We start from the raw sequence: 65128 nt of genomic DNA on the forward strand, positions 1-65128 counted from the left end.
GTAGTTCTGGGCACACGCTTGTTCGGGGAAGTTGTTTGGATGTGAAGGTCTCCTGTTCAGTAGCGGTTTTTGGCACGGGCGAACCGGGCAATCGCTCGGGGCGGCATTTTTGGGGGGGCGGCGCCGCCGGCACGAGCAGAAAAAAAGAAAAGAAAAAAAAAACCGCGAAGCGGTTTTCTATTATCTATCATTTCACTGTGTGGGGAATTGGCATATTTGCGCCCCCTACAGCTGCAGGCGCCCCTGCTTGCTGAGAAGATGCCGTGCACAGAAGCTGTTTGTTTGAGAAGGGGAAAGGGGAGGGGGCGCGGAGGCGCGGGCGCCGATGACAGTTCACCTCTGGGTCTCTCCCAAATGGAACGGACAAAGGGGGATCCATATAGTTATCTAAGTCAGTCACACCTCGACTTTCTTCCAAATAACGCACATTTCATTCATAACATTATAAATACAGGCCTCTATATTTCCTGCACATTTTTGTTTTTCTGAATTGTCTGAATGGCTAATAAAAATAGGTAATACAAAACGATTACTTGGTCACCACCACCAAGGTGAATTAGTTTAGTCTTGACTTCTGGTCGTGACTCGTCGTGAGTGACAGTTGGTATGGGGGGGATCAGGGCAAATCTGTTGATTGTCGATGTCGAGTACGTGCCAAATAAGAGATGGACAAGAAAGGTCAAAGCCATCAGGTGCCCAATTTAGAAACGAGCGAAAGATAAAGGTATGCAACTATGTTTTCTCTGTATGATTACGGTATCCATGTCATGAATGAAGGGGCAATATTAATTGGTGGGTATAACTCTTATTTGTTAGCCTTTTTGCTATGATTCTTGCTATGCTTAACAATAATTCGGTTTTAACTCAAACACGAGATCTAATTTCACCATAATATTGTGCTTTGCAACAAAACTGTTACAATTTCAGCTCGAAGGGGGTCTCGCCCAGGGTGTAATTCAATGTAGAACCGCCACTGCTCCTGTTGAAGTCTCGTTGGAGTGAAAGCCGCCCATTGAAGCCTGCTGGATCAGAGTTCGTCCGTGGGAATCTGCTGGACTGATTTATCGATTGGATCTGCGCTGTGAAGGGAGAGAGAGAGTTAAGTGAATTGATTTCATCTTATGAACATTTGCAAAGCTTGAAGAGGATACAGTGAATGCAAATCTGACTGTTGGGGAAGTTGTGCGTTTCAGAGTGTGTTGAAGAGGAACGGAGTATTGAATATCTCCCACGAGAGTGTAACGAAGGGATTGAGGCCTCTGATCAGCCTTATTGTGTGAGTGAATTGCAGTGCTTTTGTCTTATTGATACACATTGACTCATTGCTGTGGATTTGAAGTGAACACGAGTGCGGTGTGCTTTTGCTGAGAAGCGGCTGCAACCCCTGCTTACACATTTGTGAGAAGTGATTATACCTGCTCTCCATTCGAATTTCGGAGTGATACAGCTGAGTTGGTGAAGTATCTTTCTGTGTTATCCTCTTTCGAGCCGTCTGAGCTCTGAGTACTATAACGCCTCGCTGAAACCTCCTCTTAATCCACTCTCTCTTTGTTTGTGAGCTCTAGGAAGGAACATATTGATGTGGAAAAATCCTTACCTTTTACTTACCGTCTGAGTCTGGAAGTATGCAGCATCGCTGGTGAAGTAAGCTATTGAATCATTGTCTCACTACTGTGTATTGACGAAAGTATCTGTACTAAGAAGAACCCTTACCTGTCTACTCACCGTCTGAGTCCTGGAAGTATGCAGCATTGCTGGTGAAGTAAGCCCTTGAATCATTGTCCCACTACTGTGTACCGACGAAAGTATCCTGTACTAAGAAGAACCCTTACCTGTCTACTCACTGTCTGAGTCCTGGAGGTATGCAGCATTGCTGGTGAAGTAAGCCCTTGAATTATTGTCCCATTACTGTGCACCGACGAAAGTATCCTGTACTGAGAAGAACCTTTACCTGTCTACTCACCGTTTGAGTTTGGACGTATGCAGCATCGCTGGTGAAGTAAGCTTTTAAATCACTGTCTCATTACTGTGCACTGACGAAAGTATCCTGTACTGAGAAGAACCCTTACCTGTCTACCCACCATTTGAGTCTGGACGTATGCAGCATCGCTGGTGAAGTAAGCTTTTAAATCACTGTCTCATTACTGTGCACTGACGAAAGTATCCTGTACTGAGAAGAACCCTTACCTGTCTACTCACCGTTTGAGTTTGGACGTATGCAGCATCGCTGGTGAAGTAAGCTTTTAAATCACTGTCTCATTACTGTGCACCGACGAAAGTATCCTGTACTGAGAAGAACCCTTACCTGTCTACCCACCATTTGAGTCTGGACGTATGCAGCATCGCTGGTGAAGTAAGCTTTTAAATCACTGTCTCAATACTGTGCATTGACGGAAGTATTCTGTACTGAGAAGAACCCTTACCTGTCTACTCACCGTTTGAGTTTGGACATATGCAGCATCGCTGGTGAAGTAAGCTTTTAAATCACTGTCTCATTACTGTGCACCGACGAAAGTATCCTGTACTGAGAAGAACCCTTACCTGTCTGCTCACCGTTTGAGTCTGGACGTATGCAGCATCGTTGGTGAAGTAAGCTTTTAAACCACTGTCTCATTACTGTGCATTGACGAAAGTACCTGGTACTGAGAAGAACCCTTACCTGTCTACTCACCGTCTGAGTCCTGAAGAATGCAGCATCGTTGGTGAAGTAAGCTCTTGAATCATTGTCCCACTACTGTGCACTGACAAGAGTATTCTGTATTGAGAAGAACCCTTACCTGTCTACTCACCGTCCGAGTCCTGAAGCGAGCCGTATCATTGGCGAAGTCGCCATCAGGGCGAAGCTGCGACGTTCGATCAGTACCTACCCGTAGCTGAAGAAGACCTAGAAGACACGGAAGTCTATCACGCTTGTGCTCATTGATAAATTGTGTTCAATAAAGATTGTTATTCCTTTGAAATTATCTCTTGTCTGCGTTGTCCATCTGTTGCGGACCTGTGGTGTTGGCTCCTCATGGTGGTGGCTAAAGTCCGGGGTGGCTGGTCATCCGAGTCCGCCCCGGCTCGCACCGGTGACATAAAGTGGCGTAGTCGGCAGGGTTCCCACCGTGAGTTGTAGCGGCCACAGGTACGTGATGGTGGACGAAGAGGCACCAGCGGCTCGTCCACAAGTCATGCCGATCTTTATGGGAGCTCCTTGGGCACAGCGTTATGGAGGGCCAGGATCGGAGCTGGGCTTACACGATTGGAAGGCACAGACGGAATATCTGGCTGGATTACAGGGACTGAGTGCATTACAGAAAGTACAGTTTGTGTTGGGATCTTTGGAAGGAGAAGCCAAAAGAGAAGTTCTTGCTGCATCGGAAGCCACACGGGCTACCGCGAAAACTATCTTCGATTTCTTGTCAGGATTGTATGGAGACTCTACCCCGGTGGCCACCCTTCGTGCCCAGTTCTTTAACTACCAACAGGGGCCTAAGCAGACTCTTCGGGCATAATCCCTGAAATTGCGGGAGCAGTTTGGCCGGCTGAAGGGACGACAGGATCATGGATTAGGTGAAGGAGATGTCTTGTTACGCGACCAATTTGTCTTGGGGCTGCGCGAGGGGCCGGTACGTCAGGGCATACGACTCCAGCTTCGACGAGATCCTGCTATGACATTCGAGGCTCTGCGACAAGAGGCCTTAGCGTTGGAACTAGATCAGGGAGAGACGACTCGTACACCGATTTGTGTGGCAGCAAGTAGTGCCAGTGGACCTGTGCCTGTCGAGCCGAGCGATTGGAAACAGAAACTGAGAGCTGAACTATTAGAGGATGTCAAGGGCCAGATGACGGAACTATCTCGGAACCTGTTGGGTGAACTTCGTCGGGGTCGAGTCGAGGGCGGATCGATGGTGAGAGAGAGGTCGTATTCAGAGGAGGGGCGAGGTCCTGTGCGCCGCCCCCTACGTCCTGTGGGCCCCCGGTTCCAGTGGGATGACCAGGGGAGGCCCATTTGTAATAATTGCGGAGACCCGGGACACATCAGTCGTCAGTGTGGGCTCCGTCGGGGTTCTCAAGGGGGTTTTTAGTCCCACCGGCCACTGTGGGTCAAGTGGCCGGGACCCCTTCATGTGACCCTCCTTCTGTTCCTGCTTTACGAGATGACTGGGTTGGGCGTTGTCCCACCGTGGAGGTTCAAGCTAATGGAGTCACGATAAATTGTCTGGTCGATACAGGTTCTCAAGTTACATTATTCTCAGAGAGTTTGGCCCAGGAGTTGTTTGCAGATCGTCGGCTCCAAGCAATGGAAGCCTCTAGGCTGATTTTACGGGGGGCAAATGGTCTGGACATTCCCTACACTGGGTACATCGTGGTAGACTTTCTGGTCCGAGGGGTCCCCGTCCAACAGAAAGGGGTCGTTATCGTTCGAGATCATTGCTTGGGCATTCACCGAGCACTCCTAGGGATGAATGTTATATTGGATTGTTGGGAGGAATTGTTTCGGGGCCGGCCGGCTCGGACGTCGCTGTCATCGGCGAGGCAGGACTGGGACCGAATTCTGGCCGATTGCCAAAGAGTGCACGTAGCTAGTCAAGTGCAGGAGAGAGAAGACATCGGTCGAGTTGCCTGTCGGTATGCATTGTCTGTCCCAGCTCAGAGTGAGACCGTTCTTTGGGTCCGAGTGCCTGCGGGACCCCGGGGGTCGGGAACCTGTGTTCTGGTGGAGCCCCATGAGGACTGTCAGCCCATCGAAGTGGCACACGGACTGGCGGTCATCCACCGAGGGCGAGTCTCAGTAAAGGTGCGGAACGCCCATCCTTACCCCGTGCTCCTTCGTCGACACCAACGTCTGGTCCGAGTTTCCTCGGTACGTCCTGTCCAGGTTCATGAGCATCAGGATGTCTGCTTCAGGCAGGTGAGCTCTGCGGTGGTGGAAGTTGCCGTCCGCCCAATTGAGGTAGAACCGGGCCCTGTGGGAAGAGGGGTGCCGACCCATTTGATGGGTGAGTCCTTGAAGGGTGAGAATCTGGAGGAGGAACAAGTGTTACAGCTCCAGGAGCTCTTGAGCAAATGGCAACATGTGTTCTCGACCCATGAGGAGGACTATGGCTGCACAGGGGTAGTGAAGCATCAAATACCCACCGGTGAAGCAATGCCTAGCCGAGAGCGGTACCGTCCGGTGCCACCTACTCTCTATGCCGAGGTCCGTGGCCTGTTGAAAGGGATGCTGGAGGGAGGAATCGTTCGAGAGAGCAGTAGTCCGTGGGCAGCGCCCATCGTCCTGGTTCAGAAGAAAACGGGAGCTTGGAGATTCTGCGTTGATTATCGCAAACTTAACAGCGTAACGAAGAAAGACGCATTCCCGTTGCCACGGATTGAAGACTCACTCACCAGTCTTACCCAAGCGGCGTGGTACTCAACATTGGACTTGGCGAGTGGATACTGGCAGGTGCAGGTAGACGACCGAGATAGAGAGAAGACAGCTTTTACCACCCCGTTTGGGTTATTTGAATGGGACCGGAGGCCGTTCGGCCTGTGCAATGCTCCTGCGACCTTTCAGCGCTTGATGCAGCGCTGTCTAGGAGGACAACTGGTCACCTCGACGCTGGTCTACCTGGACGATGTGATTGTCTTCTCTCCTGATTTCCGTACTCACCTGTACCATCTGGAAGAAGTGTTCAGGGCCATGGAGAAATATGGGCTGAAGCTTAGGCCAGACAAATGCCAGTTATTGCGGAAGGAGGTACTGTTCTTGGGGCATCATGTTAGCGCTGCAGGGATATCCCCCGACCCGGAGAAGGTGGCGGCGGTCCAAGGGTGGGAGCCGCCCCGGACAGTGAGACAGGTGCGGTCGTTTCTGGGTTTCGTGGGCTATTATCGACGCTTTATAAAAGGATTCTCTGGGCTTGCTAAGCCATTGAATCAACTCCTTGCTGGCTCCGGACGTGCCCGTGGCAAAGGCTCCCCGTCAGTGCACTGGGACTCCATCTGTGAGACCGCTTTCCAGAACCTCAAGCAGGAACTTCTGAGGGCCCCTATCTTGGCCTACGCAGACTTCACCCAGCCATTCCTTCTGTACACTGACGCCAGCAACGCAGGTTTGGGAGCCGTATTGGCCCAAGAGCAACAAGGAGTGGAGAGGGTGATTGCATACGCATGTCGAAGTTTACATCCCGCAGAGCGGAACGCGGCGAATTACAGTTCCTTCAAAATTGAATTACTGGCCATGAAGTGGGCCATGGCGGAGAAGTTCAAGGATTACCTGTGGGGAGCCAAGGTGACGGTGATTACGGATAATAATCCGTTAGTACACTTGCAGACCGCTAAGTTGGGGGCAGTAGAACAGCGTTGGGTGGCACAACTAGCAAATTATGATTACCAGCTTAAATACCGACCTGGCAGAGAGCACGTAAATGCGGATGCCCTGTCCAGACTCCCAGCCACCCGGAGGGACGACCAAACGCCCCTTTGTACCCCTGGCCCCGAAGACGAGTTGCTGGTGGCAATGGTGGAAGCTCCCGGGACCCTGAGGGACGTTCCGTCCAGTTGGGGGTGGGACCCCGGGCGGTGGAGAAGGCTGCAGCAGGGAGATGCAGACCTGTGCCAGGTTACGTTGTACCTTAGACAGGGATACATGCCGAGGGCAGAGGAAAGGCGGGCTCAGACGGCGGGAGTACAACAGCTCCTAAGGCAGTGGAAGAGGCTGCGACTTAGAGAAGGGGTAATCTGCCGTTCGATGCGAGATCCCAGAACACAGGAGACAGTACATCAGGTGGTGGTACCGGAGGGCCAAGTCTCGGAGCTATTGACCGCATACCATACCCATACTGGCCATCAGGGCCAAGAGAAGACGTTGTCGCTGCTGAGGAGGTATTTCTACTGGCCTAGGATGGAAAAGAAAGTTGAGGAGTTCGTTCAGAGTTGTCCACGGTGTACGTTGTTCAAACGCAGGAAGGAAGCTCGAGCCCCACTGGTCCCCTTGCGGCCTAAAGCACCTCTGCACATCCTAGGAATTGATTTCTTGACTCTGGGTCGGCCGACGGATCGATTTCAAAATATCCTGGTAATGAAGGATTTATTTACTAAATACGCCTGGGCCGTCCCCACTGTAGATCAGACGGCAGTTACCACAGCCAGCGCCCTTTGGAGGGCAGTGATACAACCTTTTGGCTGTCCGGAGACCCTACATTCAGACCAAGGTCCAAATTTCGAGTCCCGAGTCATCCAAGAGCTGAGCCACCTTTATGGGTGCCGGAAGACCCATACGACCTCCTATCACCCTCAGGGTAACGGGGGGTGCGAAAGGTTCAACCAGACCCTGCTGGGGTTATTGGGGACCCTAGAGAATGAACAACAGGGCCAATGGGCCGAGAGTCTCCCCTCGCTGTTGCAAGCCTATAACAATAGTGTGCACAGTATTACCGGGTATGCTCCTTCCTACCTTATGTTTGGGCACCATCTCCGTTTACCTGTGGACTTGCTCCTGGGGACCGAGGCTGCAGAAAGAGGGTATAGTACCACTGACTGGGTGAATCGGCACCACCACCAACTGCTTGATGCCTACCGACGAGTCTCAGATCATCTGAGTGTAGCAGCAGCCAAGAATAAGCGGCTATACGACCGGACTGCCCGAGAGGCCCCTTTGTTACCTGGGGAGCGAGTGCTGGTGAGGGACAACCGGCGCCCAGGGAAGGGGAAGCTTAGCAATCGCTGGGAGTCGACGCCATATGTGGTGGAACGACGACAAGGGCCTGATGCTCCAGTTTACTCGGTACGGCCCGAGGGGAAACCAGGACCGATACGGGTGCTCCATCGAAACTTGCTCCGTCCCTGTCCGAACTATCCGCAGCTAGCGGCCGAGGCCCCAAGTGCGCCACCCGTCCCAGAGGTACCCATGGTAGGGTGGGCTGTGGTCCCGAGGGACCCTGAAGTTGAAGCCAGAGCGGCTCTGCCCTCGCCACCCCGACGATCTCAGCGGGACACCCGAGGACAGCCACCTGAGAGGTATGGCGAATGGAATTGAAGAATACCGGTTCTAGGGACTAGAACCGATTGGCAGGGGGGGATGTCACGGGTGACAAAAACGCTCAGCGAGCGGAACCCTTCGATGAGTCACGAGTTTCCCGAGGGAATGATTTGGGTGCGACACATCCCACTCCGGTTCCGGGTGTGGCAGGAATATTGCCCGGCCTGATTAGCGCTAATGCATGGCAGGTGCGGGAGGGAGAGAAGTGGCGTTCGCATAGGCTTCCTGTTTCACAAGCTAAGCATAAAAAGGGCCGCTCAGAGAAGTCTACGCGCTTGTTCGGGAAGAGAGGTTCGCGCAGTTGGGTTCTGTGGAGTAGTTCTGGGCACACGCTTGTTCGGGGAAGTTGTTTGGATGTGAAGGTCTCCTGTTGAAGTCTCGTTGGAGTGAAAGCCGCCCATTGAAGCCTGCTGGATCAGAGTTCGTCCGTGGGAATCTGCTGGACTGATTTATCGATTGGATCTGCGCTGTGAAGGGAGAGAGAGAGTTAAGTGAATTGATTTCATCTTATGAACATTTGCAAAGCTTGAAGAGGATACAGTGAATGCAAATCTGACTGTTGGGGAAGTTGTGCGTTTCAGAGTGTGTTGAAGAGGAACGGAGTATTGAATATCTCCCACGAGAGTGTAACGAAGGGATTGAGGCCTCTGATCAGCCTTATTGTGTGAGTGAATTGCAGTGCTTTTGTCTTATTGATACACATTGACTCATTGCTGTGGATTTGAAGTGAACACGAGTGCGGTGTGCTTTTGCTGAGAAGCGGCTGCAACCCCTGCTTACACATTTGTGAGAAGTGATTATACCTGCTCTCCATTCGAATTTCGGAGTGATACAGCTGAGTTGGTGAAGTATCTTTCTGTGTTATCCTCTTTCGAGCCGTCTGAGCTCTGAGTACTATAACGCCTCGCTGAAACCTCCTCTTAATCCACTCTCTCTTTGTTTGCGAGCTCTAGGAAGGAACATATTGATGTGGAAAAATCCTTACCTTTTACTTACCGTCTGAGTCTGGAAGTATGCAGCATCGCTGGTGAAGTAAGCTATTGAATCATTGTCTCACTACTGTGTATTGACGAAAGTATCTGTACTAAGAAGAACCCTTACCTGTCTACTCACCGTCTGAGTCCTGGAAGTATGCAGCATTGCTGGTGAAGTAAGCCCTTGAATTATTGTCCCATTACTGTGCACCGACGAAAGTATCCTGTACTGAGAAGAACCTTTACCTGTCTACTCACCGTTTGAGTTTGGACGTATGCAGCATCGCTGGTGAAGTAAGCTTTTAAATCACTGTCTCATTACTGTGCACTGACAAAAGTATCCTGTACTGAGAAGAACCCTTACCTGTCTACTCACCGTTTGAGTCTGGACGTATGCAGCATCGCTGGTGAAGTAAGCTTTTAAACTACTGTCTCACTACTGTGCATTGACGGAAGTATCCTGTACTGAGAAGAACCCTTACCTGTCTGCTCACCGTTTGAGTCTGGACGTATGCAGCATCGTTGGTGAAGTAAGCTTTTAAACCACTGTCTCATTACTGTGCATTGACGAAAGTACCTGGTACTGAGAAGAACCCTTACCTGTCTACTCACCGTCTGAGTCCTGAAGAATGCAGCATCGTTGGTGAAGTAAGCTCTTGAATCATTGTCCCACTACTGTGCACTGACGAGAGTATTCTGTATTGAGAAGAACCCTTACCTGTCTACTCACCGTCCGAGTCCTGAAGCGAGCCGTATCATTGGCGAAGTCGCCATCAGGGCGAAGCTGCGACGTTCGATCAGTACCTGCCCGTAGCTGAAGAAGACCTAGAAGACACGGAAGTCTATCACGCTTGTGCTCATTGATAAATTGTGTTCAATAAAGATTGTTATTCCTTTGAAATTATCTCTTGTCTGCGTTGTCCATCTGTTGCGGACCTGTGGTGTTGGCTCCTCACGGTGGTGGCTAAAGTCCGGGGTGGCTGGTCATCCGAGTCCGCCCCGGCTCGCACCGGTGACACATTTATCAGTATGTGTTCCTTGGGATACCCTTTTGTATTGCTAACACATTGCTCTACCAAATGAGCTATAGGAATTCACAGAAATATAATTACACTGATTTTTCTTATCTGCCTGGCACAAAATGTAACAATGTTTACTCACAAGCTCTGGCACTCCAAGAAAAGGAAACTGCTCCATTACTTCAGCTGCAGGCCTGTCCATAAGCTGTACTCTTTTGAAAAGAGTGCGCTTCATCCGGTTCTTGACCTCAGAGTAACTGGGATTGCTTTTACGCAACTCCAGGGTGATGGCATTAATGTGTTCCCGGAAACTCGTTTCATCCTCACCCATTATTTCCAGGTCCAATACAATCTGAGGTTGGAAGACAGTATTGTGCAGTACGTAAATATGAATCAAAGTCACAGAATAAAATATTTAAGATTGAAACATCAATCTTAAAAACTGATGTATCACTTAAGGAACACTAAACCAAATACCTCCTGTGAACAAGCAGAATCTTTATATGCCATTATATCCAATGGTTCTCTTCTACATTTTGCACTCTGAAATAATTGTCAACATGTTACATGTTAAAGGGATAGTTCACTTTGAAATTAATTTTTGGTATGTTTTAGCTTACCTCAAGGGCATCCAAGATGTAGGTGTCTTTTTTTCCGCAGTAGTTTCAATTTTGATATTTTTAGGTCAAACCGTTCTTGTCTGTCAGTCGTATAATGAGGGTCGATGGTCACTGTCTCAAATAGCATGCACAGAGTCCAAATTAAAACAATTCCCCGTCGTCCAAATTAAACAATTCCCCATCGTAAGTACACATTGATGGCCTAAGACACGAAACGAGCGGTTTGTGTGAGAAAACGAACAGTATTTATATCGTTTTTACCTCTTGTACACAGCCACGTCCAAGTGATCTGAGAGCGCGGGCGGGTATAGATATAGACACTAGATGTCGCCTTAAAGACATTCGTTCCAATGAACTGCCGTAGACAAGGCGACATCTAGTGTATATCTCTATGCACCAGTCTGCGCACACGTCAGATCAGATCACTTCGACATGGCTGCGTATAAGAGGTAAAAACGATATAAATACTGTTCGTTTTCTCACACAAACCGCTCGTTTCGTGTCTTAGGCCATCAATGTGTACTTACGATGGGGAATTGTTTAATTTGGACGATGGGGAATTGTTTTAATTTGGACTCTGTGCATGCTCTTTGAGACAGTGACCATCGACCTGCATTATATGACTGACAGACAAGAACGGTTTGACCTAAAAATATCAAAATTGAAACTACTGCAGAAAAAAAAGACACCTACATCTTGGATGCCCTTGAGGTAAGCTAAAACATACCAAAATTTAATTTCAAAGTGAACTATCCCTTTAAGACAAATTGAATCGGCCTTCGACATCAAATTTATTGAACTGAACTTGCCTCTTGTTGTTGAGTAAGTCCCTCAGAATCTGTTTGTCCAGCACACTTCCTTTTAATCCCATACTTCTCCTTCATTTGCAGGACGATCGATGAGCTAACCAAGGGAATCCTTTCTTTTTTAAATTTGTTTCTAAGGCATTCCAACAAGGTATCCTGTAGACAAATTTTTTTCTGTGTGAGATTTTTTTATGAGCAATGATCTCAATATTTTCACAATATTAAAAGAACTGCAATATGTTCATACATAACCAGAGGAGCTGCCATCCTTCAGAAATGGAAAGCGGGTGATCAAACTCCCCAGAACATCTCCATACATTTTATGAGTTGGGTACCTAAGAAATATAATCAAATATATTATTTCAGTACCCAACAACCAACAAGTTTAACATAAAATACATTTAACTGTTATAAAATACAATGCAATACAATACTGTACCAGGTGTGCTTAGTGATGCTGTCAAACAACACTTGAATCAGTAATGCACGGATGTGAGACTTGTCCTTCTTCTTAAAGCCGGGATCCTTCCTCTGCAAAGCTGCTTGCAATTCAGGGGGAAAGACAGGCAGGTTGTATACTGCTGGCCAAGGTTGGGCAACAAATGAGCCCTCATTCTCACAGGGTTCTTGTCTGTAAATATAAATACAATGTTTAAGTCTTTTATACAGGATTTTATTTTACTTGCCACAATACAGTTTGTTTAAACTTCAAAACAATGATACATACTGAGTACAAGATATTTGAGGCACTTCAGTTTCCAGGCTGTTTGAAGAAATCTAAAAATATAAATTAGGATAAGGATTTTAAGCTTGGTAGCATTCGTTTGTTTTATATTTAACAACAATGTTTAATATTTAACAACACAGACTTACTTTTTTTAACTTACTAAGCTCCTTCATAAATGTCACCTGCTGTTTCATTACAGGAAAAAGTCTTTCCACCATCCTTTCTGTGAGACCCAGCAGAGTCTCCCCATCAATTTGCTGCTCTGTAAAAAAACCCCCAAATATTTCATATTCTAAAGAAGAAATAAATAAGAGAGAGACATGCCACAGAAGTACAATATATTTACCTAGAAGACTGCACTCTGTGGTATAATGTAATATACTTAGTATCATCATGCACATATGTGTCAAGAGGATGAAATTCTTTCTCCTCCCCTGGCTGCACCAGAATCCACTCCTTCTGGTCCTCCAATTTGAAAGCATGGTAATGTCTTTCAAATGTTACTGGTATCCGCAGCTTGCCAAAGATCATCCAAGCACCCCTGAACCGCAAAATCTTCACAATCTTCATAAAGATTGGGATGTCCTCCTCCACAAGATCTATAATTAAGTTGTCTCCCACACAGTATTTCACGTTGTTGGTCATAAGAGAGCTACACACACCAAGCCTCTCGTCACCCTGAACATCCTCTGCCTCACTTTTTCCAATCACACCTTTCTGTATCTCCAGTGGTAATGCTCGAAAAGGTACTACATGTTCACCCTCCGTGTAGTTGTCCTGACGCAGGGAATCCAGCGAAGTCAGTTCCCAGCACTGCCTTAACTGGTGCCTCTTGGCAAGCGTGTAGCTGAGATTCTTGAAGTTACACGTGTTGTGGGCTAATCGCTTGAAGTATTGGTGCTTTCCCTCGAATCTCATGCACCACAGCTGTTTCAGTGGCCCAAACTTTAATATCAGTTGTGGATAATGAATGAGAAAGTGTAGTTTCGGAGTGAAAGTCTCAGGGAATACAGACTGGAAGGAGGACAGGAATTCGCCTATCTGAAGGCTTAGAAAAGGGATGCTTTTCCTTTGTATGGTGGGGGACAAAATCGCATCACCTATATCCCTACACTTCAGGTAAATGTCCCAGTGCACCTCACCTTCTGGAATGTAATGTCCAATGAGAAATGGCAAAATCCTGAAGAGGCACCAGACCTGAGCAGCAGACCCTGAGAGTGTGTTTTTCTTTAGAACAGAATCTGGAAGTTTCTGAGGGAGGTTAGCCCGTTCATTCCTCCCTATCTTAAATGCATCCAATTCAGCATTTATCTGACTTAATGAGACAATGTGCAAAAAATGTAATGCCTGGATAACTCTGGTAATCACAAGAGGCACCACACCCTCCAGAAAATCGTGCATTAAGTCAGGGGGAACGTTTTTTGTCACATCAAAGTAGTTCAGCTCAGTGAAAGGGCACTCACTGACCACACCATATGTCTGTTTGGATATTCCAGTACTTTCCCTGAGTGCTTGCAGATGGTACTGATGTACCTGAGAAGATCGGATTATTACATCATCTTCGTTAACGTGAGACCTTAGATCTTTATAGCTGATCATACAAAAGCGACAGATCCGTCCACTGCTAAAGCAGCAGGTGAAACCTGCCAGGCTGTGAGCAGACAAGTTGTCAGCTGAAATAGTGGCAAGAGCGCATTTCAAATTGATGTTCTGACCATTTACACTGACCTGCAGTCCTTCAGTGTACAACAGTTTCAGGTCATTAATCAGGGGCAGCAAGATGTCGCTGTATGAATACTTCTTTATAAATTGATTTCTTACAAGTAAGCACAAATGTATATGCCTCAATTGTGATTTGCAGTTAGATTCAAGATTGCCAATCATAAAATAGAAAGCTGCTAATTTGTGAACTGATCTTTTAGACCCCAAGGGGTTTACCACTTCATATTCATCAGTGTACAGATGTAATCTTACAATATTAGGATCTCCAAAAAAAGGGGCTCTCATGAAAGAATTCTCCATCTGTGTAACTGCTTAAAAAATCTGTACTTGGGGCTTGTTCACAGGTTCTTCGATATGATTCAAATATGTCATGTTTCTCCAACTGAGTCTTCAGAACATCAATGATAGGCACATACTGAAATGTGTCCTCCTTCCCCTGGCTATTGGTTCCAAGAATGTGTTTAACTGGCTCCACTAAATGTAGATGTTCTTTGCAATATTTGAAAAGTTGATAATCTGACTGAACATAGGCAAACACACTTTCAATAAGTGTCTGATTATTTAGCAAGTTATCCAAGTCTTCCAGCATCTTATCCAGCAGCCATGTCACCCTGTAGCCCAAGACTGGTTGCCCACTGAAGCTAAGCAGGGCTGGGCCTGGTTAGTACCTGGATGGGAGACCTCCTGAGAAAACCAGGTTGCTGCTGGAAGAGGTGTTAGTGAGGCCAGCAGGGGGTGCTCACCCTGTGGTCTGTGTGGGTCCTAATGCCCCAGTATAGTGACGGGGACACTATACTGTCAAAGAGCACCGTCCTTCGGATGAGACTTTAAACCGAGGCCCTGACTCTCTGTGGTCATAAAAAATCCCAGGATGTCTTTCGAAAGAGTAGGGGTGTAACCCCGGCATCCTGGCCAAATTTGCCCAGTGGCCTCTGTCCATCATGGCCTCCTAATCATCCCCATACTGATTGGCTTCATCACTGTCTCCTCTCCACCAGTAAGCTGGTGTGTGGTGGGCGTTCTGGCGCAATATGGCTGCCGTCGCATCATCCAGGTGGATGCTGCACATTGGTGGTGGTTGAGGAGATTCCCCCTTCTATGTAAAGCGCTTTGAGTGCTGAGAAAAGCGCTATATAAATGTAATGAATTATTATTATTATTATTCCTGGTCCTCTAGTCTAAATCCAGATTTGGTCAAGTGGAATTTTATGATTTCAAAATAATTTTGTTGGATAAACATCCCTCAATGTCACAGGTAACACTAAAATCTGCTTGGTGGTTATGTTGCACTTGCAGGTGAGTTAGAAACTTTGTGAGTTGAAACTTCACAACATCACAAAATGAACATTTATAAATTTTCATTTGTACCTCTGAAACTTTCTTTTGCATCAATGAGGTTTATAGTTTGAAGCCAGTGGCATGTGTCATCTACTGACCATTTATCAACCATGGTTATCTGGGGATAAAAGAAAACAGAGCACAGGGCTCTCAAGTTTTACCAAAAGCTCGGAGTGAGATCACATGCGGTTAGGGGAGGAGCCCTAATGGAGCCCCGCCCCCATATGTCCCCGCCCCCCAATTTTACCCATTGTTCATAATTAACCAGCCCAAATTGAAATTATAACAATTGGTAAATCTGATAAATGACAGAGCAATTCATCACATCAAATATACTCTTTAATGTTATATATTGTTACATTGTGAACAAATGACATATTAGAGTATTATTAAGGTGTGTGTGTGTGTGTGTGTGTGTGTGTGTGTGTGTGTGTGTGTGTGTGTGTGTGTGTGTGTGTACACAAGAGTACACACTCCAGCTTATGAAATGTGTTTTGTGTTTGAAAAATACAAATGCAATGGCAATGATTAATGTATGTTTTGACAGGATATAAAATATTACCCAGAGCACTCTGCTTTAATACATGTAGCCTTAATGTAACTAGAAAGACTATTAATACAGTATAATATATAATTTAAAATAAAATAAAATAAACAAATTTAAATGTATTTAAAATAAAATGAAGAAATACATCTTCATTCCTTCCCATACCCACTAACATTCCCTTAGTTTAAGAAAACGTAAGCTAGCCAAACTGAGCCAAAGCTTCTGGCCTGGTTGCAGAGTAACGTTAGTTGTAGAGTTTTTGACTGCATCAATAATAATGTAAACGATGGGCTATATATTAAATGTTCTAGCCTAAAAATGTTAGACGAGCTTTCTTCCAACTTACCTTCTCCATCACGACGTGTGTTCGCGCGATGTTGTTGGTTACCTAGTAACGAACGTACGGTGGCCGAGAATGTTCCGTCAACTTCCGTGTGTTCGCGCATCTGTGTTGCCTTGTAATGAACGCAATCTGGCCGAGATACAGTACGTGCTGGCGGCAGGAAACTTCACTTTGTATGCCTGCGCCTCGTATACAACGTTATATATAAAGCTCGCAAGACAACTTGGTTGGCATTGCCTTTTCAGCGTGGGAAATACACGGTGTGGCGTGTGAGCGTGTGAACTGGTTGAATTGCGTGTGTCTCACGCCCAATGCGTGAGACTTGAGAGCCCTGCAGAGCATAAATAACACTTCACAAACCAACTATGCATTAAACACACCTAAACATATTTTGGCTTTAGAACATTTGAATGCTAAATTAAACCATGTGCTATCATCACTTTAAACCAGCGCATGCGTCAAAGTAAACATAGACGAACGCTGCACTGCAACTGTGCACACGCACAGTTTTCAATGCAGACCGGCCGGAAGTTCTCAATTGTAGCTGTGTCCACTTTCCTGCTGAGTTTAGCTCCAATAAAACACACCTGAACAAGCTAATCATGATCTTCGTCTGTTCTGGGTTGGAGCTAAAAACTGCACGAAAATAGCTCTCGCGTGCCAAAGTTAAGAACTTCTAAACCTTTTAACATAGGCCTGGGAAAAATACTCACCGCAAACTGAGTATGTGTGAAACTGCGACACACATTCACATATCATTCACCTCCGTCTTCCACCGGGTTCACTTTTATTTGAATCGGCGCCGTTTATTTGAACAACGAGCGCGCGCTTCATTGAAATTAAAATTCACGCTTCTGACTCGAAGCTCGTCTCCTTATAACACAGCTATCTTATTGTAGTTGACAATTTCATTAACATTAACAAGGAAATAAAGGGATACTCTATCTTAATTCATTTAAAAACCGGAGAAAAATCAATTTAACAGGGCTTTCTGAACCGACGGCCGACGAAGCCCGTCAGTACTAACGTTACACGACAACAGTGTTTTTAACTGAGGTAAATTTTGCTTCTAGTATCAGTATTTAACACTAGGGCTACTCTAACCAATATAAATATTAACTGTAATACTAAATATTTCAGCAAAATCATTTCAAAAATGTAAAGACTTAACTTACCTGAGGGTTTGAACGGGTAGAAATGGCGGACTCGGGACTCTTCAGTTTGAAAAATTAACTGTCACTTGTCTCGAGGTTCATCTTCGCCAATCCACCAATAGGAATTCAAGGATGACGCAACGCATGTACGCCACCAGGGAGCATTTTTACGATTATTTGTTTTTAATGTTCCCTTCGATAGATTAAAACCATCACAATATGGTATACAAAATAAAGAAAACTCCTGGTTAGTTTATTTTTTTCTTCACAAAATGATTTGTCAAAAAGTTAACTATAATATATTAGGAAATATAAGTTTCATGCTAATGTACAGCTCATATTAATATTTGTTTACTCTTGTTTTTGAATACAGCAGTCATTCTCATGGGTCTTGACTCAAAAAGCTTTGTGAATGTGTTGTGTAATCTTTAGTTTACACTTCAGTCATAAAACATGAATTATAGAACCATTTTAATAAAAAAAGGTTCTTTGCTATGCAAGGGTTCTACATAGAACCATTTTTTTGGTAAAAGGTTCTATTGGCCAAGTACTGAACCCCAGGGTTCTATATAGAACCTCGAGGAACCCTGCCCTCGTGTGCGGTGGTGGGATTCTGTCACGGAGTGCTGTGTGTTCATGCTTGACCTTGCTGGTGTGTGTGTGTGTGTGTGTGTTGTGGTGAGACCTTGTGCTCATTAAACTAGTTTCCCTGCCATTGGTAAGCCTCTGCCTCCTTTTCATGTTTGGTTTCTTTAATGTTTGTATGTGTAACCTGCTCCTTCAGTCTTTTAATGTTTTAAGATTACTGCTTGATGATTGGAATAAAACTTTTGTATCTTTTGGTATCCACGTCTCAGGCCCTCCTTTCGATAACCACGTTCCTGTGTGTCCTTTGTAGGGTGGTTAAATTCATTCATATTTATATTTCCCTGTTTAACAGGGTGACGTAGTCAGCTATATCGTATAGAGGTTGCTTGCTCTCAAGCAACTCTCAAGAAAGAAGAGGAAATGTTTTCTGAATGTGTGAATTCACACCCATCCGCCTAAACTGGGTTCAGAGATGATCACAGTTGTGTGTGGGTTAAACCAGTGCGGTCAAACTAACTGAGTTCTCACAGCCAGCGATGACATGCTTCTGAAAACACTAGAGCTCAAAGCCACAACACAAAGAGACTGTCACGCAGGTGTAGAAACACACGAAGATGAAGATGAAGATGAAGATGAAGATTTAATTAAACCAACAGGTAATCCAAACAGGAACAGAGTAACATGCAACACACCCACTAAAGACGACACCAGACACTGACTGAACCAGAACTGACACAACGCAACATATTTTAAATTTACGTCTTGCAAAAATGTTAAAAGCAGAACATTATAATCCATGTGTAGAAACTCTTCCTGAAGACATTTAATATCTGCTTTACAGACGCTCATGAAGTGTGTGCAAATACTTTCTGTTTCACCAAACTGGAGCTGACGTTAATCATTTCAAAATACCTTAAAAACTGTTTTAGAATTCATTTTCTACAAGTTAGTTGTGGATTTTGGAAACCTTTTCAGTAGCAAACTAATTTTATTACTAATAATGCAATTATTTTATTTCTAGATATTAATGTCATGCGGGAAACTGCTAAAAGAAAGAAGTGAGACTAACAGTAATTCTCTCGTGTGCAAAAGTAGCCAATAAACTGTTCAGATCAGATGTGTGTGAGACAGTGTGTTCACAGTATATGCACTTCTCACACGTTTCACACACACTTAGTGTCACTATAGCAACTCTAGCAGGATTTCAACACTCATTTGATCAGATGAGAGGAAGTTACACAACCAGAGGAGGAGCTGATGATGTTTAAAGGAAGAGCTGTTACTATATATAATGAAGAGAAAGACTGACAGAAACACAAAATGGCTGATAAGTGTGATCTGTGTGTGCTGGGACTGATCATTCTCTCTTCACTTCTCACAGGTAAAGAAATCTGTATTTTCTCTAAAGACATTTAGTGGAATTAGTCTGGAAAGAGTTCATTTGAACATGCACAGTTTATTCTTGCACACATTCACGTTGTGATCTCAGAGTTGTGTATTGATACACACAGATCATACTGTATTATTCCTGATACTGGACATAGTGTCACTCAAACATCTGATGATGAAGAATTATCTTCATATTAAGAGTGTGTCAGTGATTTGAACAGCTCTCTGATAAAGACTAATAGTTTATTCTGGAGAGTGTGTTGTTTGCTTTAAGTCAGGAAAAATACTATGATTTAAAACTTCTGCTTTTTATGCTGGTATGTTTTATGTTTCATTTATTAATATATATCATAATGATCACTGATATATACTGTGTTTCAGGTATCAGTGGAGTGGATGATGATCATGTGTTCATCAGTTCTGGTGAAAATGTGCGTCTGTCCTGTAATAATGCTCTTTCTGACTGCAAATCTAAAACTACATGGAACTATAACAGCTTCAGACGTTCAGGGACAGTTGAACTGATTACTAAAGGGATAAAGAAGAACGACACAGAGAAACATGAGAGACTGAGTCTGGAGTCTGACTGCTCTCTGAACATCAAGAACGTCACAGAAGAAGATTATGGATCTTACAGCTGCCAACAATGGATAGATGTGAATGGACAAGACCAAAAACAAGGAACTGATGCTGATGTTTTTCTGCATGTTCTTCATGGTAAGTTTATGATTATGTGCTCAATTAAAAAATTCTCCATTTAAACTCAGATGATGATTGAAGAGTCTGTGATTTGTGTCTTGTGTTCAGTTTCAGTGTCTCCATCATCATCATCATCATCACAGACTGAGATCAGTCCAGGCCGCTCTGTGACTCTCTCCTGTCAGTTGTATTCATATACTGTATTCTCCTGTGATGATTGGGTTCGTTCTGAGGGAGTTGAGCTGTTGTGGGTGAATCAGGCTGGTGTTGATCTGAAGACAGACTCCAGATATCAGATATTATCATCATCAGATCAATATCACTGTATCATCACTCTGACTACAACACTCCTGAATGAAGATAACAACAGAGAGTGGAGATGTCAGCTTACTCACAGAAATCAACTCAAGACCTCAGTCAGATACACTGTCAAGTATTCAGGTGAGAAAACAGTGTTAGAAGAGCCTCATAATGTCAGTAACACTAAGGTCTATCAGTATCACTGAACCAGAACAAACTGAGGGAACACAAGCTTCTTTGACTCTCACAGAAGAGTAACTCAAAGCATTGCTTCAAACTAATGAACTGCAGTGAAGTAACAGTCCAAAACGTGTGCACTTCACTTTTTGTGCACTTCACTTTCACTTTTAAATTAGCGTCAATTCATCCTTCGCAGGGAGTTTGATTGACATGCGATCTGAGTCTGACCAATCAAAATCCACCATTTTTGTCCGACAAAGCAGTCAGGAGAGTTAGTAGATAAACGTCGGTGGATTTGAACTTGTCTTTAACTGAGGCAATGAACTTCACTGCGCTTCATGAAGAGTTTTTCTTTTGCGTGAAGAAGCCGTTCGCCGGAGATGTGTTAACAGATAGCGGAGTGCATTCATGATTAACGTTAGGCTACCGGTATAATAATCCTCCTGGTGCCGGGTCTGAGTGAGTAATTTACTCTCTTACCTTTGTTCTTTGATTAACATTAATGACACTTTAAGACCAGCCGCTGCTGACAGAGACGCGATCTGACACGCGTCCCATTTCCTCACAAATCTCTACATTCATTTAAGACTTTATTTAAATCATTTAAAGTGTAAATTGCAGGTTACATTTTTCACAAATATAATGCAATGTGCTTGTTAAACATAAAGATAAGAACCGCCCACCATTGTTTTGTATGTTTTTTATACCAAAATGCTGAATATAATATGAAAAGTTGGTACTTTTTACAGAGGTTTTAAGCACTCCCCCTCCCTTCCACTAGGCTGGGCGTGACATCATAAGAGGGACTCCAAGCCTAGAGTTACCGTTAGTCTAACGGCAAGTAGCCTAGCAGTTATATTGGAGACCTAACTAGCAAAAATGGTTAACTATTGTGTTTGTGCGGGATGTACGAATATATCAAAATTCACCTCCACGGCGTTCAGAGTTCGGTTGCTCAGCACTCTGTGGTTTTTGTTTATCTTTCGCTAACTGGACCCCGCCGCAGAAACACACTTGCCCTCCCGCGGGCTGCGCTCATCCGCCTTGAGCTCGGTCCGTTCAAAACGGCTTTTCTCGGCTTAATCCAGTTAAAGGCGCGTATCTCGCGACAGCTCCGTGTCGTTGCGGAGTTGCGTTTTAGCACTGACAATATCGCGTTCTGTCAGCAGATGCCGGCAAAGTGCCATTGTGCCTGTGCAGTGTGTGCATCTCTACAGCTCTGATTAGGACTACTGACACCATGTAAGTAAATAATGTCTTCAGTCGTTGTCCCTCCTTGCTATTCTACATGACGGCAAGATTTTGAAAAGACGTTGGCTTGTTCCCTAATGTTATCCGGGTTAGCACCAGGCTAACCTAGGCTAGCTCTAGCTACTCACCAGGACACCTGGCCAACCCTCCACTCATTTTCCTCACACCAAGCTTTGAGGGCCATGATTTCTGGCAATTTCCTCCCCTCTCTCACGCCTGACTGGTTCAAAATTGTAGGGCTGTGGTCCATCAAGAATTTGATGGTTTCCCACCTCCTCAGTCTCCCAGTCGTTCTCCATAGTCAAGCCACAAACAGTAGGAATCTAGCAGAGTATGGGTTGCTACTCCCTCTTATGACGTCATCACCCAGTTACTGTAAAAAACATGCTACCTTTGAAGAAACCCCAATAAATGTTATTTTAACGCATTTTAAGACAGAAATGTTTAAATACATACATATTGAGCACTTTAATTTACACATTAATTGGTTGTGGTGGTTAACCTGCAATTTACACTTTAAGACTGCTCTTATTAAAGGTGCTCTAAGCGATGCCACGCGTTTTTTAGGCCAAACATTTTTTTGTCACATACAGCAAACATCTCCTCACTATCCGCTAGCTGCCTGTCCCCTGAACACACTGTAAAAAAACGCGGTCTCTCTAGACACCACAGGCTCCACAAACGGCAACAAAAACAAACTGGGCTCACCCGCACCACGAAACACAACAAACACTGCTCCAGCCAATCACCGACAAGAAGAATTTGAGGGTGGGGTTTGGGGGGTTAGTGTGAGTACACATGAAGGGGGTGTGTGGAGGAGAGAGAAGCGTGAAGAGGGAAGTTTGAATTATGGCCGACACACGCCCAAAGAGACGACGTTCCAATGAACAAATTGCAAAGAAGAGGGACAAGGATAAGAAACGCGCGAAGTAGCTGCTACCGAATTTACATCGGAAAAACCTTCGAAAGGTGGCGAGAACTCCGCCGGCAGAAGGGCTTCCAATCCGACATTCAGTTGCTCTGTTTTTGCAGAACAGGTAAATCCATTTTTCTTTCTAAACAGACGTTCATGTTCGCCAAACCAACACAAGGATGTAACAATTAGCTAGAACGGTGAATACACAACATATATGTTTCTAGCAGCTAGCGATCAATCTCTATTGTAAATTCACAGTAGGGTGACAATTTGTGTGAATTATGTTTTCACCCACTGTTTGTTATGAATTTGAATGTTCATTTAGGCTATTGACAACTTTGACTAAATTTGTTTACAACGCCGCCGTTGTTTATGCTCACTGGGAAACGCGAAGCTAACGTTATCTTGCTATTATTGTGTCCTTGTATGGGAGCTATATAACCTCAGGTGGCGAAACGATTTTAAGACAATGTTTATCTTTTTCTGCATTCTGTTCTGCAATATATAAAAGCATTTATCTAACTTGGTGACATTACACATTGAATGAAGTATCAGTAAAACTTAACTTTGTAGTGACTACTTTGACTTTCCTTAATGCCGGAAGGGAGGGGAGGAGGGAGGAGACGGGATGAGGAGGAGGGAGGGTCTAGCTAGCCTCCGTTTTGTTTGACAACAATTCAAATGTCAACAAGCAGTTACGACTCCCGGCATCGCTTAGAGCACCTTTAAGACACTCGACAAAACGGACATTTTGGCATAATTTGTGTGTGTTATGGTTTGTTCAAACCCGAAAGAGAACTCTATACTGACGCACGTCTTTTCTGTGTGTGTTGTAACAGTCACTGGCTGTCACATGGTTTATTTGTTCTTATTGTCAGTGCTATGTTCATCCCATCCACTAGGGGACACCAGTAGCACCTATTCCTTATGGATAAAAGATGAAATAAGAACTACAAACTCACAGCTGAGCAGCAAACAAAACGTTTCTCAAGCCAGGATTATTAAAGAGAACAGCAGATACCATGTGGTTACTCAAACTGAAGCTACCTCTTTCTCCTCTACTTCCTGTTTTATCCATAAGGAATAGGTGCTACTGGTGTCCCCTAGTGGATGGGATGAACATAACACTGATAATAAGAACAAATAAACCATGTGACAGCCAGTGACTGTTACAGTGTAATAGGCAGGACTTACAGGTCTCTTTAGTCTTGTCGCGCTTGAATGGTTTAAAAGCATTCACATTAATAAGAGCGTGATCATACAACGCTAGTCAACGGGTGACAGAAAAAAACGGATACTGCGTAATTGCGTTAAATATTTTTAACGCTTTAAACTTTTTTTTTTTTTTGGTGCCGTGGGCAAGTGATGAAACCCGTGTTGCGACTGAACACCGTGTAACACAGACTATCGTAGCAAGCCTAATATATATATATATATTTGACCTTAAAGAAAAATAGTTATCTCTGCCTAAATTTTTTTTTCTGTCTGACCGGAGAAAGTTTGTCTCACACACTGTTTAGGAAGGATAGTATGGACATTGAGATGCAGGGCGAGGCTGTGTTTACATCCACTGTTTATGCTCATCCCTCGCTAATGTTGCACGAGTGTCCACTACTGGTGAACTCTTGAAATGAGTTTGAATGAAATGCTCTAAGCCCTTGATCACTTGGAATCCAATATGGAGCTGATTATAAATTATACATTTGTTTTACACGCCATTATATAGGCCTGTGTGTGTGCTTGGGCTGTTGGAGAAAATATATTTTTTAAAAAATCTACATAAAAGTCTAATCTCATACTATATAGAGTTGTGTGGTGTGACATGCTTCATGCCGCAATGCATGCTGGGAGCCATGAGTTTTATACTATGGGTGGCTCCCAGAATGCATAGCGGCATGAAACATGTCACCATTGTCGATGGCTTTTGTCTTTGTATATAATTGTCCCCATTCATCTTTTTCAGCAACACCAGTCACAGACTCTCAGGATCATTCAAACACACCAGGCACAGACTTGACTACAAACACACCAGGTACATAATCACAGTGTTTTGTCTTTGTCTATAATTGTCCCCAATCTGCCCTGTCCGTCTCTGACTCTGTGCTCGATCTCTTCTTCAGTCATAGTGATTTCTGTCGCTGCAGTCGCTGTTCTCCTTCTTGCTCTTCTCTGGCTGATCTGCAGAAAAAGAGCTGGTGAGTTTTCAGATTTACTCCTTTACAACAATTAAAAACAGTTCAGATGAGCAAACAAACACATCATGTTCAGACTGTAATTATCATAGAAACATGAGGATTATATGAAATTCTCAAACAGAAGTTTATTCCTGCTGAGAAATCCTGTAATGTCAATCTCACAGAGTTATTAAGTCAACAATCATTTTTATTATTCATTTTAATGCTTCAACAAAATCTGATTGTTGAAAAATCGTAATACTTAACATTGTGTCTTTTGCACATTGTGTTTGATCATAAATATTTCATGAGGCACTTGTTTTCAGATAATAAAAGAGGGACTGGCGACTCTGCGGTGAGTTCAGTAATGCAGTGATTTAGATTTGATTACTGTCTTTAAAGCTCAATAAAGTGTCATTCATCCAGTTTAACTGTTTGTTCTGAAGGTCAAAGATGAGAATGATCATAAAGGGACGAATGAGACGATCAACATGTCCATTCCTCCCGCTGCAAGAGCCAATGTGAGTCCACTAAATCATCAAACATTACGTTCACTGTCTGTTCAATAATGTGATTTAAAAGCTCTTGTGTTATTCTACATATTATAGTGAGAGATATGTCTGTTCTGTGTTAAACTTGACTCTCTGCACGTTTGCATTGATGTTTAGGAGCAGACAGATGATGTGACTTATTCTGAGGTCACTTCTTCCAATACAAAGCCAGTAAAATCACTCAAAGATCACAGGACTCAATGACTACAGACCTGTTGCCTTAACATCTGTGGCCATGAAGTCATTCGAAAGACTGGTGTTAGCATATCTGAAGGACATCACTGGACCCTTGCTGGACCCCCTGCAGTTTGCCTACAGAGCAAACCGGTCTGTGGATGATGTGGTCAATATGGGACTGCATTACACCCTACAACATCTGGACAAACCAGGGACCTATGCAAGGATTCTGTTCGTGGACTTTAGTTCTGCCTTCAACACCATCGTCCCATCACTGCTCCAGACCAAACTGACCCAGCTCTCTGTCCCTAGCTCCGTCTGTCAATGGATCACCAGCTTTCTGACAGACAGACAACAGCTAGTCAGAATGGGCAAAATCACGTCCGACAGCCGCACCATCAGCACCGGTGCTCCACAGGGATGTGTTCTCTCACCACTGCTCTTCTCCCTGTACACAAATGACTGCACCTCTAAAGACACCTCTGTCAAGCTCCTGAAGTTTGCAGACGACACTACTGTTATCGGACTCATCCGGAACGGTGACGAGTCTGCGTACAGACAGGAGGTGGAGCAGCTGGCTCTTTGGTGCAGTTATAACAACCTGGAGCTGAACACGCTCAAAACAGTGGAGATGATCGTGGACTTCAGGAGAAACCCCCCTGCACTCCCTTCACTCACCATCATGGACAGCACTGTGACTGCAGTAGAGTCATTCAGGTTCCTGGGCACCACCATCTCTCAGGATCTGAAGTGGGACACTCACATAGACTCTATTGTGAAGAAAGCCCAACAGAGACTGTACTTCCTGCGTCAGCTGAGGAAATTCAACCTGCCACAGGAGCTGCTCGTACAGTTCTACTCAGCTGTCATCCAGTCCATCCTCTGCACTTCCATCACCGTCTGGTTCGGCTCTGCTACCAAAACCGACCTCCGTAGACTACAGCGGATAGTTCGGACTGCTGAGCGAATCACTGGCACTACCCTTCCCACACTCAAAGTACTGCACTCATCCAGAGTGAGTAAAAGGGCTCGCAAAATCACTCTGGACCCGTCACACCCAGCACACTCTCTGTTTGAACTGTTACCGTCTGGTCGACGCTACAGAGCACCGAGCACAAAAACAACCAGACACAGGAAAAGTTTCTTTCCCCAGGCCATCTACCTCATGAACACTTAAATGTTCCCCTACTGTGGAACAAACATGTGCAATACTTCCCTCAGACATTTCATTATAGCACCTTATAACTTTATATATATTTATAATTTATAATCTTTTTATTTTATTTTTTCTATTTTTTTTATTTTATTTTTTATTTATACCTGTTACTTGTCACTTGTCTTGTCACTTTGTATTGTATGTGTACTGGAAGCTACTGTCACCAAGACAAATTCCTCGTATGCGCAAGCATACTTGGCAATAAAGCTCTTTCTGATTCTGATTCTGATTCTGATGTGAGTAGATACCAGCACATGAGTTTGACTCTCAGATAAATGAAGCTCATGCTCTAATAATAATAATAATAATCGCTGGGGTTCAAACATTGATGGACAGAATCTGTTCTTTCAGGATCATGATGATACAGTGACTTATACTGCCATCAGAGGAAGAGAAGATCAACCGCAGGATCAACTTTACGCCTCTGTGAACAAGAACAAGACCTTCACAAATAAACATTAATGATACAGATCATGAGCTCATCATATCAGGAGCAGACGGGAAGTTTTATAAAATCAGTGTCTGCTCATATTATTTAGTAATAAAATATTCTAAAATTTGACTTTGCAGTGTGTATATGTGTATATGTCACGCTATTAAATGTAAGTTATTTCTTTCTTTTTTTCACATGTGACAATAAAGAGTTTTTGTCTCTTCCATTCCTGTGAAAACAGACGTAACTAAACTTGCTCTTGTTAGCTGGAAAGTTTCAAAGTTAGAATTCACGTTTTAAATGAATACTTGTATGAAGGTAAAAGTGGCCAAATTTGAGAGCTTGTAGATTTGAATTTGAGAACAAAATATTCATATTTGTAAGCTGAAATGTACCCTCATAGTTCTGATGTGAAAGTCTGAATGTTTCGATTCACACAGACTATAAACTAGTCAGACGTTACCAACTAAGTCCAAACGTAGAGCGAAGGGTTCATTATGATGACCATTACACTGACCTCGTATCTTATGCACACCAATGATGTTGAAACGATCTAGTCATCTACAGCCAGGGTTTTTCCTGCATAGAGAATTATGAGGCGGCCGCCTCCGTCAAATTTCGGGCCGCCTCCGTCTGTCGACAAAAACTCAAGACGGAATCACATGATTAGATACCTCTTTTCCACCGACACGATTCCGCAGCGGATTCACGGCCGGGTTCCATTCCATTCTCAAACCGTTCTGCGCATTTCGACTGCATCAGAATAAGCACGAGCCCGGCCCTGGCCCGAGACGCTCAAGCACAAGTCCGACAGCTCATCAGAATTATCAGCCCGAGTCCGACTCGAGTCCGTTTTTTTTATTATTATTATTACACAGCGGCAGCCTGCCCTATTTGCAGCCATTAAAATAGGTCAGTTTTGTTAGTTATGTTTCTTTTCATTTCTTTATCATGTTAATTTAGACAAATGTTTTGGAGCATTTTTTTTTAAATGACGACCAAGCAGCCGAACCGACAGCGAGTATAGCCTACAACATGTTTGATCAATTTAGCCTCTCAAATAATAATAATAATAATAATAAATTTTATTTGGAAAAGCGCCTTTCAAGGTACCCAAGGACACTGTACAGTTTGATAGGCAGAGACAAGGGAAATATAAAGACAAAAACATAAAGAACATACAGGGTTTAAAATGTTATCATGCATACACAAGACATAAGAATACACTGCGCACAAGGTGTAAAATCAGATCAATCAAGTCAAATTATGGGACTGCAGAAAAGCTAGGCTAAAAAGATGGGTTTTTAATTTAGTTTTAAAAGTGGATAAACCTGTGCATTGGCGCAACTCAAGTGGCAAAGCATTCCACAATTTGGGGCCTACCACGCTGAACGCCCTGTCGCCCATGGTGCGGAGGCGAGATGTGCGGACGTATAAGAGGCATGTATATCAACGCTAATAGGCTACTTTACTTGGCTACAATCCATAGATAGGCTATAAAACACTTCAAGCATATCACACAGACAGTTAATTTAACAAATGATTATTTATTAAACCACAGTGAGTAAAACAACTTTTTTTGAAATACTGAGGCAGGCTCAGGCTGCTCGAACCAGCGCTCGCAAACGAAAGGAGCAATAGCCTATCTAAACCAATTAAATTAAATAAACTTGCAGGTTATCTTACCTCAAAAATGCACGACAGAACATGGCCATTCTTTTTTTCCAGTAGTTTCCAACAGTTAAACGAAAATAAAAAAATTTTCTCTTAATATTCTCCATTATTTGCACATGAGGTGAATCGTGGGTCACGCTGATGGGAAACCTTCTGTGTGTGTGTGCGTGCGTGTGTGTGTGTGTGTGCGTGCGTGCACGAGACTGTCATGTCAGTCATATGTCACTGTGTAATTATAAGATTAGGTTATGAAATGTCTTTCTATGTTTGTTTTTCTATCGTCGTCGTCAGCTTCTCATATTTTTTTAATTAATGTCTAAAAATATAAAAAGAAGGATAACCCAAAAAAAGCCAGAGGCCCGGCCCGCATGTGAATTATGACGTGAGAATTGGCCCGAAGCCCGGCCCTAGGGGCATAAATAAGTCAATAATAATAATATTGGCACGTCGGGCTCGGGCTGAAATGCAGGGCTTTAAGCACCTAAACGTGCTTGTCTCAAACGGAGCAAGGTAAATTTCTGCGAAAGCGCACGAGCCCCTGCCCCTCCCCCTTTTCAACATCACCTGTCAGTTATCACAACCTCCACAGACGCACGAAAGTCAAGAAGCACCTTCTCTGCAGCATCGAAGTGCCTTCACTTGTCACAGCCAGGTACCGATACTGTTTTTCTTAAGCTTCGGCTCTCAAACTAGTTAGGTTACTTAAAATATATCCATAGAGCCAGCCTGACTTAGGCAATAGCCGAAATTCTTCTGCCGTTTTTATAAAATAAGCTATCACAAGTAGCAGTCACGTAATTTACTAGTACTGTTTTGTAATTTCATGGCCCCCTATGAACTGTAAATAAAATCAAATTATCTGATTATTAAAATACCTATAAATAAATAAATACATGCTTGTAAAAAGTGTTTTTTTTTCACCTTCTAGTGGTCATTATACATAAAAAGATGCACCAGATTAATGCATTTATCTTTAAAATGTACAAAATTTTCTTCCGGGGGGGCATACCCCCGGACCCCCCTAGAGGCACCGAGCTATCGGATTTTGCCACCTCCGCCTCATTTTCAGCCAGGAAAAACCCTGTACAGCTTTAAGATGGTATGAGCTTCTGGAGTCGGGATTTCATCCCAGTTATAGGAATTTCGATCTCTGTTCTGGTGACTGAGAAGAAGGCCTTAGGTTTCCATGATTTGGTTGGATGTTGCTTCTCAACTCTGAAAGGTACAGTGCTGGAAGTTGAGAGGGAAAAAGCTGGGATCGTTCCTCATCTCTGACCCCATGCCTAAGTCGGATATAAGCTACACTAAACCACTGAAAGTGCTCTTTTAACACGGACATTTAAAAGGACAGAAGGATGGATTTTCTGCTTCAAGTGATAGGACTAGCTGAGTGAACTTATATTCATATTGTCTTGATGTCTGTGTCGTTTTCTATTAATATTCAGATATAAGTGACCAAAAAAGCCATTTTAAAGTAGTTAAAACATCCGACTGGTAAAAATTTGTGTGATTTCCTCTATTTTAAAACCCGTATGTTTAGCAGTAAATACAAAGCTATTTGAGGAAAAATATCACTTATTTTCAATTTTAAAAAATAAATAAAAATAAAGACAAAAGAAAATACTGACCTAGGAGCTTCTGAATGATAACAGCACTAAACACTAGACAAGAGAGTCCATTACCACACTCTGAGCTACAAGGAAACGCTGAACATTTCGACACATTAGCTGTGTCCCAATGTGAAGGCTGCATCCTCCGAAGGACTGAAGACTTCAAGGATGCAGCCTTTGTGTCCTCCGAAGGACGCACCATGTAGCCTTCATAGGATTTCCTAATTGCGCAACCAGGTGTTTCTGATCACCGCTCCTCAACGGTGCGAGAGGACAGCTGCCATCCTGATAATTCATTTGATATAGCCTACCCACATAGCAACATTGTTTCGGCCCAGATCCGGCCCACATCTGGCACTTGTGGAATGCGGATCTGGCCCACATGTAGCGTGGAATGACGGCACTTGGGTGGCCCACTCCTGTTTGCCAGATCTGGGCCACAAGCAGGCCATAGCAATGCCACATGTCAGCCAAGAGCAAAGAAATCAACCAGAACTGGACCTTATCTGAGCCACACAGTCTGTGTATATTAAATATGGAGTCATTTCAGCCTAAATAAGCCTGTTAACAAGCAGAATCACTGAAGGAAAGAAGAGAACAGAAAAAGAGACGAGCAGAAACACAAGAACTACAACTGACTTCAGACACAGCCTTAGATGAAATCAACTGAAGATAAAAGAAGACATTAAATCTGTGAAGATCTCAGCAGAGGAGGATTAAACAACTCCACAAACAGCATTACCAGCTTCACTTATTACTAACCAGACTGACTTTTTTTCTGTCAGACTTCTACACAAGTTTTTATTGAGAATTAACAGAGGTTTAACTCTGTGTTTCATTTGAAGTCACCATAACAGTGATAAGTGTTTCCATTAGTTGGGCTCTTAACTCTTAGTATATCTTTAGTCTTTCTTTGACCGCTGTGACAGTGTGTTTGTCAAACACATTTACAGCAGCAAAGAAAGCTAAAGTGAAACGAGATCAGGTGATGAAGCTATATGATGACACACACAGACATCAACAATCAGCGTATGAATCTCAACAATGGTGACAATCAAAAGTACTTTGCTGCAATGCATGCTGAGTACCAGCATAGTACAAAACTCCCAGCATGCATTGCAACATGAATAAATTATGCAGCTGAATTGTCCTATTATTGTGTTTGATTCTAAATATTAAATATTTAATTTTTTGCTGTTTTTTTGTTGTGAATTAGTAGCTTTTCAGTGATGTTCTGAATTAATCTGTTTATCTAAATATTTGTGATTGTCACCATTGTTGACATTCATACGCTGATTGTTGATATCTGTGTGTGTCAGCAAAGCTAATTTTTTATCTCATGTTTGTTAAAAGATTTAAACTGACTATTATAATATTGCTAGTAACACAGGGTTTGTGATGTGAAGATATTAATTGATCAACACAATTGTTAGATTCCAAAGACATCAGTGAAACAGGTTATTTCATGATGATTATAAACCCATCACCAGGTAACCATCATCACCTGATCTCATTTCACTTTAGCTTTCTTTGCTACTGCAAATGTGTTCGACAAACACACTGTCACAGCGGCCAAAAAAAGACAAAAGATATATTAAGAGTTAAGAGCCCATCTAATGGAAACACTAACCACTGTTATGGTGACTTTAAATGAAACACATTAGAGTTAAACCTCTGTTAATTCTCAATAAAATCTTTTGTAGACGTCTGACAGAAATAAAGTCAGTCTGGTTAGTAATAAGTGAAGCTGGTAATGCTGTTTGTGGAGTTGTTTAATCCTCCTCTGCTGAGATCTTCACAGATTTAATGTCTTCTTTTCTCTTCAGTTGATCATCTAAGGCTGTGTCTGAAGTCAGTTGTAGTTCTTGTGTTTCTGCTCGTCTCTTTTTCTGTTCTCTTCTTTCCTTCAGTGATTCTGCTTGTTAACAGGCTTATTTAGGCTGAAATGACTCCATATTTAATATACACAGTTTAGTTTAGTTTAGTTTAGTTTGTTTATTTATAAAGCACATTTCAACAGTCACAGGACTGACCAAAGTGCTGTACAATCATTAAATAGAACATAGCATACGGTTAAAATACACAACAGCTGAGAGGTTACATGTATAGTATTTGACAATTGAACTATAGACATATATTTAACATCAAATTAAAATTTATAAGCTACAGAAGAGAGGACACTTAAATGGTATTAAAAGCTAAGGAGAATAGATGAGTTTTCAGTAGGGATTTAAAAGCTGGTAGCGAGTGAGCTGTTCTAATTTGTATTGGCAGGTTGTTCCATAATCTGGGTCCCACTACTGAAAAGGCTCTATCTCCTCTACGCTTCAACCTTGTGCAAGGAACAGCAAGTATATTAAGATTACTGGATCTTAAGACACGGGACGGGCTGTATAAGTGTATAAGTTCTGATAGATAACTTGGAGCAAGATGGTGCAGGCATTTGAACACGAGTAGGAGAATTTTGTAATCAATCCTATATTGGACAGGTAGCCAATGTAAAGCTCGCAGGATGGGTGTGACATGATCAAATTTACGTGTTTTCGTAAGAAATTTGGCCGCAGCATACACAGACTGTGTGTCTCAGATAAGGTCCAGGTCTGGTTGATTTCTTTGCTCTTGGCTGACATGTGGCATTGCTATGGCCTGCTTGTGGCCCAGATCTGGCAAACAGGAGTGGGCCACCCAAGTGCCGTCATTCCACGCTACATGTGGGCCAGATCCGCATTCCACAAGTGCCAGATGTGGGCCGGATCTGGGCCGAAACAATGTTGCTATGTGGGTAATTGAGTAAACAGCTATGGAGTCAGAATTGGCTATTGTCATTTTTATGTTTTATATTTTACTGGAGGACATGGTGAGGATGTTTCAGCCCCGGCGCTGCCGGATCATGTATTTTCGGTTTAGCCCTGTTTGAATATAAAACCCAATTGAATATAAAAAAGTCCAGTATTTCTCGCGCTCGTCATCGGCAGCTGTCACGGTTGCCAGGCGACAAGAACAGTCCTTGTAGGCTAGACCGGTCCGAGCGCTTCAGATGCGCCCTTTGATATGGGACATATCAAACTTATATGAGACTTTAATTTTCTGAACTGCATATTTCATTAAATATTCACGTACAAATGTGAAGTAACCTACTGAAGTACCTTTTTTCCCTCACATATGATTTTACATTAAACTACACAAAAGTATATAATGTAACAACCTTGAAAATATTCAGAAGTAAAATGCAGGAATATCATAATATAAATACAAACTATAATAAAAACCCTGACAAGGAGTTTTTTCCCCTGCAGAATACATACCTCTAGTTTTACTCTTGATACTAAAAACTTGTTATTAAAAGTACTTTTTTCAGAAATTACTCTTTTTGAAAGTCTAATTATTATTCTAATAAATTCTAATAAAAGTCTACATCATATTTTTCTTATTTTATGTACTGTAAATGTTTGTTGATTTTGATATGTTTAACGTATGTTGTTAATAGTTGGAAAAAGTACTTTAATGTAGCCCGTGGAACAAATGATTTTCATTTACCAATTTTATCTGAAAAAAAAAGGTATACAAGAGTTTGTTTCAAGTAGAAATTATGACTGTCAAAAAAATAAACAATGTCCAGAACAATTCATTCTCTTTATACATTTAAAGTTGCATAAAAAAATTATGTACAGGTTTTCTTTCCTTTTAAAAAATAATGAAAAAAGTTAAAGAATATGTAGAAAAATATATATTTTTTCAATCATTTTCTCAAGAAGAGAAAACAGCCTGTCCATCCTCTCCCTACTCTCCTGTGCTCTCCTTGCCTCTGCCTTTGAGCTGCTGGTGCTGCTGGTGCTGCCTCCTTCTCACCGTGGGCACCCACTGCTGAACTGGGCTCTGAGGACAAACCAGGGCCGAGTTTCAGCAGTGGGTTTCCCACTCACACCCTCACCTGTCCCAGGACACTTGCAATCCTAAGGGCAGAGCAAATTAACCATGGCTTGTTAACAACAACAGCACAATACATTGCAGCAAAGACGTGTTTTTTTTTCTCCTGAATTGCTCTAAAGAAGCTTAACACAGGGGTGCAATCTTAAAGGTGAACTAAGTAACTTTTTTTTACCTTAACTGAACAGCTTCGGAGTCATTGGAATGGTTATATTACTTATTTCGGGTTGAATGGTGGTCGTTTCGCACCCCCCTGGTGCCCGTAAGCGGAAAATACGCACTTGCAACTTTGAGCCGGCGGGCTGCGTCAGGAAGTCTCGCGTGATATCAGGTCTCGCGATGTAAACAATTGCTTTACGGCCAAAAGAAATCTGCTAAAATGCTGTCATTATTGCGCTCCCTCACACTGTCCGAACCCGAATGAAGAAGACGTTTTAAAGAATGTCCCATCTGCTTTGATGTCGCTTCTATTCCGAAGCTGTAGGGGGAGCTCTAGAGAGAAACCTGCGAGCAAAAAGCGAGAATACAGCGAAGAAATCCCGAAGCTACTGAGTGCTGCTTTAAGTGCATTGTTAACACTGCAAAATATGACACATTAAGACATGCATACAAAATACTTAAGAAATCATATTTCTATATACTCAAATTTGGCTAAAACCACATAGCTTGCATGACAGCACTACAAAAACATAGGCCGCTAAGTGTTCATTTATGTATCCTTGCTTTCACGGGGAAACGAAGGACACATTTGGCGTCGCTTTTGAATCAGGGTAGCCTTCGTCGCGTCGCGATGACGCAACCGGCCTTCAAATACGGACTTCGGAGGATGCAGAACTGAATTGGGACAGCCTTCATCGAGCCGCGTGACGCAATCGGCCTTCGAATGCGACCTTCCAAGGATGCAGCCTTTGAATTGGGACGTCCTTCGTCCGGCCGCTGTGACGCAATCGGCCTTCAAATGCGGCCAATCGGCCTTCAAATACGGCCTTCGGAGGATGCAGCCTTCACATTGGGACACAGCTCATGTTTCACAGTCTCTAGACACTTCCTCAATGTGGAATTGACTCTCTTTTGCAGCCTGTCTCTAGTGGCCAGTCGATGAACTGCAGTTTAAGTTACTTCTGTATGGGCTTCACAAGAGAGACCGGAAGGTTGCCGCCTTAAAGGTACATATCTTTTTTTCGGAGAGTGATTTCTATCAGGATGACTCTGAACCAGACAATGTGGAAACAGACGATTCAGAACAGGACTATTTCTTGGTCAGTATTACAGAAAACAGGAGTAAGTTTGGCAGTAACTGCTATTTTAAGAAAAAAAAATGTTTCTTAATTTTCCATTTTTAAAAAAAGAAAGAAAAAAAAAAAATAGGGGGGACCTAGGATGATAACAGAACTAAACACGAGACAAGAGAGTCCATTACCACACTCAAGGAAACGCTGAACATTTGGACACCATGTTTCACTTCCTCAAATCTGCTCCACAGCTTTATCAGCGCTTTAACCTATTCTGAGAGCAGAGCTATTCTCTATGGAAGCATATGGGTAGCAATATTCAATTTGAAATGTAATTATGCAAAATGACAATGCAATATGTAAAATATCAATGCATTTCTGTATTTAAATTTTATTTTATTTTTTATTTAAAATAACATTTAAATTACAATTTTGCTACAGTTTTTGCTTGAACATGTTAAACATATCTAATCATTTCTGTAATACATTTTAATAATTTTGCAACTTATAAAGCGTTAAAATATATATTCAATTTACATATTAAAACTAGTGTATGAAATGGCACATGTAATTTTCATTTTGCACCAAACGTTGCACAAATGTATTGGAAAATGTAAATTTAAATACAGAAATGCATTGCCATTTTACATATTGCATTGTCATTTTGCATATTACATTTCAAATTGAATATTGCTACCCATATGGTTCCATAGTATAACGCCTACCCAGTTGGAAAACGCCCCAAAATTGAGGCACGCCTTTTGTTGTTCTGCAGAGACCTCATTCTCTGGGAAACTGCCGTTAGGAATAGGAAGTGTTTTCTCTTCGTCTTCCCCTTTAAGCACTCGCGCTTAGTCTCACTGTGAAAGCAGACTTCTAGCAGCACAGTAGCCTATATCTTTCACTCTCTCATACACATTTGCTATTTACTGTCTCTTTGTAACATTCTCACAGTGTAAAACCGATCTCTCGTTGAAACTGGCGCTTTTAATCGTGATACGCCTATCTCTTCATTCGCGCGTGTGTTTGTCCATGCAGGAGTGAGAGAGCTGGACTTCCGGTGTGTTTTGCTCATTTCGCCTGTTACTACTATTCTTTAAAGGTATGTTTGTACTCTTAATGGTTATATGATTTGTTTTAGTTTTAAGTTTCAATGTGATTGAATACCAGTCTAAGATATAATATTTGTTTGACTTACATCATCAGTTAGGGGAGAGTGGGGCTGGGTGGCACACTTTTCCCTCTCTGTCATATATTTCTCAGTCATCATGCTATCACTAACTATCAGGAACATCACTAACCACTCGTTGAGTTGCACAGTTTTGAAAACGAACATTAAAGGTTGTTTTAAGGACATTTTCGTGCATGCCCATAGACAGCCACTCTGAAGCTGTCAAAGGCGATTCTAAAAAAGTAAAAAAGTCGAGACGGGACCCATCATCAAAATTTTTTGCGTCATCCAAAACAAACTACAAAATAGACTCAAGGTGTTAAATACCGGAATTATCCTTTAATAATCCTTTAATATACATCTTTTTTTCAAACACACACTGTAGCCTAAGTATGTGTTACAGTATGTCGCGATGACATGAATCACGCGTAAAGTTTCCTTGTTATGATTTAACCTACTGTAATATATAATAACGCAGTAAGACAGCAAAACCCGTATGGACCTCATCACGTCGCGCCGGATTTGCGCCGAGTGTGTGTTAGCCTAATTGCTCTCCTATTTGTCACTTTGGATAAAAGCGTCTGTTAAATGAGACATAACAGATTATTCTCAGCAGACGTTGATATTTGGTTAAATAAATTTGATTTGATATATTTGTATAAAATGTCTGTTGTATAAAAGTACTGTAATCTGTATACTCATTGAACACTTTTTTTTTGTCCAACTGTTAAGAAGAAAGATAAAAGTTATTGTTCAAGCGTAGTGTAACTGAAATATTGTAAATATCATAAAATATCTTTATTTCATACAAATAAAGTATAGATGTCCACTGTGGTCTGAAAGTCCCAAGTCCTGCAGTATTTTTTTATTTTGAGTATGATTTCACAAAAATAGGTTGCTGTAAGCTATCATGGCATGTTCCCAAAATTGCCACTAGGGTGCTGTAAAATGCCAATTGCTATTCTATCTAGAATTTATTATGAACATCACCTTTGGGTCACATCACCATACATCTTTTTTTAGTCTAGGGGGAGGGTCACCCAAATTATGTATTGCATTTTGTATTCATGAAAGCAGCTAAATTTCCAAGTGGCTTGTTTGGTGCATATTTTTCCATGTAGCTCTCTCAGTCTCAAAAAATCGTTTGAGAGTGCGCGCGCGCACCCGCTCAGAAAAGGTGCATCATGTCAGAACGAACGCCAATGAAATGTTTATCCGGCAAAGCTTTAAAGCACAAGCAAATAATGAACTTTTGTGATTGCGAATAAGTGCACAGTGTCCTCTGAGTGTAAATCTACCGCGGCGAAGTAACTGACATGAAGCTGGGATGACTAGCTCAAAGGTTTCACGTTGCCTAGCATAATATTATTTTAAAGCTTCAAACCAACAGCAGAAACGGTAGGAACATAAACCATGTCAAATGTAAGTAACATAACATTAATACCTGGTCGAATTTCTGGCAACTTTATTATAAAATTAATTTTACATTCCTATTGCCAACTTTCTTTATTAAAAAATGGTAACACTTTATAGGCTACTAAGGTTTCATAATAAAGAACAATGAATGTGCCATGGATAAATAAAATGGAATCGCCTCTGCACAATATGGAAATTACTTTAATCAAACCATATTGTTGATGAAAATAATACGAGTACAAAAAAGTGCTAGTTATTAATAATAACGCATCAATGTTTTTTGGGAAACAATATTTTTTTAATATTACAGTAATAGTAAACCTCTTTAATATTAGGCTTACTGTTTCAAAATGACATCATTGCTGTTTGAGCGGCGCGCGCTGAAGCTGAAGAGAACGAGCGTTAAACTGAATCGCTTTGCTAGAAGGTTAATCAACTCAACGGTTGCTGAAGAATGCAACTAAACCCAAAGCATTTACAACTTTTTATTACAATAGTGTATAGGATACAATAATAATGATATGACAGTCCCAATCATAGCTTTTAATGTTTTGCGTTGCTGCTTGATCGCGCGCGTTGAAGCTGAAGAGAACGAGCACCGGAAGAACTTTTCAGGTTGTTTAAATCAACGAAGCGCATCATGTGATATTAATCAGATATTTATATTACATCAAACTTAATATTACGACTTATATCTGCACAAAATGACGTGAATGCACAAGCGAACTCGACTGTGCTGGTTAGAATGTGTTATCCCTGTTCTGGACGCTGAACATCTTTGCGAAGCGCAAACCAGTACAGAAGTAGGCTAATCAATAAATTATCGGGGAGGGTCATGCCTTTTTTCACAATCATTTTGGAGGGTCATAGAAAAATGTATTGCTGGCAAAGGGAGGGTCAAGTCTTTTTTGACAATTTATCTCAAAACTCCTCCGGTGGCCCCTTAAATAAAAAACGAACAGTCCCTTAGTATTTATGCTGTGGAATCCTCTTCTATTGATGTGTGTCTCCTCATTTACAATTATGCAAACATGAGTTCCATCAATGGATCCAACAACTCAGGAAAGCCCGAAATACTCATTAAAGTGGCTTTATTTTGCTGCGAGATTTGCAAAGTCAATGAACTGCCATACAGTAGTGGCCAAAAGTGAGGCAAAGGAAAATTGTCAGATTCACCCTTTATTCAAATAGGGTTACAAATGCAATGTTTCCCCTACAATGTATTAAGCGCTGGCGCTGGACTTTCAGCGCCGCTGCAAAATCTTCACATGATCAGTAATATCACGACATTCACTTACACACCTAAAACACTGAAACATGGCGACCGGCGGCGCTGCTAATGTGATGGCTCTGAATCCACTTGTTGACAAAGGAGGAAAGAGCAAATGGAAATATTTTTAATTAGGCTAGTCACGTTGCCATAAGGGGCCGTTCACTTCACATTCACGTTCACATGCAGATATTTCAAATGTGGGCGAGCGGCAAGCGCGCTCATATAGAAGCGACGCGGCGCGCTCGTTTTCTCAGGAGCGCCTCTCTTCATGGTTGCATAGCAATGACAGACACCACGGGAGAGCGAGCAAGACTTTGTGGGAAGGAGAATGCGGTACGAACTTTTCTCCGTTGAAGTCTATGGGTTCTGTGTCCATTATTATTTTTTTTTACTGTCTATGGAAAATATGCCGTCCCGCCCCTCCATGTTCGGCGATCAGGTTTCATTCTCGCGCAGCTTGTTTAGTAACTTCACGTGCGGGTCTTTTCCGCTCTATGTTTGCGCCGCGCTCTCCCGTGCTTGTGTGACGGTGTGTGTGTGTTGGCGCACTGCGCTCTCTGCTCAATGTTCCGCTCCGTCTTTGCGCTGCGCGTTCTGCTCCTTAACGGCCCAAACGCTCCAATCATGTAGACTACCGATCACGCACTGGAAAAGCAAAGTCCGCTCAAATAACGTGAAATTTCTCAGTAGTAGCTTTGTATAACTATACTTTATTTTGATAATTAGTCAACAAATAAATCTGTTAAAGTTGCATAGAACTGAATGAAGAATAATATATTGATGTTTTATATTTTAATATAGGGCTATTTTCTGTACAATTTGTGCGGACATTTTTCTTTTTTTCCCTTTTTTGTGTGTTGTTTAATTAGTGATTCTACATTTAAATATAGATGATTACAAGTTTGGGGGAAATGCGATTAATCAGAGAAAATTGTGCGATTAATTAGTTCATTTTTTTTAATCGATTCCCAGCCAAAATATATATATATATATTTTACATATTGCCCCTTTCTTACATTTGAGCCCCTGCCCCTGATGAACTCTTTGCACGTCCCTGGAGGTTAGTGAAGTAAAATAGGCTATGCAAGCTAGTCACCTTTTAAACTTTTGTGACCAGTTCAAGGTACGTGCTGCAATAATAATGCCTTCTGTTGATGGTATGTCAAATTAGTATGTCTCAAAATGTCCATTTCTATCCACAAAACTTGCCAGAAGACATGGTTTAAGGGGTCATTTAAAAAAAAAAAAAAAAAAAAACTTCTGGGGGTGCATGCCCCCCGACCCCCCGCGAGCGGCTTGGTAACAATTCCTCCGGCATGTAACAGCACCGCTGCTGGAAAAATGTATAGGGGAAACACTGAAATGTGTTAAAGATTTTGTACGCGTATTGTGTAGTTGTGCTTCGAGTCAATTGTTTATTTGTGATAACACAATGAAACATGCCAAATTGTACAGACATAATTTTTAGCCAGGCTGTCAAACAAATGAACAAGAGAGGACAATTAAATATTAATAACTGACTATGTTGCAGACAATGTATGATTATTTTTTTTTTCTCCTGTGAGCTTTTTAGTTTTTAGTTTTTTTTTAAACCTGTAGCTGTAGTTTGCCCTTTTTTCAACAATATTATTGATCTGCCTGCATTGACACCATTGTCTCTGAACTGAACTGAGCTGAACGATGTACATCACTGTTTTCTCCAGAGCGACTGTATAATGAACTAAATAGATAACTAATGACTAATGATCTTTTACAATGGAAATTAATCATCATTGAACTAACTTAAGCTGCACAATGACACTATTTTCTTCTAGAAAAAACTTTGTTGCATTATTTTCATGTTATCACTGTAAAGCTGCTTTGAAACAATCTGTACTGTAAAAAGTGACTTGACTTGAAATAATTTTGTCAGATAAATATCTTCACTAAGTTTTATCTTCCTTATATTTTGATGGTTTAAGCAAACTTGTAGGGTCATAAAAAAACAATAAAAAAAACTCTGCACATCACTTTTAGCCACTAATGTGTTTGGTGTGGTCAGTGCCACAATCGTGCTATTAAGACCCTGCTTACTGTGGAATGATGAGCTCAAGTCATCACCGGGTGTTACTGCTGCTTTTTACCAGTCAGCAACAATGTAATTATTACTTTCCTTTCATTTCATTGCTATAAAATCAACTCCGTCATCAGTTACTGTAACTCCAATACATCATATTTTCATTTAAAAGTGTGTGGCCTCCTCCTCTCTGCTACCATCTTGTTACTCCTAACTAGGTTAAGAGACCTCTTCAGCTCTCTTAAATAATTTAGGAGCTGAGACCTAGTCTTGACACTTAGGAACCTTTATGAATCACACTTGTTCTTAAGTCTAGGAATAAAAGTAAAAGGACGTCATTCTTAGAATTTTGACAGACTTGAGACAAAAATTTTACTCTGAGTGGCTTTATACATACGGCCCCTGGAGTTCATAAGTCATGGGCGCACTTTTTGCAATACAGGCACTGAAGCCAAACTTCCCTAGGTCGGCTATTCCCATATGACTCTAAACAAACCAGACAGTATTCCTCTAAACAAACCAGACAGTATTCCTCTTCATCAGACTCAGATGATGATCTCATTTTCCGTTTTTTTTTTATTTTTAGGAGCAGGAGCTTTAGATGGAGCTTTCAGTTGTGGCTATTTTTTTTTTTTTTTTTAAGAGTCTCTTCTTTGTTGCGGCCTGTTCCTCTAGTTGTCGCTTGACTGGTGTGTCTGTCAGGATGGTGGTCTTCCTCTTGTTTTATGGTGTGTACTTTACTCTTAACACCTTTTATCTATTTATTTATTATTCTCAGGTAAGGTAAAGAAAGTCAAATCTGACCTAAACCGTAAGCATTCAAAAGGTACTTACAATTTGGTCAGAAGACTCCTCTGTGGTATGTTCTCATTAAAAGTCTTCCAGCATCATAAATCTAAGTCACAGTAGGCAGATTTTGTAATCAATTACATTTATTTTAACTGGTTACTTTTCTTTTTATAATAAACAAAAATATAAAGGCAAATATAACTTCATCGTTTAAGTATAAAATACAATAATCCCGTTTTGAATCAAAGGTGTAGTAAGCTCTGGGCTTCTTATCTTCTGCTTGGGGTTTCTTGTCCTCAGCTCTGGGCTTCTAGGCGTCGGGGGCACTGGCGTATCAGTATCCCCAGAGGCAGTCAGTTCTTCAGTCTTTTATACTTCTGTTGTTTACAACAGGCGTTAGGTTGGCACTCCTTCAAACTCCAAACTCCAGTATATATATATATATATATACTGTAAATTAGTTTTCTTGCTGATTTGCCCCTTCGGAGAGGGTTTTGAAATGTATTAGATGAGTGTGTAAAGACAGATGATTCTGCCACGTTTCCCACTGACATACCCCCAAATCGTAAACTTGGGGCTTGAAGAAAATCCTGAGCTTCACACTCATATTTACAACTTGATTGCTATTTATTTCAAATACAGTTTCTGAATGTTATTTACACATAAAAAAATATGTATCAAGTTATTTCATGATTAAGTAGATAGTTCAGTGGAAAAGTAGGCCTATTTTTACCGTAAGTTACGAGGCAAAAAAGTAAGATTCAACTTTAACCTGACAAACAGAAATGAATTTCATTTTAACAAAAATTCTGCCAACGAATTTGAAGGCTGATATTGGCCTGGCAATGAAGATAAAAGACTGCATTATAAGGAGAGCTCTGTCTTACGAGCAAATGGTGCGTTTACAGGACACCACTGAAAACGGAAAAGCTTTTGTGCGTTTTGGCCGTTCATTAACACGACCACAAGGTTTTGGGGGCATGAAAACACAAGCTTTTGAAGTGCAAGGGTGAGAATGATGCCATTACCATATCCATCCATGTAAACAACAAGAACGTGATTTTGTGAACGAGCTTGCGTATTACATGTTCGCGGGATGTTTCTTGACAAAGTGACATCGCCAACTACATTTCTGGTGTAGCATGCATAATACAGCATTCTTTTGTCATTTTCGCAGATCCGTGTGAACGGGGATAGGTTTGACATGGTTGTTGTGTAAACATACCCTTAGTTACAAAATATACAAAATATATAGTAGTTACTAACCCTCTGGTGAAGACTTTACATTCCAGTATAAACCAGAAGCGCCTGCGTGATCACTTGCATATGCTGGCTAGTGGCTAACGTTAGCTTAACTGTCAAGCTAACATTAACCCTCTGAGGTCTGAGCTGTTTTCTGGCCCTGGAGGTGTTCTGACATGCTCTGACATTTCTGGTTATTTCTGTTACTTGTGACATTTTCATGGCTAAAGTCTAATTACACTGTATTCAGCACAAACTCTGCTACAATAATATATCAGCAGCATGTATGTAAAAGTTTGTAGTTTTGAGATAATGACATTTATGCGTGGTTTGTGAAAATACAAAAAAAAATTGTCACTGAAATAAGGTCATGAAACCCATACTGATTATTTCTTCACAAGACTGTTGAAAATTGTATGACATAGCCTAGAATATTTGCTGCAAAACTATGTGAAAATCACCCTGACTGCTCATTCAGATAAGACAATATATTGATTTAAAATTTCTAAGACGTGTTTTGTGTGTGAAAGCTTTATGCAAAGGGGAGGATCACCTCATTAATATGCAAGCTTTTCACACCTGAGAAAGACAAAGACACTCCCCTAACTGCCCTATTAGGAGCTATCAGGCCCTGTCATTCAGAGCAACCTTGCACAAAGAATGAGGAGATTTAAAAAAGAATGGCTTTTTGATTTTTGGATTTATTTACAACACAACATAATCCAAATATACACAACAAATGACAAAAAAGCACATTATTGAAAACAATTATCCAAAGACAGAGACCTTTGTGCCATTCCTAAAAACATTGTACATACCTTTCATTTCCAAGGTGTTTGATTTTCACTTTACCATGTTCATGTACAGAGACTCATGTGAATGTTGAAGTCAGCAGGACTCAGTGGCATCTGGGCCCTGAAAGAAAAGCCCACTTTTTCAGGCAGGTATATCAAGCATTTGAAAATAAACCATTTTGTGTGAATTATAATAAACAATACATACATTTAACAGTACACTTTCTGTACCAGTTACATATATAACTTATTAGTTCATGGATTTGTATTTTTCAGTTTCACGCCATTCATACATTAAAACATATTTATGAATAGAGTTTAACATGCTGGATAATTGAATGTGAATTAATTGAGGTCAGTACAGTGCAGAGTTTCCGCTAGAAAAAAATGGTGCCGGTCAAAGTGACCGGCAGAGATTTCGTTTTCCGGACATTTTGATGATATGCCGGTCAAATATTGCCTCTTAATTAGTCAAGTTGAGGAAAACTGGAGGCAGGCTATGTAAATAAAAAAAAAAAAGACATAATCAGGCAGAATGCAACGTTTATTAGCCTAACTTTCAAATAGACGGAAAAAAAAACATGAACGTCCGATTGGCGTCAATCAACGCCAATTGTTTTTACTATGGTTTCACATTCATAGTTTAACAAACCAATTCCCCTTCCCCACATAAAATATCTGAATATCTCGCGGTGTAAATAGCCGCATTTCCATTACAGATTTGCGCAAATGTTTTGCGCTATTTTCTAAATATCGATAAAAAACTATTGCGAAATGACGGCGTTTCCATTAACCGATGTTATATGCGACTAAACGTCCTTTTTTCTCTCACGATAAGTCATTTAAAAAATCACGGCAACAGACGTTGGTTTATATAATATCACAGCCACCGCATTAGACATTATTATTATGATTAATGGAAGGAGACGTGGCGTGTTATCCAAGCATTAATGGCAGGGAAAGACCCTTTGTTGTCTTTTTAAAACGCAAAGTTGAACACCAAAATTTTAATTTGAACTGGCTACACAAACTGCTGCGCAAAAAAGTAAATACCGACGCATTTTCTGATTTTTGTTTATGACTTTTTGCCCCTTTATTAAACATTTAAAATATTCACAAATTAATATGGAAAACATGTCGATTTTACTGGTTTTCAAAGGCCAAATTAGAACCTGGAATTGATGTTTTTCCCGCAGTGCTGAATGAGAAGAGCCATTAATATTATGAATAAACTATTGTTTTCTAAGTGTCGGCTAAAATCACATCTCCATCTCCGCTGTTAAACAGATGCGCTTTTAGAGAGAAATGCACCTTTCATACGGATTAGGTACATAATCAGAAGGTATTAGCTTTCGATTCGAATTTGTTCGTTTTAAAGTGGACATTTCAAGCTTTAGCCTACATAGGCTATATTTTGTTTCAGTTCTCACGCTCCAGTTTATGGAGATCATGAAAGTGCGTCTGATTGTTTTATTTTATTTTACAAAAGCACAACGTTTTCTTGTTATTGTGAGTTTACACAAATAAAAGTAGTTGAGAATAATGTATTATTATTTTCTGTATGACCAGAAATGATAGAGTATTTTAAGTTGTTTCCAAGTCAAGTCAAGTCAAGTCAAGTCAAGTTTATTTGTATAGCGCTTTTCACAATACAGATTGTATCAAAGCAGCTTCACAGTATTAAATTTAAATAATACAACAAAGTTTATTTCAAGAGGAATTTATTGATTGATAAAATTAAATTAAATATCCCCAAAATATCCCCACTGTTTCCACTGTTAATAGGAAAATGCAAGTGGTCACGCCCGCGCCTCCGTGCCATGCAGTGCGCTCTCCACACTCAGCTTTGTTCCTTTTTTGCATAAAAGCGTCTTCTAAATATAGCTTATTAAATGTTATAATATAATAAAATAATATAAAATTATTATTATTTGCGTAGCTATACATGGACCTCAAACACACCGCGTCTTCTAAGTCAGGTGACTGCAAACTGTTTCCATTGCAGTTTTGCGAAATATTCCTTTTTCGAATTGCCTGAAAAACCACCTCATGCGAGCATAAAAACGTTCTTGCGATAAACGGGAGTTTTTGCGAAATTAACGTGTTTCCATTGTGCGTATTTTTAATTCGCAATTTCAATTTGCGCAATTTGAAGGGTAGCCTAATGGAAACGCGGCTAGTGTCTCTCCACAACTTGCAATGCGCATAAGCCGCGTAACCTTGTTCTCCGCAAGGCGACTTCGCTGCTTCGTCTTGATCCGATTCTGCTTTTTCTCCGGTGGTGGTGGAGCTGTCTGGACATCTGAAAAAAGCTTTTACGGCTAGTCTGCCTGGGCCTGGCCATATTTGAAACGTCTCACTCATTCGTTCGTTGTTTAGGTCTAGCCTATATTACAGCCGTTTTAGGCGTGCGCTTTATTTGAAATGCAGCATGCGATGTTGTTTAATAACTTTCAAACGGTAGAGCCTGTTCCTTTATAACATAGCCAAAGGTCGGTGTATTTTTGTTTTATACATTTTAGGCTTATTCTCAAATTCAGATTGTGTTAGGGGGGGCGGGATTATTAGGTAATTTTAATCGGACAATTTGACCGGAGAGATTTAATTTTGTCGGACATTTCATTTTTTTTTCGGCCAATGTCCGGTAATTACCGGACAACGGAAACCCTGGTACAGTGTCATGTTTACTGATTTTATGGAATACATGCACGCTAGAGTTTTGTTTATTAAACAATTAGACTATAACATTTAGATTTGTGAAAACTGCCGAACTGACCCCAAACCAGCCCAAATTTTGTCCACCCACCCAATTTTTTGCATAGACAGTAAAATAAATGGACACAGCGACCCCATAGACTTCAACGGAGAAAAGTGAAGTCAATTAGAAGCACTCACTTCCTGATGGTTGAGCGTACTGCGCAGACTCAAACTGAGCATGATGACGTAGATGTGATGTGAGCAACCCGTCTGACAGTTGTAAGTCTTCTAGTAGCTGTGCCGAGAGAAATCTGAATCATTCCTTTCCAAATTTTGCAGAGACGGAGAGTGTGAGTAGGAGCTGTCCATGAGCTAGGAGCAACTTTTGCTAAGTATTCTGATTAATTATTTAGTCATTTTGCCTCCACGTCCCCCCAATTGCCCGCGAGCTTCTCCTCCTGTCCATACAGTAATTTATCTTTTGTGCGACAGTCGCGTGGTTATGAAGCAATTGTTAGCCTATTTTTACAAAAACGGCTTCTACGGGGCCATAACGTAAGATACAAGGTAATGGAGCCTTTTATACATTGCCGTGTTTCTTTAGAAATAAATAATGGACAAATGGAGTCTTTAAACGCCTCAGATGTAAAGTTATTCGCTGTCAAAGTGACGCCAAAATGAATGGGAGTCAATGGAATGCTAACAGCAGGTGAAGGCTTGGTTAGCAATGGATGCCCGCATAGAAGGTACGCTTTTCGGGTGCTGGATTACCCCCCTTGAATTTTTGTCCAAAACGACCCAATCTGGCAACACTGGCACAGATGATGTCACTTCCTGGGTGTCACAATTAATAAATTGTTTAGAGGAAATTCAGTCCAGAAGTTAACAGGGTTGAGTGAAAGATTTTGGACACAGATAATTCTAATAAAAACTGTTAGTTTAAAACCAGTTAAAGCCTGCGGTCACCGGTCAGTCTACACTTTGAGCATGTTGCACACACTGCACCGGTCGTGAAATGAGGTCACACTCTGTGGTGTGTTTTATTACAAACATATATGACAAAAAATAATGATTCCAAATATATACAATCTACTGCACTTTACTGCAAAAATTAGTTTTTTAGAAATTCACTTGATCTTTTGTTTCCGGTGTCCCACATTCACATGCGTATTAATGGACGTCAGTGGAAGGAAAAGTTTATTGTAACTGGCCTTTAATAATTACGCTTTTAGTTTAATGAATTAAATATCAATCTAAAGGTTGGTTTAAAAATTATTACACTATTGTATATTTTTTATGTATTAATATTACATAACATAATTGTCGTTGATCAAATATATTTAATATTTCTCACTACTGAAATATGGTATTTGTATATAATGTTTTAAAAATAATAATTGAAGATCAATTTACCTCATTCATGTAAATTTTCAGGGATGTATAATTTATAAAAAGGCATAAAAATGATTGTAATATTTATACAAGTTGTTAACTTTGGTACATCATGGTTGACTGTTATGTCCTTTCACTTGGAATTGTTTTGATGTACTGAAAATTACTTTTTTTTTTCTTTGATTTTAGACCCCATGGAAGAGATCGAGGAGATTGAAGAACTGAGTGAAGTGGAGGAGGAACATCATGTCAAACCTGGAGAAAAACCTTTGAGTCGCTCAAAGACTAAACAGACATTTATAAAGAAAAGAAGAGCCAAGAAATCTTTCACCTGCTCTCAGTGTGGAAAGAGTTTATCAACCAAACAACATCTTGAGATTCACATGAGAGTTCATACAGGAGAGAAGCCACATGTATGCAATCAATGTGGGAAGAGTTTCAGTCAATCATCATCCCTTAAGCAACACATGAGGATCCACACCGGCGAGAAGCCGTTCTCATGCCATCAGTGTGGGAATAGTTTCAGTCAATCTTCACACCTTAATCTTCACATGAGGATCCACACCGGACTGAAGCCGTTCACATGTGATCAATGCGGGAAGAGTTTCAGTCGATCAGCATACCTTAAAGAACACATAAAAATCCACACAGGAGAGAAGCCGTTCTCATGCCATCAATGTGGAAAGAGTTTCAGTCAATCACCACACCTTAAAGTTCACATGAGGATCCACACCGGAGTGAAGCCGTTCACATGTGATCAATGCGGAAAAACATTTTTCTGTGAATCAAACATGAAGAAACACCTGACAGTTCATACGAAGGAGAAGCCGCATTCATGTTCTGTGTGTGGAAAGAGTTTTTCACGGCTGCAACATTTACATACACATCAGAAAACTCACACTGGTGTGAGAGAGTACATGTGCTTTGAGTGTGAGAAGACTTTTATTACAGCAAACTGTTTAAAACTGCACCAGAGAATTCACACTGGAGAAAAACCTTACAAGTGTTCACACTGTGACAAGAGATTCAGTCAGTCATCATCTCTGAAAACACATGAGAGGATCCACACTGGAGAAAAACCTTACAAGTGTTCACACTGTGACAAGAGATTCAGTGAGTCAGCATCTCTGAAAACACATGAGAGGATCCACAGCAGAGAGAAGCCGCACACGTGTGATCAGTGTGGAAAGAGTTTCTCTATTAAAACTCACCTGAAGCGACACATGAAGATCCATGCAGTGGAGAAACCACATCAACACAGTGTGAGATCACAGTGAGTAGTAAATCTTAATGTGCTGAGAAACAAAACCTGGAATCTTCAAGTTAGTTTGTCTTGTGTGCTTTTCCTGCAGCAGCTTCACCATTAAAGCAACACTAAGGAAGATTTTTTACCTTAAAATAATGTTTCCAAAATCGTTTCAGTGGTTCATCAAGGGTGAAAGGCACCTATGCTGCCGTGCAAAGGCAAAAGACCGTAACTTCGTTTTTGGTCGAAAATGAGTCATTTAAATTTTTGGCACATTCAAGACCTCCTTTATCATGTGGATGAGTATCTTGAATCAATTCCGTTGTTTTTTCGAGAAAATAATGAGTTGTCTTAACAGTAACTTCCAAAAGCCCATGAGAAACCAAGGCAGAACACCGTAACATCAGTTACCGCTCTTTGGCTTTGTTTTGGAACGCTCAAATTGAGTTACGGTGCTCTGCCTTTGTTTAGCCGAGCGTCAATATGAAGTTACTGTGCCGGTGTTCTATCATATAATGCTACCTACCAGATTATATGGTGTTCTGCCTAAAATTACGGTTTAGCCTGTGTACTTTGTACAGCTGCCATCAGTCCCTCTAACTTCTGATGTCCTCAGAGCTTTTTCCTGCACAAACGCGGACAAACATGCGATATTGATCGCGAAGGATTATGCAGAGTTGACAGAAAAACGTTACACATTGCACTCATGCATCTAGCTGGCAGAGTGCCAAAACTTCGCCGGCGCGTTCAGCCCCGCCCTAAACGCAGTCGAGCCAATAACGCTGGACTAATATATCTATGGAGGTATTTTGTCATGTCAAATGTATTAATAATGCCATCAGAAAGCAACCAAAGCACAGGATAGCAATAAGTAGATGGCTATAAATAATTGTAAATCATACAAAATAAATGCCATGATCACTAGATTTTATACAGGTGTTACTATAATGATTTTGTTAATGGTGATCAGCAACCAAATATTGATAAAGTGGAAGTTACTGCCTTTTGCCTTGGCATGACTTCTCACTTTTTGCTGACAATACAAAGGCAGCACAGTAACTTTAAAATAGTGGTCAAAAGTCAAGTTCGAGCTCAAGATTTTTTTATGTATATAATTTTCATTACTAAAACATCTATTTGCCAGATTTCCAGTGTCTTACCTATAATTAATTTGTCGGGACAACTAAAAATCGTTAAAGTAATTTTTCTCAGTTCCACACTCTAGCGACTTAAGGTCTTTTGCCTTTGTAGGGCAGTATGCCTCTGCTTTGTGGTAGGGCTGTCGTGATAACCACAATATTGCAGTACCGCGCTACTGACAAGCCAACCGCAGAGGAATGCAAGTAACCGCAGCAACCGTGATTTTCGCGTTTTCTTTTTTTCATAAGGCTATATCCTTCTTGTTTTGAACTTTGTGCATGTGTATTGAATGTTAAATAAGTTAATAATGATAATAAGACTGTTTTTATCATGGTGATTTGTACAGAGGCTTCATGGATTTGCACTTAAAGGAGCTGTTTATAAGAAATGTATTTCAATTAATCTTAAAATGGCCCTGATATGTCACTAGACATTAAGAAATCATGTTCATTTCAAATACTTATATCACTGACAACAGTATTATGGCCAGGATATTGCCATTTAAAAAGTGAAGTTGCAGCCCTCAACTGATGTTGATGTTGTCATCTTGTGTTTTGGCCTGATGCTCCACCCTCCACCTATCTACCAATCACAAAGTCAGTAGTGTTTCGGCGTCCGGGTTGCCAGCTCTGCTCTAGTTACCACAGCTACATAGCAGCCTACGTTCCTGCTGGATCCTGCAGCTTATCTGGCAACCTCGAGTCAGGGGGGAGGGGGAGGGGATACACCGCTCTACAGTAATTTGAAAGTGATTGCAGAACCAGTTTTAGCCACAATTTTACATACGGCTCCTTTAAGCCTAAACAGACAGTGAATGAGAGAGATCGACTGAGCGCGTGTGATTACCTGCGTCTGTTTTTGAGGTCAAGTCATATTTGTGAAAAGGTTGCCGTGTCCAAGGAAAGTTAAATATTTGTCATGTCATCCTTTTAACGTTTAAGAGTATTTACCATGAATGGCATCAGCGACAGCGCTGGTGAGCATCCACAGCGCGTGGAACTCGCTGAAACAAAACTCGGTGAGTCACGCATTGAATCAATGCCATTGGTCTCTATTAAGTGAAGCTTCAGCTTCAGCGTTATCCATGCGGCGCGTTGCTGGTCAGCTGAGCATTGAAAAGTGGAGTTCAAAGTTAAAAAATAATTAACCTTGTTTCATTACTATCTTTTAAAGGTCCCATGACATGAAATTTCCACTTTCTGAGGTTTTTTAACATTAATATGAGTTCCCCTAGCCTGTATATGGTCCCCAAGTTTCTAAAAATTTTAATCGGTGTAAATCGAGCTTTTGCTATCTTTCTCTGCCTTTGAGAAAATGGAAGCTCAACCGGGCTGATCTTGAATCTCCTCCTTATGACGTCATAAGGAGAAATGTTACCTCCCCTTTCTCTGCTTTGCCCGCCCAGAGAATATTTCTCGCCCATGAGAAAATGAGCTAGGAAGTAGAATGCGCGCGCGCGATTTTAGTTTGTCCACGAGAGATATCATGGCTTTTGAGCGAGCGAAGCATAATAATTGCTCAATAATTGGATGTACAAATGAACATCGAATGGTCAATACAGAGCTGGGCTTGCTGAACGTCGGACAAGTAAGTCAACAAATGATATATAAGTGTGTTGCTTTACTGTTTATGGTTACCTAGCTTCTTACACGTAGAATGTGGCTGTCACATTAGCTATGCAGTTGCTTGCGCTAATGTAAAGGTAGACAGCATCAAGTTACACACACTGTAACGCGAGTGTTGTACATTTCTTTGTTATTTGGATAACCGTTTTCCTGTTGGTTACATGGCGCGCGCGATATCCGCATTTCAAGATCGCAGAGCTTGATGTAATTGTAATAAGATAAATTACAGACGTTACAGATCTCTCATGAAAAGCCAACAGTAGGTTCGCGTTAGCTACATGATGATAACTGTAAACCATCCGAATAAAGTACCGTATCCAGACATAATATTTTAAACTAACCATTCGGAAACGTCCTGCTGGAGCCGCTGAGTTGCAACTTCTTCATCCGTTGCTTCTCCATCTGGATCAGATTCTGGGTCAAACTGAAATGCTTGAACGACTGCGTGTCTTCGTGCCATTGCAATATATCCAACATAAACAAACATGCATGGTACCGTTGCGCAAGATGGTCAAGGCCACACCCACCCTCCACCTTGCGCCGCCTTTCTCCTCCTCATTAGTATTTAAAGCTACAGACACCGAAACGGCCCGTCTGAAGGAAGCTCATTCTGGGACTGGCTTGTAGTGGCTATAATTCTGCACCGAGGCTGAATTTTTGGAAAGAGATTTCAGATACAGTACTAAGGACCACTAAGGACTATATTGCATGTCATGGGACCTTTAAGTTAAATGTACGTCGCATTATTTCATAACATTGGCCGTTATGATGTCATTAGACATGATTATTGCAATTTATCATAATAGTTTGCAAATTGTGCTCGTTTACACTATTTACAACCTCTACGTTAGGCTTATTTATGATAATTATGTGAGATATTGAAAGCTGTTCTCATGATAATCGCAGGAATCAACGTCAACAGCGTCGTCTGATATCCCTCAGGACTACGTGATAAATACACCTCACAACACCTGAGTTCAGCTGGCAAACTAATTCGTGAGGCATAGCTATCTGATTTATCAAAACGATTCCATTTACACCTGGTCACATTAATGTATTTTTGCGAAACGGATTTAAATTCGATCTTCAATTCTCGCGCTATATGCAGATTTAATGGAGTGCATGTCACCGAGATATGAGCTGCATTTTATAGATCATCAGCTAAAATGTCAAAATCAAAGACCGCAATAAGAGAGAGCAGTAACAGCCCTGGTAAGATCATTTCGTTTCTTTACTTTTAATGATGAAGATTGTGTGGTAAGCGTCTGCGACTTACTTTCACTTTGATTTGCGATAGTTTGCACGTTGGCTTGATGCAGTTGCTCATCTGCGGTGATGCGTGTTCCAGCGCGTCGTCATATCTGGATATAACATAATAGCCTATACAACGCTCTCACACGTTTATTTTATTTTATTTTTTTAGCATTTTTGGGAGGAGTACAATTTACATATGTGGTTTCAACAACCATTATGCATTTACACTTGTCCAGTTTCGTCTGGAATGCGTCTCAGATCTCCTCCTGAAGTGGTTTGAGGGATCAGATTCAAATCCGTCTCAAATGCGTTTCGGAGGGCATTTAAACCTGGACTTTTCACGATCGGGTAGCTATCCGATCTGAGAAAATGCATGAAGTGGCCAGGTGTAAACAACCCCCATGACAAAAACATACGCACGAAAGCCGAAAACAAACGCTGGTTGGCCTCTCACGTCCAAATTTGATGAAGTGGTGGGGGAAGTGACGTATGCTGTAAAGCAGCCGAATTTTGTAGTTCTTTTTGTGCTCTTGTTACTATCCGAACATCGAAGTTACATAGTGCCAGTAAAAGCGATACAGACCCTGTCAGGCTATGGCAGACGTGTCATTCAACCTATTGTAAGTCGATGTACCATCACAAGGATCTTGGAAATATATCCAAGTGTCCACATCCATGTGTCGCTTTAATTTAATTAATCAATCAACAATTCTATTGACCAGCATTACCAAACGTGGACGTTTTCCACTAGAAACAAACATTGATGTATTATTTTAATTTAATACTGTGAAGCTGTTTTGATACAATCTGTATTGTGAAAAGCGCTATATAAATAAACTTGACTTGACTTGATAAATATAAATAAATCAAAATAAATTAATAAATGCGGTAAATCCGCATATCGGGCTATTGAGCCACTCAAAATTACCACAAGGGAAAATCCTTCACCGCGACAGGCCTACTTTGTGGTCCTTTATCTGCTATAACCACACATCTAAGATTGCCAGATTGGGTTGCATTTCTGTAGTTCTAATGAGACAATTCCGCTTCCAACCTGTGGGGCGACCGCAGAGGAAAAGTTCCATAGTGTTACTTTAAGGGTTAGGCTTTATTTTTCTTGTGCATATAGTCCATAGAAATTTTATTTACTGCTATAAATTGACACGTTTGGTAGATGTTTTCACACAGTTGCCCTCATTTACAAAACGAGCATACTACAGAAAATTGGGCGCACGGTTTCCATGCAAAAAATTTGCTTTTTTTTTTATCAATATGGACGTGAGCAGTGGCTATGTTTAAATCTCACATCAGGTCTGAGATTGTGTTATCGTTATGAGAACATCAGGCATGAGTCTGGTCTGCGGTTGTGAGGCCAGTTGGATGTCCTGCCAAATTCTCTGAAACGCCTTTGGAGACGGCTTATGGTAAATAAATGAACATTCAATTCAGGATGCCAATTGCACGCTCCCTCAAAACTTGCGACATCTGTGGCATTGTGCTGTGAGATAAAACTGCACATTTTAGAGTGGCCTTTTATTGTGGCCAGCCTAAGGCACACCTGTGCAATAATCATGCTGTCTAATCATCATCTTGATATACCACACCTGTGAGGTGGATGGACTATCTCGGCAAAGGAGAAGTGCTCACTAACACAGATTTAGACAGATTTGTGAACAATATTTGAGAGAAATAGGCCTTTTGTGTACATAGAAAAAGTCTTAGATCTTTGAGTTCAGCTCATGAAAAACCGGGGCAAAAACAAAAGTGTTGCGTTTATAATTTTGTTCAGTTTAAATGAAGAATGTCACATTTTATCAATGTACGATCAGTTGTACAATGTACGTACAATTAGTTGTTTCAGCCCTGGTTAGTGTGTTTGTTTGTTTTGATCATTAAATACTATTTTTTTTTTAAAGAAACCTCATTATACCAAAGAACAAAAAGTTTGGTGTTTAGGTTGGAGAATATTTCAACTACAGTAGTTGCTTTGCCCTTCAAAGAAATGTGCTGACCAGTAAGATATAAACTTTGTCAGATGCCCAGAGCTGCTGCAGATACACATTTGAGAGCATTTGGTGGCACTAGTGAAACCAGCATTAAAGATTGGAATAATATAATAATACTTTAAATAAAACATTAGCATTTCATGAACACTTTGAATTACTTAAGTCATGATTAGCAAGAAAATTGTGTAAAAGAGTCCATTGAAAGTAACTTTTGCCATGTGAGACATTTACATTTATGCCCCTGGCAGACGCTTTTACGCTCTCTATTGTACAGGCGTGAATTTGCTTTTCCTTCAGTCCAACACTATGCAAAAATATGAGAATTTGCTGACAGATGGACCTTTCATAACAAACGTCAAACAAATAAGCTTAGAGGCCAATCAGCTTGTGTCGTGTAGGAAACTGTGATTTCTTACAGATCATATGTCAAGCCTGCGTCATCTAGAGTTTCATGACCAAACTAGTGATTTATAACACAAATCATCTTCATGACATTAAAATAGATCATAATCGTGCACAGCAGTTGTTGACCAGATTTGATGGTATTAAAATGACTATTATACTCAGTGATCTTGACTTTGGGCTTCTCTTTTCATTTCACGTTTGTCTCTCATTTGAAATCTCACATGATTTAATGTTTCTTTCAGACCTGATGGACGTGAACAAGAAAGGAAAAACAGAAGCCAATAAATCTCCTGCCCTCAGTGTAAAAAACGCTTCACATGTAAATCAAGTCTGAAGATTCACATGAGAGTTCACACTGGGAAGAAGCGGCTCAGGATTTCTCTCTGAAATCACATCTTCTCATTCTGAAGAATGACCGTTTAACTGTGATCAGTGCGGTAAACCGTTTCATTGGGCATCAGTCCTGAAGAAACACCTGAAGATTCACACAAAGGAGAAGATTCATTAGTAATATTACACCAGAAAAGACACAGCAGTGTGTGTTTCAGTGAAGAAGGCCTTTACTTCAGAATATGAACTGAAAGAGCACCAGAAAATTCACACTAGAAAACACCTTTGAAGTTCAGGGATCTGAAGAAGAGGCCATAACACATTTGAGAGTGAAATTAATCTGATATTAATTTTTAACTCGTTCTTTGTTGTTTTTCATCAGAACATCTAGTTTATCTTCCACTTCTACTCTTCCATGCAAATACAACATAAAATTGTATGTAGCTCTGAAACTGGACACTTTTCTTCTCTTCTTCTCTTGAGATGATTTGGCTCTTATAAGTCAGTAAAGAGAGTGATCTGTCTCATTTGCTTTCACTTTTACTTATTTTTTGTAATCTCACCCACTAACACAGATATGGACATCTGGGTGATACCTCAACCAATTTACATCAAGTTTGGACTCTACAAGTTCAGAACGCTGCTGCAAGGACTTTGAGAAAGGTTTGGAAAGAAAATTTCCAAGGTTCTAAAGACACTGTTTCATTTAACTGTGTATTTTGGGACAAATCCACAAGCTCCACAGGGTGGAAAGATGGGACGCGATGGGCGGACACTTGGAATGCACGACCCAATCACACCACTACAGTAGTAGAGTTTCTGACCTAAAGAGGGAAGGAACATCAGCACAACCAAGGTTATACTTTTGCAAGTAAACCTTCACCGGACCTTCAAGCAACTCAACCGCTTCTGATGAGGACTTCAGCATTCAACACCTGAGCTGCACGACTCTTGCCTTTGTAAGCTTTGGCCTGCAAAGGATCCTGCGGATCGACCTCCGCCTGACCTACAGTTCTCCGGATTACACAAAGACCAGCAGCGAACCTCCAGCACTCAGTGCGGCTCTGCAACTGTTGGAAAGTGATCCAGTTTACCCCCACTGCGAATGGAAAGATACCAGTGGAAGACATAGCCCATTGCCGGACTGATCAGCCGACCACGTGGAAAATAAATATAAGCTAACCAAACCTCTTCCCAAAGGCCTGGGCATTAGGTTGTTGCTACATTTACATTTACGCATTTGGCAGACGCTTTTATCCATACATTGGATTTCAAGGCACATATTTATATTTACATACATGGGAAATCAAACCCATGACCTTGGCGTTGCAAGCGCCAACGCTCTACTGTTTGAGATACAGGATAGCTTGTTGCTATATTAGATTATTATTTTTTTTTCTGTGTCTAGGGTGTGCATATACAGATAGACACATTAGACACATTATCTGTATTCATAGTAAATGCTTATTTACTATTTCATACCAGCATCTAGAAAGATCACAATTGACTTCAATTTCTTCATCCAATCCATTGCTCATCTACTTAACATTAATTGTGAACATCATTTGTGTAGTTGTTTGTAGTAGAGCCCGACCGATATATCGTTTAGTTTAGTCACTTTCCTGAGTAGTATTTGGGAAGTGTGGTATTTTACTCTTGTATATCTCTGTGTTAATAAATGTATCTTTATTGCAAACGGTGTCATTCTTGTGTTGATAATCAGAGGCTCTACAAGCTCACCAGAATCTTACTAAATCTATGGAAGTAAAATGTCAAATGTTTTTGAAACAAAAAGCCTGTTGAATTTCACTACTTGAAAAAAAATATGCATTGCATTAAGCATGCTTGCATTTTAATGCATTGTATTTTTAGGGCTTGCATTTTTATGGGCTGAAATTCAACATGGGTGAATATTTAAGCAGTGAATATTTCAATTCAAAACATAATTTTCATTATTAAAAATTCAATAATCCATATTCACCTTTCATATTTCACTTCCAAAATATTCAAACTGTTTAAAAATACAACCTATAATATTCAACAGGCAATTTTCTTTCTCTTTAGTAGGGCGGTTAAGCGCAAAAATCGATCAATTTGCGATAAAAGCATCAAATTTGGTAGGAAATTCAAAAGGGGTTCTGATCAGATTTAGGACCATAGGCGCTTGAAATTTGAAATGGCCGCCAAATATGGATTTTGTAATGGGAAAATGGATTAAAAGCTGCCAGAAACATAAAATGCAATAACATATTTCACCATAAATACATGTAAATATATATTTTTTTGTCTTTTTAATGTAGGCCTGCATAAGAAACAGAACAAAGAACCAGTAGTTCAACTCTTCAGCAGTTGAGCTTTGAATATTAACACAATATTTAATTAATAACATAACATATAAGATTCTAAAATTCCATGCTGAATTCAATGACCACTTTTATCTCAGTCAAGAAGCAAAAAAATTATTAACACAGCTTTACACTCTCTGACATTCTCCCTCACATAAATATAAAGCAGTACACTGCAGTGATGCTGCTCTGCATTTGCATTGCTTAATACAGCCTTTTGTACATTTGCAGGCAATAAGTTCATAGCAGGCTTTAGATGCTTCAGCAAGTGAGGTCCAGTATGGTTCAAAACTGCCATCCTCTGTTTTGACCCACCCCCATTTAGATGGAGAAGGCAGTAATACTTTGCCCCAAAAATGACCACCCTGATATGTTGCCCTTTTCACATGCTGTTCAAGAGCTGCATTTGTTGGTGGAATTCGGCGAACACTGTGCCTTTTTGAAAAAAAGCTTTTTCCGAGCCATGTTCACGCTCTCACATGTACTGGTTCTGTCATACAGCACAACTGTGAACCTTTCAATTGTCTCTGATACAGTGGGGCAAAAAAGTATTTAGTCAGCCACCAATTGTGCAAGTTCTCCCACTTAAAACGATGATAGAGGCCTGTAATTTTCATCATAGATACACTTCAACTTTGAGAGACAAAATGAGAAAAAAATCCAGAAAATCACATTGTAGGATTTTTAATGAATTAATTGGTAAATTCCTCCGTAAAATGAGTATTTGGTCACCTACAAACAAGCAAGATTTCTGAGATGGTCCTCACTGCAGAACATGAAATCCACGGGGAGGAGTCGGATCCAGATCCAACTCCTCCCACCTTACATATACCTAAACCTACCCATCTCCACCCCTTATATCTGGATCCAACTCCGCCCCCGGATCTTGTGTACTGCATTGAGGTGCTACTGAGATTTCTGGCTCTCACAGACCTGTAACAACTTCTTTAAGAGGCTCCTCTGTCCTCCACTCGTTACCTGTATTAATGGCACCTGTTTGAACTCGTTATCAGTATAAAAAACACCTGTCCACAACCTCAAACAGTCACACTCCAAACTCCACTATGACCAAGACCAAAGCGCTGTCAAAGGACACCAGAAACAAAATTGTAGATCTGCACCAGGCTGGGAAGACTGAATCTTCTTTTAAACGTTTAAACGTTTTTTGGATTTGCAAATTCGGGGAACAGACACAGTCTCTATATGATGATATCTAGGTGAAAGAGGCTCTATGTGATGGGATTTATCTGACCTTGGTGACGCGAGGCTGCTAGCAGACGGTCGGTTTAGCCAGTCTGTCTGCTTCCTGACCTGAGGCCCAGATTGTCATGTTTGAGCTCTAAGACTATGTGCCATATTACTAGAGAGAAGAGCAGCACCATCCCAGGAGGGATGAATACCATCTCTTTTCAACAGGTCAGGTTTGCCCCAAAAACTTTTCCAATTGTCTATAAATTCTATATTATTTTGCGGACACCACTTAGACAGCCAACCGTTAAGCGAACCGTTAAGATTATCCAAGATGGCGCCGCGGATGGCTGCCTCGGTGTGGAGCTCTCCAGTTATTGTGTTGTTTTTGTTGGTTTGTTCTGCGTTTAGTCATTCTTTTCCTATCAGTTTCACCAAAGACGAACTACTGGACATTAGGAAACACACACCAGACAACTTTTTTACAGATTTTGATTACTCAGACGTTTTACTGGACATTCTCGTCGGAGGGGCAGCGGTGTTGTTCAAACGCGCGGTCAGACGCAAACGCGGTCAGACGCAAACGCGGGAAGCGCGCTGGCGCGCTGGTTAAACTCCGCGAGCGCGGCCTCCGCACTGCACTCCCCAGTATTCACCTTGCGAATCTCCGATCTCTTCCTAACAAAATGGACGAACTTCTTCTCCTCACCCGCACTAACAAGGATTTTTTAAACTCCGCTGCTCTGTGCTTCACTGAAACCTGGCTGAGTGAAGCCATACCGGACAACGCACTACATCTGCCGGGCTTTCAGCTGTTCCGAGCAGATCGCATCGCGGAACTAACGGGGAAAACGAGAGGTGGTGGATTGTGTTTCTACATTAACGAAAGTTGGTGTTCAGATGTAACAACACTGAAGAAGATGTGCTCTCCTAATTTAGAGGCACATTTCATAAACTGTAAACCTTTCTACTCGCCGCGGGAGTTTTCCTCATTCATTCTCGCGAATGTTTACATTCCTCCAGACGCGTGTGTGAGCGCGGCGATACAACAGCTGGCTGAACATATAGCTGAAATGGAACAAAGGTACCCAGACTCTCTTTTAATCATTCTTGGGGATTTTAACAAAGCAAATCTCTCCCGTGAACTGCCAAAATACAGACAGCATATTACATGTCCTACCAGAGACAGTAATATATTGGACCACTGTTACACCACGATAAAGAATGCGTATCACTCCGTCCCACGGGCAGCTTTGGGGCTCTCTGATCACTGTTTGGTTCATCTTATACCGACCTACAGGCAGAAACTGAAATCAGCTAAACCTGTAATAAGGACTGTAAAAAGATGGACCAACGAAGCAGAGCAGGATCTACAGGCCTGCTTCGATTGCACTGATTGGACTGTTTTTGAAGCTGCAGCCACCGATCTGGATGAGCTCACAGATACTGTAACATCATATATCAGTTTCTGTGAGGATACATGCATTCCTACCAGGACATTCTTATCATTCACTAATGATAAACCATGGTTTACTGGGAAACTCAAACAGCTTCGTCATGCCAAAGAGGATGCTTACAGAAGTGGGGATAAAATCTTGTATAACCAGGCCAGAAACAGACTGACAAAGGAGATCAGAGTTGCTAAAAGAAGCTACTCTGAAAAGCTGAAAACCCAGTTTTCAGCCAACGACCCGGCATCAGTCTGGAGAGGCCTGAGGAACATCACCAACTACAAATCACCATCCCCCCGATCTGTGGAGAATCAACAACTGGCTGACACTCTCAATGCATTCTATTGCAGGTTTGAGAAGCCCAGACTCACACATCCACCATCACCTCCTGCAACCCCTCTCCTCCCCCCTTCTGCCATCCAACCTGAGCTTAAGGTCTGTGTGGAGGACGTGAGCCGAGTCTTCAAAAAACAGAAGACTAGGAAAGCTTCAGGCCCAGACGGCATCTCATCTGCTTGTCTAAAAGCCTGCGCTGACCAACTGGCCCCAGTCTTCACGCAGATCTTCAACAGATCATTGGAGCAGTGTGAAGTTCCCTGCTGCTTCAAACGCTCCACTATCATTCCGGTTCCCAAAAAACCTAAAATCACTGGACTTAATGACTACAGACCTGTCGCTCTCACGTCTGTGGTCATGAAGTCGTTTGAAAGACTGGTGTTGGCCTATCTGAAGGACATCACTGGACCCCTTCTGGATCCCTTTCAGTTTGCTTACAGAGCAAACAGGTCTGTGGATGATGCAGTCAACATGGGACTGCACTATATCCTGCAACATCTTGACAGACCTGGAACTTATGCACGGATCTTATTTGTGGACTTCAGTTCGGCCTTCAATACCATCATCCCTGATCTTCTCACAGCCAAACTGACTCAGCTCTCCATGCCATCCTCAATCTGTCAGTGGATCTCCAGCTTCCTGACAGACCGGCAGCAGCGAGTGAGACTGGGGAAGCTCACATCCAGGACCCTCACCATCAGCACTGGCGCCCCCCAAGGGTGCGTTCTCTCCCCACTGCTCTTCTCCCTGTACACTAATGACTGCACTTCTAAAGACCCCTCTGTCAAGCTCCTGAAATTTGCAGACGACACCACCGTCATCGGTCTCATCCAAAATGGTGACGAGTCTGCTTACAGACTGGGGGTTGAACAGCTGGCTGTCTGGTGCAGCTATAACAACCTTGAGCTGAACACGCTCAAAACAGTCGAGATGATTGTGGATTTCAGGAGAAAATCCCCAGCACTCCCCCCTCTCACCATCATGAACAGCACTGTGGAAGCAGTGGAGTCATTCAGGTTCCTGGGCTCTACCATCTCTCAGGACCTGAAGTGGGCAAATCACATTGACTCCATTGTGAAAAAGGCCCAGCAGAGACTGTACTTCCTTCGCCAGCTGAAGAAGTTCAATCTGCCACAGGAGCTGCTGATCCAGTTCTACTCAGCCGTCATTGAGTCTGTTTTAAGCACTTCCATCACTGTCTGGTTTGGTTCAGCTACCAAATCGGACATCAGGAGACTACAACGGACAGTCCGGACAGCAGAGAGGATTATTGGTGCCCCCTTGCCAACCCTCCAGGACCTGTACTCTTCCAGAGTGAGGAAGAGAGCAGGTAAAATCATCACAGACTCCACTCACCCTGGACACCCCCTGTTTGAACTGTTACCGTCAGGACGGCGACACAGATCACTGGCCACAAGAACATCCAGGCACAGGAACAGTTTCTTTCCACAGGCCATTTCCCTTCTGAACACTTAACATGCCCCCCAAGGCATATGCCTGCAAGTGCAATACTCCCACTGTCTAGTGCAATATTCTCTAACTCAGGTGATATTTATATTTATATTTATATTATTCATACTACTCAAAATACTGTAAATATGTTCATAATCTGTAACATGCACTAGACTCCCACTGTCTAGTGTAATATTCTCTAACTCAGGTGATATTTATATTTATATTATTCATACTTCTCAAAATACTGTAAATATGTTCATAATCTGTAAATGTTTATTCAGACTAAACCCAACTGTGACCCCTTTTTTTACTTTTTATACTATTTTTATTTTTTTAATATATATTTTATTCTTAGAATTTGTATTACTATGTTTCTTGTTGTATTTGTATTTGTGCACTGGAAGCTTCAGTACCAAGAAAAATTCCTTGTGGGTGCAAGCACACTTGGCAATAAAGCTCTTTCTGATTCTGATTCTGATTCTGAACACAATCTACTAACTATCTCATCACTCCTGCGAACAGGAAGGGGGCCAGAGCAAATTACAGTCCTTGGCATCGTACTTGCGAGTTCACACACCTCTTTAATATTAATTTTGGTGATCTCCGACTGGCGGAGTCGAACATCATTAGTGCCGACGTGAATAATGATCTTAGAGAATTTACGATTAGCATTAGCCAGCACTTTTAAATTTGCTTTGATGTCAGGCGCTCTGGCTCCCGGCAAACATGTGACTATGGTGGCTGGTGTCTCTATTTTCACGTTCCGTGTAATAGAATCGCCAATAACTAGGGCACAATCATTCTCAGTGGGTGTTTCACTGAGCGGGGCAAATCGATTTGTTATGGTAATCGGAACGGAAGAGTGTTTTTTTGATCCGCGACTAGAGCGATCCCTCACTGTCACCCATTTGCCCGGCTGCGCAGGCTCTACTTCAGTTGGAACCGCATCATGTAAAGAGTTCACTATGCTAGGCGCATCCAAAATAATATCTGAAGCTCTAGCACTCTTACTATCCTCAGTTAATGTTTGGGTGCGTGTCTCTAATTCTGAAATCTTCTCTGTCAGCCTAACTGTCTCCTTGCATTTATCACATATAAATCCTATATTGCCAACAGAGAAGGTTATGCTAAACATGTGGCATGAAGTAAAGGTGACAATAACAGGACAAGACATTACTCACCGTGTTTGTTGACTGATTCTTACTTACCTGAGCTTTTTATGAACTCAAAGGCGCGGGCGCGCGAGAGAAAAATAAATAAATAAAAATAGCTGAGCGCATGGGTGGCGCGTTAACAGGCTAGCGTGTTGTGCTAGTAGTAACGGAAGCTAGCGATGTCAGGTTAATCTGAGATGTTGGGTAAGCTGTATTTAGTAGTAGTATAAACAACTAGAAATTGTAGTAAATGATGGTTCAAAACAAAGAAATACGAGGCTTAAACGGAGCTTACAGCACCGAAGCAAACACTCACAGGAGGCAGCTAGGCAGGCAGACAGGAGCAATCGATCAGACTCTGGTTAATCAAAGTTTAACACGCGACGATTCTATTTGAAACGGATCCTATTTTACTGCGACGTTCGCGCTGGAACAACAATCTCAAAGTGTGGCAATGATAATATCAGGTACTATTTATGTGCTTTATTTAATGTTAAAGGGTTAGTTCACCCAAAAATGAAAATTCTGTCAGTAATTACTCACCCTCATGTTGTTGAGCAACGAGAATACTTTTTGTGCGCAAAAACAAACAAAAATAACGACTTTATTCCACTATTCATTTCCTTCTCTCTGGGCCACTAGTTGGTTCACGTAGTGTTTTTGCGCTGCGCGTCACACACATGACCAGCGTCGGCCAACAGTGAGCGTACGTGGTGACGTGTAACACAGACGCGCTGCGCAAAAACACTACGAGGCCCAGAGAGATGGAAATGAATAGTGGAATAAAG

At 41.6% G+C, this 65128-nt stretch overlaps 2 protein-coding genes across 2 annotated transcripts; both read left to right on the forward strand.

Moving 5' to 3' along the window:
* Positions 1–19093: 19093 nt before the first annotated feature.
* Positions 19094–25510, forward strand: LOC309489597 (uncharacterized protein; the record flags this gene model as incomplete). Its single annotated transcript, XM_082158446.1, has 8 exons — positions 19094–19227; positions 19617–19952; positions 20043–20375; positions 24545–24613; positions 24702–24776; positions 25082–25110; positions 25202–25276; positions 25424–25510. The coding sequence occupies exons 1-8, from the start codon at positions 19167–19169 to the stop codon at positions 25508–25510; spliced, it is 1065 nt and encodes a 354-aa protein (XP_082014572.1). The 5' UTR covers positions 19094–19166.
* A 9979-nt stretch (positions 25511–35489) lies between these two features.
* Positions 35490–58107, forward strand: LOC309501595 (uncharacterized protein). Its single transcript, XM_082173741.1, has 3 exons — positions 35490–35509; positions 48595–49678; positions 56324–58107. Exons 2-3 carry the CDS (start codon positions 48600–48602, stop codon positions 56364–56366), a joined length of 1122 nt encoding a protein of 373 aa, XP_082029867.1. The 5' UTR covers positions 35490–35509; positions 48595–48599; the 3' UTR covers positions 56367–58107.
* The last annotated feature ends 7021 nt before the right edge of the window (positions 58108–65128 follow it).

This window comes from Leuciscus leuciscus, assembly GCF_965113295.1.
Source record: "Leuciscus leuciscus genome assembly, chromosome: 1".
NCBI classification, from domain to species: domain Eukaryota; kingdom Metazoa; phylum Chordata; class Actinopteri; order Cypriniformes; family Leuciscidae; genus Leuciscus; species Leuciscus leuciscus.

Coding starts and splice junctions, on each gene's coding strand:
- LOC309501595 (XM_082173741.1), top strand. CDS start 48,600: ATGGAAGAGATCGAGGAGATTGAAGAACTGAGTGAAGTGGAGGAGGAA. Junction 49,679..56,323: donor CAACACAGTGTGAGATCACA/GTGAGTAGTAAA, acceptor TGTTTCTTTCAG/ACCTGATGGACGTGAACAAG.